This window comes from Trichomycterus rosablanca, chromosome 22 (assembly GCF_030014385.1).
Source record: "Trichomycterus rosablanca isolate fTriRos1 chromosome 22, fTriRos1.hap1, whole genome shotgun sequence".
NCBI classification, from domain to species: domain Eukaryota; kingdom Metazoa; phylum Chordata; class Actinopteri; order Siluriformes; family Trichomycteridae; genus Trichomycterus; species Trichomycterus rosablanca.
In genome coordinates this window covers 17,218,368-17,290,000 of record NC_086009.1, presented here as the reverse complement: position 1 = coordinate 17,290,000, position 71,633 = coordinate 17,218,368, and the positions used below count along the sequence as shown (strand labels likewise).

The 71,633-nt window shown below is 38.3% G+C and overlaps 2 protein-coding genes across 2 annotated transcripts; both read right to left on the bottom strand.

Moving 5' to 3' along the window:
* Positions 1–99: 99 nt before the first annotated feature.
* grb2b (growth factor receptor-bound protein 2b) lies at positions 100–22,381 on the bottom strand. The gene is made up of 6 exons (XM_063018993.1): positions 22,260–22,381; positions 18,961–19,251; positions 5,275–5,372; positions 3,957–4,079; positions 2,319–2,487; positions 100–1,972 (listed from the first exon to the last, which is right to left on the bottom strand). The coding sequence occupies exons 2-6, from the start codon at positions 19,036–19,038 to the stop codon at positions 1,787–1,789; spliced, it is 654 nt and encodes a 217-aa protein (XP_062875063.1). The 5' UTR covers positions 19,039–19,251; positions 22,260–22,381; the 3' UTR covers positions 100–1,786.
* A 3,226-nt stretch (positions 22,382–25,607) lies between these two features.
* usp43b (ubiquitin specific peptidase 43b) lies at positions 25,608–65,032 on the bottom strand. Its single transcript, XM_063019086.1, has 15 exons — positions 64,463–65,032; positions 58,500–58,649; positions 45,393–45,499; positions 39,925–40,017; positions 35,911–36,046; positions 35,157–35,301; positions 32,922–33,090; positions 32,224–32,335; positions 31,669–31,772; positions 31,200–31,277; positions 30,800–30,929; positions 30,310–30,637; positions 29,592–29,750; positions 27,581–27,751; positions 25,608–27,203 (listed from the first exon to the last, which is right to left on the bottom strand). Exons 1-15 carry the CDS (start codon positions 65,030–65,032, stop codon positions 26,074–26,076), a joined length of 3,582 nt encoding a protein of 1,193 aa, XP_062875156.1. The 3' UTR covers positions 25,608–26,073.
* Positions 65,033–71,633: the final 6,601 nt, after the last annotated feature.

The window sequence follows — 71,633 nt, the reverse complement described above, 5'->3', positions numbered from 1 at the left end:
AAATGGTAAAATGGTAAAAAATGTATAAAATGTTACTGCCCCCTGATAACCAAATCCATCTCATGAAGAGGATTAAAATGATGACAAAGCACCACAGACTATTTTTAGAATTTTATTTTTATTAATTGAAAAAAAAAAAGCAAATTAAAAAAAGAGCCTCAAAAATAAGAAACAGCCAAAACCTTAAGATTCATTAGGTAAGGCGAGACATTTAAATAGTAAGGACTAGTTCCATGTTGACACGGTTGCAATTACTGACTGGGCAGTGTGTGGGTGGGTGGGTTGGTCGGTAGGGTTGGATGCAGGAACTCAACACTCAACACTCACTGCAGGACTGATGGAAGCCAACACAAGGACCAAAGCAGTAGGCCGGAGACACTGACACACAGGGGAAAAAGGCACTAATCCAGAGAGAACAAAACAATCAAATGACAATTTACACAACAAATGATGGGAAAGAAAAAAAATCACAAATGACATAAAAAAGCTAAATGGCTGAAACAAAAGTGCTCAAAACATGAAAAAAATACAGGGGAGAAAAAAAACAAAAAACTGTTGATATATTTACTATTCACAAACAACAACTTTTTATGGTTTCTCATACTGGTATTAATGGTGCCAGTTTAAATACTGGCAAAAATACATCATGACAGATCAGATCTGAAATCTGAAGTTTGAATCTTCTGGTTAAAATGTGTACACACACAGGTGCATAATAAGAAGAGTAACCTGGGTTTGACACGGAATAAATGTGACTAAATTCTCCAGCAGTGATGTGGTTCAGAACTTCCCTCATGCTCATCTGTAAGGAAAACTCAGCTACATTTACGGCCAGAGAAAAGAAGTGGTTGCAATACAAATCCTGGCTTCGAATGGTGTCTGGCCCCGAAACACAACTTCAAATTTCACATTCGACAAACTCCTGCAGGATAAACGTCTCGTCTGCACGCTGTTAAAACAATTCCTGGCGATACATGGTCTCGTTCAAGAAAACGTAGTTCAAAAACTGAAGTTGTTTTTAATGAAATACATGGTAAATTAAATAGCATGCTGAAGTCTCTGAACAATCTGCGATTATAATTTATAAAAATGATACTGATAATTCAGCATGTCTCTAAGCTACTTCGTTCCATCCAATACAACTGAACATCATTTACAACTGAAAAAAAATGTGGAAAGATAAAACAGACAAACACATACAAATATATAATATATATATATTCTTAAAAAATGGATTCTCTCTATAGGTGATTTTTTTACACAGCCAAAAATCGATGTACAATGTTCTTGTGTCTATTTTAGACCTGAAAACTCATTAGCATCATTTGTCACTTTTTCAAGTTGCACGCATATATTTTTTGTACATTTTCATCCTCACAATGGCCTTAGAATTTACTGTTACAAAATGATTAGAACATGCAGCTGAAAATTATTGAATAGAAAATGTGGTACAATAAAAAGAGGGGTGAAAAAGAGAAAAGGAAAGAGGCAGACGGAGCAGGGAGAAATCACAGACAGGATCGTTGTGGTGGTAATTTGTGTGGTGCTGCACTAAGCTTGGACTTTTCAGACCCTGGCTGCAAGCGTTCATAGTGATACGATTAATCATTCTCAGGATCAGCGTTGATTTTGCCCTCGTCACTGGACTGATAAAAATCTCCACATATTTTTCCATTTCCACTCTGCATATCACAGGGTGTTGGAGGGGGGTGGAAACATTTAGGTTGATTTGAGTGCGAGTGTGTGTGTGTATGTGGACAGACGGGACCTTTTTTCTCCTCCTAGTTTACATGTTCCGATTAACCGGCGTGACGTAATTGCGTGGGAACATGCCCGTCTGGCCGTGGCACGCACCCTTCCACCAGTTGGGGTCGGAGTTGTCCAAGACCTGGATGAAATCACCGCGGCGGAATCCCAGTTCACCGTCTTCCTGAGGATCGAAGTCGAACAGAGCCTGCACATATGTGGGGTGCTGTGCAAACAACAATGGAATATTAGAATATAATAGATAAATACACACCAAACAATTCTTTTGTACATATATGATCGGTATTTAGAAGCACTCATTATTAACATCGGGGGAGACTAAAGGGGGAATATGGTGAAATTAAAAAAAAGGAATTTTTACAGCCATTCAGGTGTAGAATAGAATACATTAGAATAGAATATATTTTCATTTGTATTTTGGTCCAGCATTCACAGATACACCAATGTGTATCTGGACAGAGAGCCAATCCAATACAGAGCTTTGGATAATGCTGCCTGATGTGACAGCCACTACTTGGTAAATTGGATTATTTTGTGTTTCGAGAACTGACCTGTGACACCTGCTCGATGTCTCGTAGAAAAATCTGTTGGTTTCGAGAGACTGAGGTGGAGCGATGATAATCCACCAGCTCGTTGAGCGAGTTAAATTTGACCACCCACAGAAAGTACTTTCCTGCACCATCACGCAACACCTTGAAGTGCTGAACGTCATTACCAAACCTGTAGACAGACAGACAAAAAGATTTCAGGTATGTGACCCATAAAAAATCAGAAAGACAGAGCACTGAATTTGGTTGTTGATTACAAAATGTTTAGCTAAGTCAATTAGTAAAACATCAGCTCCACTGAAGGCCACCAACATGTGGTTGTTGTGCTGTTGGATCTCCATGCTATCACTATTACATGCCAAATCTATTGCAGTGGGGTTTTGGAATATGGCACTGGTATTGTCTTACTCCAGTGATGATATGCTTGGGTTACTTGTCAAGAAGGGTAACCAAATTTAGCATGGATATTTAGGTACAGTATGGATTTCTAAGCAATGGAAACAATTACTTAACATGGGTTTGCATATTTAAAAAGTACCATAGGGTACCAGGCAGTGGAAAAGTGGCAAAAAATGACTGTGCAACTGTAACAGTGAGGTCTGACTCATAGATGTAATTCACCCACTATGGCACATTTACTTCTTGAAATTTTATTTTTTCAGTAAATATAATATATGCTCTAAATTGCTACACTGATCTATTTTTCTGTAGTGAATGGTAACATGGATCGTGATCAGGGATGTATTTGGGTAATGCCTATGAGACATTTTATGATCTAAAATTGTATGGCAGTAAAACAAATTCAAACGTTTAAGTGGAGCATAGTATACATGTATATATAAGATATCCTAGAACACATCATTTAAATAATTGAAGGAAGAGATAGTAGCTGTGTTTACCAGAGGGAACATAGAATAATTGTGCGATTGACATTCATGAGCTACTTTCCATGTGGAATCTCACATCAAACACCAATCAAAAAATACAGAAAAACCAGGAGGGTTGAACTGCAGGTCTGAACAGGTTTAGTGAAACGGCCACTAGATGTCAGCTGAGTTTTATTTACACTGATTTATGTAACAACGCCTGTATTGTGTTTCTATTAAAAACACACTAAAATAAGGCATACAACTCCAGAACATGGCCTGTCTAGAATAGAATAGAACAGAATGCATTTAATAGTCATATATACATATACACGTGTACAGTACAATAGTTAATGCATATCCCAGCTTGTTTGTATGGCACCCCCTGAAGCTGTAAGGTTTGAAGGTCTCGTTCAAGGGCTTAACAGTGGCTGCATGGCACAGCTGGGATTCACAGCTTTGAGGCGACAGTGCTACCCACAGAGCTACCGTGCCGAAAACTTGGTTATTAGTACCTAACCAATAGTGTCATTACTACATTCACAGCCATTCAGCTCACAGGAAGCATCTTTTCTTCAGCCTGAGGGGCTATTCCCAAACAGATCATGTTCAATTCTTACGTGCAACACAGTAAATCCCAAATGTGACATTTTAACTTTTTACTTGTGATTACGTTCTAGTGCTTGCTACCACCCTGGGATCACACAATGACAACCACAAGTGACCAGGTCATGTAATGTAAACTAGGATTTAGAGCTTCAGCACAGTGACTTACTTGACAGACAGTGAGAAGTCTCCAGGTGCGCTCTCACTCTCTCTAATAAGAAAAGCTCCGTCGTGCCGCTGTTTGTTTAACAACTCCTCTGCTCTCGCCCGAGGAATCCTTCCAAAGAACCACCTGAATGTTGGCACACAACATGGCACATACCATAGCATTAGCATTTTATTAAGAACTCCTGTTAATGATCAAATTGTCCGTAACTATGACCTTTAAAACTCAGCCTGATGGTTCGGACAAGGCTTTGCATGTCTGGATTTTTTTTAAGATTGGCAAATTATAATTTAGGCTTTCTTTTAGCTGCTTTCTGTATTTTAGGGGTCACAGAGCAGATCATTCTGGTCTGCATTCGTGATTGCATTTTTCCAAGCCAGATGACCTATGTACTGTGATAAGATGACATGTATTGTACCTGTGTTGCTAAACCTTCCACCAGCCTTTAAAGTTAAAATTCTTGGAAGACTGCTTGAGTAACTCTTAACTATGTAAATAAATAAGGCTATTCAGATGCATGTTTTGATCCTCTATGAACAATGACTGGTTTTTGTCCTTTATAAACAATGAGATTCCAAATAATTCCAGCAGGCTACTGCTGAAGTTGTTAAGTTTGCTTTGCAGTTAGTTTCATGTCAGAATGGTCTGAAAAGACGGTGCTCCTTAAAGCAGCACTCGGCTATTCACGTCCGAACCCGGAAGTTTGGTTCCTGCTCTTTTTCATTTACCGCAAACAAACTCAAAGCGTGCAATGAGGAAGTGAACTTCAGGTTAGCCTGGGCAACAGTCAGCATGTCTCTCTACATACACATTTAAATCAGCAGGCCAGATAAGCAATGCTTCCCTACCTGTGAGCACGCAAACCCAGTACAGAGGTCCAACAGTTCCTTACTGTTCAGAAGTGCCTGATTTCTTTCTTTTGCCAAAACTACTGTTGGCCTTTATGCAAAAACACACAACTAGGAAAGTAAGTTCCACTCTCGCTCATTTTCCTGTCGAGAACAGGCTGCTAATATTTAAATAATGTCATAGCGGGAAAAGATGAGGCTAATGGTTAGGAGATTCCCATACTTTTGGCCATATAGTGTACATGCCTCAAGCCTTTAGTAGCAACTGTGATTTTAGTAAAGGTTACAACTAATACCATGAACATCCCTTCAAAACACTAGATTTTCCCCAGCTAAGGAGATTACAAAAGGATGATGCGTTTGGTCACAACTTTATCCTAGTGATTTATTTAATGCGGATGTTTGGAATATCTGGCTGAGCTTGATATGATGTGACATTTACATTCAAAGATGACGTGTGCGCAAGGACTTACGGATGTGCTTTCATTTCTATGTAATTCTTTGGGATAAAACCGTCTTTGCCATTCAGCTCTGCTTTATACCAGTTCTGGTCACATTCTTCATTTAATACCTGCAAAAAAATCATACTGGTTAGTTAAATACTGAAACAGAAAGTAAAACACATGAGCATTTATGAGTTAGGGCTTCCTAAATGTGGTTATTTCTGTATATGATGACAGCAGACTGAAATCAATTTTTAAGTATCAGCATTAGATAATTTACACCAAACACAGCATATATCACAAGGCATCACACAGGTAGGGTGTAGTAAGTGTGGTCTGGACCTAGGCAGTCATGCTTGAACGTTTTTTTTGTTTGGTTTTTTTTAACTTTGTGGTTGTGAGGTTAAGATGTCGTTACTTTCAGATTTTTTTTTTTATAATAACCACAAGTCTGTTCCTTATTGATGTCTGTTTTTCTGATGTGGAAGTTAGTTTTCATATTTTTTCATTAGCTTGGTTATTCGTGAGTGTTGGATCGTTTGTTTTCTGATTTGTTAATCCCAGAGATGGATTGGTGCCCTGTCCAGGGTACTCCTGCCTATTCCTGCCCAGTGTTTCCAGATGAAGCTGGGTTTACCACGACCCTGTCCAGGATGAAGCAGTTGATAAAATAAAGTAAAAGTAATTTGTTATATTCTATTAGTATTTTTGTTTATCTATAGACTTTTTTCTTTTTTGTGTGTGCGCGAGTGCTAATAGAAGGTTCAATATCTGTGACTGAGGGATAATCTCATCTCAAGCCGTTTGGGGCTTCTGCTGCAGTCCACAGCACCAATGAATAGTCACACATTAGGATTTTTATATGGCACTGCAATTATTATATAACCATAATAAAATCTGCCCTTAGCGGCTGCACCACTGTATTATGTGTGTCCCTACATGACAGCTATTTCTCGAGCACTGAAAACTATTCGGGTGTGGTACAATTCCAGGACAAAATGTTTTGATCAGGTTCTTGATTGAAACCCAGTAATGGATAGACACGTTGTCCGGGGTGTTCTGCTTTGCACTCAGTGTTTTTTGGTGGAACCAGGCCCACAGCAATTCTGCCCAGGATAAAGCAGTTAAAGAAATAAATTTTACAAAATTACTAGTGAATGTATTTTGATGATCTACATTTACTCTGTGTGGCTGTGTGTGTTTTTGACAAAGACAGGAAGAGAGAGAGAGTTATTCATTACAGTTGTGTAAATCAAGTGCACTGAAAGAGAAGCTTAAAAAGATTGTTGGGAGACGAAAAAATGTGTTTTAAACATGTTTGGAACTGTAGCAATATCCATTAAAAAATTTCAGCCATAGTCACTTAAAACTAAACACTTTAAGCAGAAGTATCCTTTTTTCCTTAGGCTTTGGTTAAAATAAATAAAAGATTATCAGCCTATGACTACTGTACCATACAACATATCCAATAATGCACAGAAAACACTTTATTAGCAACCAGAGAATACCATGTAATATCTACGCTGCAATATCAACATCTTAAACCACGACTCAACAAAATGCTGCCTCGGCACAGCTGTCCACATAATAAACAGTAATGCTCTCAGAACAAGGCTGACTTTCATTGCTACGACTCGGTTCACAGTGCGGTGAGTGTTAGTACCAGCCCCAGTGCCCAGCCTGGTTTATGATCAAATGAAAGAACTGGCTATAGAGAAAATATAAAACGAGCATTAAACAGTCAAGCCCATTTAACGGCTGGAGGGTTTTCAGGGTTAGCTGCACAAATTTGGATTACAGAGTCAATATAGCTTCACAAACTCTGACAAGAGTATTTATAACATTTGATTACGATGTTTTAATCAGCATTTTGTGTGTTTTTGAACTCCAGTGCTTGATCTTTATTTTGTAGTAAGTGACTCCCCATTCACACTTTTCTTTTTTTTTCTTAGACGGTTATAAGACAAAGTGAAATGAAACTAAACCGGTACTAAACTTGGTTCATATTAAACCGAGCAAGTGGATTTTCAGAAAATAAATAGCAAATCAATCTCTTTAAATATGAACGTTTAAATCTGGGTCTAAATAATTCACTTAGTTTTGCTCAATAGTGACGCATGTAGTTATGCTGTAACTTAATAATGTTGAACATATATTGGTGGTGCAGTCACTGTTTTTAAGTAAATGTATTTTTTAACCAAGTATTTTTGTAACAGTCACACCAATAAAAAACACATACTTATTTATTTTATTCATCTCTTTTACTGAAAACACCATTTGAGGTTAATAGCTTTAAAAGGATGATTTTCCATTTCTAACGTACAAAAGATTTCTCAGGGTTTTGTTATAGAAATATTATAGAACTCTGCAGCCTTAAAACTGATTTCTTAAGATCTAAAAACATAAAAAATGATGATTCATGTCCTAGTCAATCTATCATCAATGAAAGAAAATAAAAAGGAATTACACTAGAAAATGTAGGTGTAGGTAGATTACTATTTTTTGTTCTTTTAAAAATAACAGCCACTTCAGAAAGGTTAGAAAAACAGATGTCAAGATGGGCTTTGCCTATCTTGCATTTCCTGTGAAGTTCCCTTTTTGAGGAGACTAATGCTGTGTTTGACTAAACCCAGTAACTCGGAATTTCCAAACTCTGCCAGGCCCCCCTTAGAGTTCCTACTCTGATGAAAATTAATACATTTACAAAAACGAATAAAATTAATACAAATTTCGAAGTGTCAATACGTTTATTTTCAGTACCACATCCTGCTTAAGCAACAACAAAAAATTACATGAATGAACTATTGAACGTGCTAGAGGATTGGAACACGTAAAAAAAGAAGTACAATGTACAGCACTGAAACTAAAAATATTCATGATACTAATAGCAAATATACATTGTAAAACTGTAGGTGGGGTGCGATTGAGGTTTTATCTTTAAAAAATAGTCCACAATAGTGGAGAGAATCAAACCTCAAACATTTCCAGGTGACAAGTGTTTGAGTCACTATTCCCATCAGGACTGAGTCACTAACCAGACATGATACCTGATGTTCTGATACTGAGACTAAGTGTTTCTCTGCAAAAGAGAATCTAACTGTAAAGCTGTGGTAATGAACACCAGCACCCACGCATATCTTTAATTTAACAGGTGTTAAAAATAAGGGTCGAGCAATGCTACCTGAAATTTCTCTACAGTTATTTTGATCGACTTGGAAGGCGTGGGGGATGTAGAAGCATAAGAAAAGCATACACTGTAAAATTAATATTGTGGAAAGGATCATAGGTTTTACTTTTGTTGATATAAAATGTATAGACTTGTGCAGCATGGAGGAAACTTCATTAGCAAATCTCTCTCTCTCTCTATAAACTTCTCCACTTTTACTGCAATTAATAAATAAACAAAACAAATAATTTAGTAAAACAGTGTGTTAATTTACTTTTGATAATGCACAAATCAATATTGCACTAAACTGTGACGGTAGTGTAGGTGTTCAGGTTTTCCTCTTATTGTTTTGCTGTGATGTTTCTACGCTAAGCAAGTTACACGTGGTTAGATGTGTTCATTTGTCAATGAAAATCTCTCTCAGTTGGTCTGCTGGCTCTTCTTTATAGAAATTCAGCACCACAGAACCAAATACTTGATGTTTATGGTTCAATACAAATAGTAGCTCCTGTGCAGAATGACTTGTATAACAAAAAAACACCACATTTTAATAGTTCTATAAAGCACACAGTCCAATGTAAAACTGAATAAATATTTAGCATTATTAGTTTTATTTATTAGGCTATTTATTCAATTCCTCTACAGTTACATCTGAAGGTATAAATCAGTAAATCGTTTGACTATTGTATGAAACAAAATCTACACTACACTTAAATCACATGGTGTTAGTGTTAATCACAACATTTTAAGCCCTAAAAAGGGGCACTGGTTGCTGTTCAGTGTAAATGCAAATATGCTAATGTTCTACTACAAAAGCTTTTTTCCACAAAAACTTATATCATGCCCTCCATAGTAACTATTTAATAATTAATGCCAAACTACAATTTATCGGTTAAACAATAATCAGTAAAGACGTCAATGTTTAATAATGCTGTCGGTTAAAATCACTGTTTACATTTTTTCCCATCAGCTCCATCAGATGGTTGATTCCAATTGAGAGTGCAGCTACAGTCTACAGTCAGACAGCTGATCTGAAACCCGCCGTCAGCACGAAAGCGCCAGCTTTTACACTTTTACACATTAAAATCACAAACTGTGAAGCTGTTTTGTCTTGCAGGAGTCTGTTACTCTGTTCATTGAAACAAAAGTTGTTACAAAAGTTTGTTCCAAATCATGAGACAGTATTAAAGCAGCAGTCTGATCATCATCTTATAATAACTACATCAGTGTTTTTAGTAAAAGCTTTTACATACTGAGTACAGTTTTATTACTTAATTAGCATGTTTGGTTAGTCCTTGTAATAAACTGTCAAGCTTTTTGGCAAATTTACATACTGAAGGCTGAACTGGTTCGGCTCGTGACATTCGTTGTCACTGCGGTCTTTTACACTATTTATTATTCAGTAAATGGCTCGTTATGCATGAAACTTGTGATTTCTTTTTTAATAGGTCACCATGAACATGCAAGTTATTGATTATCTTGTCTAAGATTAAGTCATTCTTTAACCCATAAAACATGTAACAAAAACCAGTATGCTACAAAAGACACATACAGCAACATATAAAGAATCCCAGCTAGTGACCTGTTTTTGCTGACGTGCTGCTACTGTGACAGTCACACTAAGCTGGTGCAGCCTGGAGCTTTCATTCTGCTTTTTTTGGGTCATATGAGAAAGGGTAGAGAAAAAAAAGCTAGAGGAGAAAAACTAACCGTTTACATGAGGAAGACTTTAATTAAGAAATAATGAGTCCCACTGCATGGTCCCAAAACACACACAGTCCCACATGGGAATGCACACTTCCCTGCAGGAGGCTTAATGACTTTTTTGGACTCAGGCTGGGAAGAATGGCAGGTATACACTCACTGAGCACTTTTGAAGGTACAAGTATGTGGTATGCACATGGAGGTCAGTGTCTGAACTGGCATCAGGTCTCTCCACAAATGTTTGATGGATTTTAAGTCTGGTCTTTGCCTGGGCCACTTTGTGCCAGTGTTGTTTTGACTATATGTGTCATATTAAAAAGATAAACTGATGCAGCAGTCTTGAGTTTGCATGCTTTAAAGAGGTTTGTCATTACACAGAATGTTCCTTTATTTGACTGCACTGATCCATTACCAACTTTCTACCAGTTTCCCGGTCAATGATAATCACCATCACAGCACGAACCTACACCATGATGTTTCACCAGAGGGATGACAGTGTGTGTTTTTTTGGCAGTCAGTGTTTGCTGTTCTGCCAAGAGTTCAATTTTCATATCAAACCAAATGATCTTTTTCCTCATGCTGCCAAAGTTGAGCTTGCTGTTGAGCATGTCATCTGCTCTTACAGACCCAGGCATGTGCCTGTCGATACAAAACGCAACAGGTTGATTCTAATTGAGAAACATCTCAAGGACAAATAAAGCAAACAGGAAGCGCCTGACCACAATTTAAAGTGCCACAGCAAAGGGTCTTAATACTCAAGTGAATAAAAGATTATGTCTAATTTTAGATTGATTTTTAAAAAGTCACTTTTTTCATAATTATGGGTGATTAAGTGCAGACTGATGGGTAAAAATGGCAAATACATTTATCCACAACACAAAGTGTGCAAAACGTCAAGGGTCCGAATAGCTTCTGAATCTACGATGTAAGACTAAATTTCTGCATTCTGGCACAAAGGCCACTTATACATATAAATAGCATTTCTCATTTTAGGAACATGAAAATTACCTAGCATTTATGGCCACGGAATCTTGCCTCTCTTTCACAGACACTCACACACTCTTTCAGAGATTAAGAATTGACACACATGAATGGCTTTTAATAAAGCAGGAAAGGACTTAACCATGTGTTAACCATTACTAAATCTACCAAAGCAAATTCTATCACTGTCAAAGAAAGTAGGAAACCAAAAACAGAACACAAGGTTCAACTGTGTTAGTTATCTGACTGAAACGACGTCAGAGAACTGAAAAGATAACGGTTAAGTGATCACTGACAAGCTCATGTCACATCAAAATATTATTATTAATTAGGATTTTAACGTCATGCTTTACACACTTTGGTTACATTTAGACAGGACAGGTAATTACTGGTTACACAAGATTCATCAGTTTAAATTTTCTATGTCAAACAGTCATGGACAATTTAGTATCTCCAATTCACTTCACTTTCCCTGGGGAAACCCACACAGACACGGGGAGAACATGCAAACTCCACACAGAAAGGACCCGGACCGCCCCACCTGGGAATCAAACCCAGGACCCTCTTGCTGTGAGGCGACAGTGCTACCCACCGAGCCCCCGTGCCACCCTCACATCAAAATATAAAACACATAAGGTTCACATGCTTTGTTATATAAATGCATGAAAAAGCTCCAATTAGAAACTCCACATGCATCTGTACAGAGCTGCGCTTTCATTTGAAGAGACGCGTACGGTGCTGTAAATTATTTTAAAGACATTTTTAGCTGACAGCATTAATTAAAACAATGGCTTCTTTGTCAGTTATTGGTTAACAGGTTAATCTTTGCCATCCCTAGTACATGAAGCCAGGTCAGAATAACAGGAAGGTGAAAAGAAAGAGGCCCAAAAGTTAAAAGACTACCTAAGAACACGGTTTTAAAAGAAATGGTGATTTAGACAGAGCATGAAGACAGAGCACGCTGCTCCATGAAGACAGGAAGGAGTTGGGGGTGGAAGAGGCACCAAACAGGAAGTGAGAACAAAGTATAGAGGGCGGCTGCAAACTTGCATGCATTCATCAATGGGTTTAGCGCTGCATGCACTCAATCTCATCATCGGCTCAGCTTACAAATCACACGTTGCCAACGGAATTGTAAGAGTAGGAACATTCCCAATTAGCATGATAATTTCTACACTGCACACACCACCGCAGCAGGGGGCTGTCAAACCTCAAACCGATGACAGACCGAAGGTGTGGGTCACATTCATCATGAGGCTTAAATTTATATTCCACATCTGTCGAGTTAGATCTGATGCCACATCTGATCCAAATGTATGTACATAAGCCCTAGTTCCCAGCATCTATGATGCACATAGGAGTTCTGGGTGGCAAGCTAGCTAGCTTTCCATATACTAAGGAAGGATTTAATTTTAATGACGATGCAGGACACAGATCCATTTCAACTGCATTTCCCTAATTTACTTCTAGCCAATATGAAATGCAATAAGGGTAATAAACACAAGTAATAAAAAGATTCATAAACAAACAGACCAAAATTGTGGAAAACTAAGCTTTATTTGCTTTTATCATTCACACTATTGAGTACTTGCAATGATGAATCTCTGACTCAGAAAATCAATCCTACAGTGATGTCAGAGAAACCTGATGCTTAAAGAAGCAAAAAGACAAAGCGATCAGGTTCAAAACCAGAAAATCTGATTTATTTTCAGAAAATTAGGCTAACCCAGCAGTGACCAATGAAAGAAAACACTGAAGAAAGCTTGAACTCTGACCCTGTGCTGTGCACCAGCTTTAAACATTGACAATTACAGGTTACACAAAAACTATTGTGCAGTAAGAGATAAATAGATGGTATTTAAGAACAGAACCATAATGCAGCTCAGTAGTTCTAAACGCTCTTAAAATGTTCCAGCCTCTCATTTGGTTTCTCTTACGAACCAAAAATGAAGAAATGAAACAAGAAGAGAAACTTACTCAAGCAGAAATGAGGAGGAAATAAATAAGAAAAGAAAGATAAAATAACAGCAGTAAATCGAGTTCTGCTTCCTCACCGTCTACACGTACAGTAACCAGGGTGTACAACAAGGCAATTCAATCTGATACAAGTATTTTACCAACCAGGACAACATCCTAAGTGCTTGGGTGGCGCAGTGGTCTAACTCTCGAGTTCGAATCTCAGCAGAGCCACTGACCAGGCAGGGCATCAACACATCACACAAACAACTGTTCCAGGCACTTGTGCAAGTCTGGGAAGCTTAGCGTGGCTGTCGGTACACATTGAAACAACATTGGCAGGTAATAAGAAGCGGATGCTTTGGCCAATGCAATCTGGACAGTTAACAAGATCATCAACATACACAAGCTACAAGAATGGTGTAACAATGCACGTTCATATTGATTTTTCCAATGAAGAGGGAAATCATCTAGCATTTGTTAGGTTTTTTGGTGTGGGTGGGAAGTATGATATCCTTTACCTTATTTCCAAATAAATATTATGAATATCTGGCATCACTCTGTAAATGATAATCAAATCATTTTGACCCTAAAGAAAACATAAGGATTCACTGCCCCAACTCCATAAACAAGTTCAGGTGGTCATAGTTTGGACAATGATAGATAAAAGATAAATAAAGATAAAAATGTTAATGATATTTTGAGCTTCTGGCCATGGAGAACTATTATCTGGAATCAGACTTTTGCTCTTTTAAAAATAAAAGCAGTTACATGTAAAAACAAAAATAGGAATTTAGGAACTAAATACAAATAACTAAGCCACGGGTGCTGTCATAACCTGTCATATTTCCGCAACTTCTGGAACAAATCGAATCCACACAACCAAGGACCTTTTCTTAACAACCTCAGACTTAAACAGACTCATCTTGAATGCAACTTCCCTTCCTTAAAATGTTTTTCAAGTCGGCAAATTTATTTCATGCTTCCCTTTTTAACAGCCTATTAAATGGGGACAAAACCCGAGAAGCCTACAGCACAAAGGGAGCATCACGGGCTTTTTTTTTTAATCTTTGCTTAAGGTGAGACTGACTAAGAAGCGAGTCCTGGGGAGTCTATATAAAAATAATAACACAACATTCTTTACCAACATGCTAATAATTTGGAATGTTATATTTACAGACAATATAAGCAACAATGTGCTTTCTTCACAAATCGTTGTAAAAGTGTCAAGGTGAAGTTAATAGAAGAGTAATAATGTAGATAAACAAATTAAGATATAAAACAAATGTATTGTATAATTTGTCGTATGACTGTGTGCAATGAGCTTTTCTTGTGTAAATGAATAAACCCATCAATTCACTGTGTAAAGCCTGAATGTGCAAAAACACAAGGCTGGGACGTCACCAGTAAAGATTACCAAGTATTTACACAGGGTTTTAATGTAAACACGACTACTGATGTCAGTAATGCACAAGTGCTCCGCTGTACCTTTAAACAATAAGTACTATAGGGCACCAGACATAGCTTGCACTTAGCATTACTGTAATGGTCTCCCAAGAAACACACACTGGTTAGTCTTGTTTCCATACCAATGTAAGGCAAATTTAAAATAGCTTTGTGGAGTTTCAGCTAAATGCATTGTGAGTCAGTGCACATTTTAATCAGCTTCTGTTTTGGAAGTTTTTTTAAAGAGATACAAGTGTATGTAATCAAAAGATGTTTGGTTAAAACCTCCACTTGCAGACATTTTTACACACACACACACACACACACACACACACACACACACACACACACACACACACACACACACACACACACACACACACACACACGCATCTATTATTAATCATCTGTCATAAATCAACTAGGGATTCAAATTTTGCCAATTTATTTTAACTTTATTTACTACTGTAAATAGAAACAGCAACCTGAGTATAAAGTATATCTAAAGAGTAATTATCCCAAAAGATATTTGAACTCTAGAAACAGGGACACAGTTATGTCCATGGCAACAGTGTGTCTTCATGGCCGGCACAATTTAATACACCACTCATGTCCACATGACGATGGTCCTTAGGGCAGAAAGTTACTGACTACAAGTCTCTCATTTTCAAAGCAGAATAAGTAGAGCAAACTTGGTTATACAGACTCTTAATCTCAGAGTTAAAAATAATGACATGCAAATCAGTTTAAAGCCACGGGCAGCTGTTATCTATGTAAAAAGCACTGCACAACCTTGATGTTAAAAACACAGCTACATGTCACAGACTATTAGTTCAATACAGAAATTCTATTCATACAAACACAGCTAGTCAATCATGTCTACATACTTTTAATTTTCAAACACGATTAAGACATAACACATTCACAATGTTGTCAGTTTACAGAAGAATTTGGCCAAATCAGAATGACTTGCACAGACTTATTTTATGGACTGGTTTTAACCTCCTAGTTCTAATAAGTTACATTTTTTTATTAGATAAAGCTTACTTGTCCTACAATACATAGTTTTAAGGTTGAGACTCGTACACGGGAAGCAGGCACGTTTGGCAACTTCGACACCATTAAGAGAAGTATAAACAGAGAAGTATAAAGAGTCTGAGAAATGGAGGCCTTAATAAATCATTACGCCTGTAGTAGAACTACCTTCATGTTTGTTACTGAACACTTAATTAGTGAGTATACAGTCCGTCTCTCAAACATGTGTGTGACATACAGTGGACTTTCTTTGCCCTTGAACTTATGAATTTATTCCCTTTTTGACATTTTTGGGCATTTAATGGAAAAACTAATCTGTGATGGACTGATGCAGGAAAAACAAATTACACAATTACACAAATTGCTCTTCAAATGATCCAAGACCATCTATTCTTCTTCTTGGGTAATTCTAACAGCTTTTTCTTTTTTACAGAACCACTTCCTGATTAAAAACAATGGCCAACCATAATAACACACAACAAGATGTCAAGAAACATCGCATTAACTGATGCTACAGAAGTAAAGTGAAGATTATCCCTTTCTTTACAATCTACATACCCCACAAACCACAATAACAGAAAAATCAGACCCGATAACAGCTGCCAGAGTTTAGTTCTTTATAATGTTCCAATGAGTCTTGCTTTGAATGCTATTATTAGCTAATGGTTCTATCCAACAAAACAACCGAGCTTTCTATATCAGTCAAATCTGCCCAGGTGTAGGAAATACAGTAAAACATGATTCATTAAACCACATACATTGTTGCATTGTTTTAGGTTGCTGTGGCACCTGCAAACACTACTTTTTTACTGAAGCTTTTTGTCTGGGTCTGTCTGACCTGCACTGCCGTAACTTTTTGGTGGCACGGCTGGTAAAGGATGGTGCCAAAAAGCAACATGAAGACTGATGACCTGGGTTTGATCATGGCCTTTAGTCACTGTCTGTAATGAGTTTTGGCACATTATCTAAGTACCTTCCACAAACAGGCTGTATGTGCATTGTCCAGAGTGGAGCCTGGCCACCACAGCCATAATCTGGATGAAGCAGTTAGTGGAAAAAAAACAAATGCCAACAAACTGTTCTCCCAGAAACATTAAGATTTTGAGACTGATGCACCTACAATTTGGCACACCAAGGGTGTGTTCAAAAACCTAGGGAGCTGCCTTGCTGTCTTACTGTCTACATAGGCAGCTGACTTAGTAGAGAGGATTCTAATAAGTTAGTGACTTAAAAGGCAGGTTATTCGAACGCACTACTTAGACAGCGATTCCATCGGGTTTAGCATTTCGCGTTTAGCATTTAGCATCTCGCCATTAAAACCAATAAACTGAGGTAGCATAGCACGCTAACGTCAATAACATCTCCCTTCATGTACCGATAACGGTTAAAGTTCGGTACAAGTTTATACAAGTTAAAAATCAGTAATATTTTATTTACGTTTGAAAATAACTCCATTCGTTTCTCCGCCATGAATGCTGGGATTGTCTTGATCACTAAGGCAGCGTCCGATGCTCACTCGTTCTTGAGCCAAAATAACATTGAAATAATAAGATGCCTCAGAAGTGTGGATTTTAAGGCATCTAGGATTTCGAACAGCCTCCTTCTCGGGAGCGCGCACAGGATGACATAAAAAGCTGCCTATGTAGACAGCACACTAGCTTTTCGAACACACCCCAAGTGTTGTCAGCTTTTCAGCTAATACCAATAGTATAAGTTAGTTGTGTAAAGGTTTGTGTTTCTCATTGCCACATCATAATCAAGTTCTCCTGTGCTGTTACTGGCATTTTATTTGCCCTATGCCCTACATGTCACCATGCTACACATAATATGGCTAATATGAAACTGTATTATTGAGAAGACATGGATAGACCATCACGTTAGAATTGAACTGATGCAATAACACGGCGTCATCGTTACAATCATCTATGCAACAGTGACGATAAATGCCAGTTCCTCTTTTCACTCATTCAGCCTTAATAGTGCGGCATCACAAGATTAGCAATGGATTTCACACCTGTTAAAATTACTAGTCCTAGATAAGCTTTTACACCTACAACTTTTAACACAGGGCTTCCTAACATAACTAATTTTCAACAAAGAGTGATACATAGGGAGTCTGTAGCAAAATGTCAATAATGCTTTAGTTTATTTCTCTATAATAAACCGCTGCCCCTTTCATTATTAAATAAATAATGTAATCTGACCATCTATACATTGCCCAAGGTATGAATATGCAAATGTTTACAGCTATGGATGTTTTCATGTGAGTAAGTGTATGAATGGTACGGATGTCTGTGTCACTATTGTATAATACTTTGTAGTCAGTGTGTAACCAGACACAAATTTCTAGTATTTCCAAACACACTTGACCAAGAATGATTCTATTCCATGGGCATAAAGACTGCTTGTCCACTAACATCTGATGTTAGAAGCTAAACAAGCAGGGTAAAAACATGCAGCTTCAGGAAGAAACCAGCTTATCAGACACTACTGTAATAGAAAAGATATTACACTATTGCAAACGTGCACTATAAGGCATCATTGTTTTGTGCAAAACTGTTTTTAAATCCCACTTATTACAGAGGTGTTGTGTCTGTATATTACTTTATATGCACTGAATTGCATAAGAGAAAGAAGACATTCTTTGGATACAAGGCAGAACTACATCTCTGACAAGGCGCAATCCAAATCTATACACATCGTCATCATGGGTGATCCAGTGTAGATTAATGGGTAAAACTGGCAATTATATCTATTCAAAAATCAAATCCACAGCACAGTAGAGAGACCAAAAAGTAAAAGGGTCTAAATGCTTAGCTGAATCTACTGTGTCTGTGTGTGTGTAAAGAAATATACACTCTATCATATCTAAAATAGACAGCATAAAGATTTACAGATTTTAACTGAGGTGCAAGAATAAAATAAATTAACTACACAGACAAAAGGTAAACACCATATTTGGATGTGACTTTAAAGCTAAAACCAATTCATCAGAAAGGGCAATTATGCTTGGAAGAATTAAAGGTAAAAAGAAGAAAGAAGACGGTCAGCTACAAGATGGACCGATACAATTAGAGGAACAATTAATGAGCCATTAAGAAGCCTAAAGACCCAAACAGGAGACAGAATATTCTGTAGAAACACTATTCACATGGTTGCCAGGAGTTGGAATCAATCTGATTGCACTTATTAATAATAATATTTCACAATTGTGACAAGCCCACTACAACTAACACTGACTGTCAACGTCAACAGTTAAAAGATGACACTAACTACCACAGCATTAATGCAATCAGTTAGTTTCCGTACATTGTTTTGGGCATGATGACAGAAGGTAAAGAACACAGAGAACATTATTTTAAAAGCAACATTACAGATAGACAATAAAGTAGGACAGTGGAAATACAAACAAAATCATTTACACATACCTTCAGAATCTCTCCGCGTTTAAAACTCAGCTCATCATCAGCAGTCGCTTTAAAATCATACTTGGCAATGGCCTCCATGATTCAGCGTGTGACCGAGTACACCAACGCAAGTGAGGAGAAAAAGTCCCAATCGATGTTTAAAGTTTATTCCCCGTGACTGAGTTTATAAACAAAGGAACAGGTCCGGGATCCGAGCTCGGCTCCGCAGCTCCCGATCTGTCCGTCCTCCGTCCGTCTGTGACCCGCGTCTCTCCGGCTCGATGCTCTCACATAAAGCTCACGGGCAGGTCTCTGCAAACACATGAACACGGCGCGGGTGAATAAAAACACCACCGACAATCTGGCTGTGGAGCTGCGCCGGGAGCTAAACCTCGCTCGCTTTTAAATTCATCTGGATGTTTTAATGGACCGCGCCCACGATGCGAGCGCTATTAAAAAATGCAGCACTTCCCATAAGAGAGGAAGGAAATCTGCTTGACGTTACTAGCGACCAACTGCGCCTTACAAGTACAGCGCTGCGACCAATCAGAGCGCCGGAGAGAGAGAGGGCCACTGCCCAATAACCGGCCAGAATACGGCTGAAATTATTTGATTGGTTGGATCTATTAAGCTTGGGACCAATAACTGACTAGAATTCTGCAGGCCAAAAAAGAAAGTCCATGTGAAATGACGACATGGTGTTATTAGCTGTGATGTATTTTACACACCAAGATTTTGCACCTCATCCAACTTCACATCAAATACTGAAAATAAAATGACATTATTTTACTGTTATTGACAATAACGATCATCTCCAACGCAAACTGTTCTAGGTTTTTTTTCTCTAGAAGTCTAAAAATGTATTTTTTTACTAACAACTTCTTCCATGGTCCCACAAACTGGGTACCAAACATCACACAGAGCAGCACAAGCTCAAACAGCTGCTCACACCCAAGTCTGTGAGTCCATCAGGTTTTTTGGATGTGGGTGAAAGACTAAGAATCTAAAGGAAACCCTTGTTAACTGAGGAAACACACACAGATCTTCTCAGACATGGACAGGGTTTGAACCCAGCCGATTAGAATTGATATTGCCGCACAGCACCCACCATGCCGGCTGTACCACTTCTATTCAGGTAAATAGAAAAACTACTGCCAACTCTTAGACTACATGGTCTGTACAGTTTTAGGTACCACTGTTTTCACCTTCCTTTTCCCAAAGATAAAACAAAAAGCCAGTTAGTGTTTTGACTTCTCTAAATTACCCAGAGTGTAATAATGCCCTGCAATAGATTGGTGATTTGTCCTGGGTGTATTTCTGTGCTCCATGTTCCAGGTAGGCTCCACACATAGTATTTATTTTATGTAAGGCATAAACATCAGTGTAATCTTTCAGTGTTCTGAAATTAAATTAAACCAAAGTGGATTTCAGCTGGAAGTGTGGTTCTTGCTATAGTAGTATATTTAATTAAGTCGGAGCCATTCTAACATCATGTGCAAACAGTTAAATGCACTACAGTTCACTCTAGATTTGATTGAATTCTCTGACTTGAATTTTATGATGGGGAAAACTAAACACATTTTAATACTTGTCGGTGCATTAACTGGGAGTGATCCTGGGCATATGGCGGTCAGTGGAAGCTCAGTGGTTAAGGTACTGGACTAGTAATTGGAAGTTAGCTGGTTCAAGCTCAACATCTGCCAGGTTACTGTTGGGCCCTTGAACAAATGCTTAGACTGTATATGGTCACAGTTGTTAATCGCTTTAGATACACATGTCTATCAATTGCAGTAAATGTAAATGGTCAGCCAGGGAATGACGTCACATTTCCAAGCCCTATGGATTCCTAGTAACACTAAATAATTAAAATGGTAAATAAAGTGGTGTGAAATTAAACAAGTATTGCATTATAGTACATTAGGCCTAAGACATTCAATACTGTCAGTATATTTGTACAAAATGCTTTTAAAACGTGTAAAATAAATATATTCCTTTTCTGCACTTCACAGTTCCTTGGACTTGATTTTGTTCTGATAATGCAATGCAAATTGTGGACCCTCAGGAAACAAGGTGTGTGCCGTTCCAAACTATGTTTAATCAAATCATTGTTTGTCAGTGTTTTAGTAGGAGCTTTAAATGTAACTACGACGACAGCCCAGCAACTGAGACTATTTAAACCGTGGCAGTACGTGAATAAAACTGATAGGAATCAGTAAATGTACGAACTCTTGCCACTTTGCCATCAAAGCCTGATTTCTGGAGAGCCATTATCTTTCAGATAGACACAGCTGAAGAATAATTAAACAAACTGAATAAAAAGTCAGGTATCAATCAAACTGAATTCAGGGGAGAACAGAAAACCAAATGTGCCATTTCTTATAGTCATTGTTAGTCTGGTGTAAGATAACCCAGAGTTGGACAAACTGGTTTTTGCTATATTTGACTTTAAATCAACATGTGTTAAATTTGATTCTGGAGATCCACTGATAGTTTTTTTTGTCCTGGTAATGCAATGTAAATTGTGGATCTTTAGAGACCAAGCCTTTCTAAACTATTTTCAATCAGTTCTGGTATAGTAGTATACCACTGACTGGCAGTGGTAAGTTAGTGGTTAAGGTACTGGACTAGTAATCAAAAAGGTTGCCAGTTCAAGCCCCGCCACTGCCAGGCTGCCACTGTTGGGCCCTTAAGCAAAACCCTTAACCCTCAATTGCTTAGATTGTATACTGTCAGAGTAATGTAAGTCGCTTTGGATAGAAGTGTCTGCTAAATACCGAAAATGTAAACGTGTACTTGAATAAAACTAATAGGAATCAGTATATAATTGAACTCAGAGACTACAGAGACTGTACACGAGAAGTAACAGTTCTTCTGGAATTTTCTCTGAACAGCTCGACCAACTGACCGACGGTATCAGTGTGTTCAATATAACAGCAGAAAAATGTAAACAAAGTGCAGAACAAGTCAAACTTGGCTGCTTTAACAAAGACCACAGATGGTTGTCAGCGCAACAGCTAACGTTAGTTTAGCTAACGTGGCATATACATGTAAGAAAATGTAAACGGTTATTCAACGGGATAAAACGCACACAAACGCAGTTTGAATATGTTCACATATATAAAACTAGTGTTCTGTTAATGCTAACCGTTTTAATGTTTTGCTTTCCATAAAGAAAAGCCACCGTAACGTTTTCGCTAGCTTGTTTTGCTAACTAATTGGTTACCCGAGCTAATATGATCTAACGTTACCCGAGCAGAACCGAGCTGAGGCGTGGAGAGAACATTTTCTCAGAGAAACAAAAAAGAACAGTTCATACCCACCCTGTAAAAGACCTTTGCTTCTGGTCCGAGTCGCTTTAATCCAACTTCAAGTTATATTTGTCTAAATTCGCCTCTGAAGTCTGTTTCACCGTGAGGAAGCGTTTGGTCGGACGCTTGTTTAGCTCGCTGGTGGATTGCAATACGTTTCCGTTTCCTCTGAAAAAAAATGGCCGCTTGTTTACACAGATTGAGTCTGCCATCAACCGACCAGTGCTGTTACTTACACTCGGATACTAAAGAAAAGTCCAGAAATAAAGAACAGAACACGTTACTCACTGCAAACATACTTTATCATTCACAGTAAACGTTTACATTCACCTGAAATAAACATTCTTTGGAAATTGTAATAATTTCTAAGATTGTTTTTCTGGAATCGAATTAACGGAGCTGTGTGTGAAAGACCGTTCAGCCAGCCAGAGGACAAAAAGTCAAACTTGTATCGTTTTATTTTATAAATTAAGTTGTTAAAGGTTTATTTTAAAATGTGAACTTCCAAATGTCCGAATTTTATCAGAATTTTATTAATCTTATCAATTAGTGCCAGATCACCACTAACACACAACCCAACATGTGTCCAATCTGCGGTTGCTAATTATAAAACGCTTACAAAGCTCCTAAAAGTTAAATTGAATTTTCTGATGATAGTCATTTGAAATTTGTCTGCAAACTGCTATCTTGATGGGGTTTATGTATTGGCTTTGGCTGGGACATTTAAGTACATTAAGAAATCCGCTCCAAAGCCATTCCAGTGTTGTTTTTGCTGTATGCTTTGGGTCATTGTTGTGTTGAAATGTCACCCCATACTAAGTTTACTCTGTATGTGCTCTGTATGAGCTTTTTTTTAAGGATGTTTCTATATGTAGATGCATTTGTCCTTTTTTCCACCACCATGTTTTCAGTGCCTGATTATTCCTTTTACTCTAAGCAAGCTGTCATATGCCTTTTACTCAGCAGTGGCTTCTGTCTTGCCACTCTGCCATAAAAAGCCTGATTTATGAAATGCCATTATTCTTCAGATAGAAAGCTCTAAATAATAGTTAAACAAACTAAATAAAATATCAAATTGAACTTAGGGAAGAACAGAAAACCAAATGTGGCATTTCCAAAAGCCTTTTTTGTCTTTGGTTGTCTGGTGTAAGATAACCCAGAGTTGGACAATCTGGTTTCTGCTACATTTCACTTTAAATCAACATTCTTTTCCAAGAAGTGATAATATCAAGCAGTGAAAAGGAGTTCATTGTAACATAAATAAATAAATCCTTTAACTGGAGTGTGTTGAACATAAATGAAATACATTTACATTACCAGAGAGAAAAATACACTGTTTGCACAATATAGTGACAAAGATAGTGTTTAATTTGCCTTTATTAACAATTTGAAAGTACAATGTGCTATGCTATATAAAGTGGCAGTTCAAACAAGCTTCCATTTCCAGTGTACTGATTGTATTTGTGCTCTATTTACCTCCTTCAAGCTTCAGGCTTCGGATCAACATCTGAACCATAAGATTGTTTAAACAATTTTACAACTTTATTTACATAAATTACAGTTTGGTTAAAAAGTAAAGTACAAAATGCTGCATTAAATAAATTTCCTTAACTGTTATCTATTAACCGCAACAACAGTCCTTCAGTGTTTTTCAAAAACAAGCAAATAAGAGTGCTTTATTTTGATATCTTCTAAAGCAAAATCAGCCGTTTAAGTCAAGTTAGTAAAATAAGCATTAATGTTTACTATTTTGCCAGACTTTTGTTTTAATTTAAAGCGAATTACAAGCAAGGCTAAATACAGTGCCAGTGGTTAAACCTTCAACTACCAGTTATGCTTTGTTGGTTCATTTGATCTTAACTCGGGTTATTCAGTAACTACAGTAAAACTATTAGGAAAGGTACATAGTTATTAGGATATGGAATGTAACTGCTAATGAGTCCTTGCTGTTTCAAAGTCCTGGGATTTGTTTTTACAGGCTGCTGTGCTAACATTGCCCGATAAAACTTTAGATAAACTAGTATTACATACTACAATGTAGACACAATAGTTTATCCAGTATGTACAGTACAGTAAGATTAGAAACTTTAAAAAAAAACCTGTCATACTGCTCACTTTTCTTAATTTTTGGCAAAGCCTAAACATTGTCTTTGCCGAGCTAGAATGATGCAAGTTTCTATGTAAATAAATGTAAATAAATAATTTTGTTAAAAAGTGATACAATTAACGAACATCTTCTCACATGATATAATGGCTTATTAACTTTATGGTGATCTGTGCTAAACTACCAGCATTAAAGAAATTCATTGTAGTTTTTTTTTTAAATGTTTACATTTGTAATCATGAAAACACAGCAGTATTCTTTTTTTCCCAGTGTTTTACACATTTTTATTTAAAAAATAAAACAATGAGCTTTCAAACACCCTCAAGTTTCAATGAAACTTACTTATTACTTATCATTAAGGTGCCCCTAACTTATTTCTACAGCACCACTGTGTACTTGTATGTATATTCATCCTGTCATGATTGACAATGGAATATTGTATTTAGATGCTTAGATATGCAGGATTAACATGATTCTTTTACAATGCAGGGTGTCATAAATGCTTAATATCATATAGTAGAAAAATATAATTATTAAAAACTATTACCACTGGTTGCAACTTAGCTAACATTTGATGAACCAGATTAATGCCTAAATGCTCACACATGCATCGACTAAAGCGGAGAATGGAAAGAAAGTTGATTATTCCGTTGTCTGCAGCAGCTTCTCTCAACAAATGTGATCATGCACAATTATGAGAATGTGTTCATTTAAAGACTGTGTGTATGTTTGCTTACATTTACACTTATGAAATTTAGCAGTGCTTTTATCCAGTCGCTTTTATATTCGTGACATGTGCATAGTGACTACGCTGACTGAGCAGGCACTTATGTGTGAACCAGTACTTCAACAATTGTCTTTGATAGCTGGAACACATTTGTGAGTCTGTTCACTTAAAACAGTGATGCCACTTGACTTAAGGTAAATTAATGTTCCTCCAAAGATCATTAAAAAGGCACTTTAGTCAAATAAAAATATAAATAAATAAAGTAAAATGTACCCTGTTTATGTTTACCTGCCAGCTTCTCCATAGTGAATTCCATGCAGCATAACATCTGACATTCTGCAAGCCATCATATTAAATCTATTGTTATTAATACGTTTATTAGTAAGTTTAAGAGTTGTCTGGAATTGTTTTATATTTGTTGTTGTGGTTGGTTATATTGGGGTCGGTTGGGCGTTTGGTGGATTGCCACTTTGTCCAGGGTATTACTGCCTTGCACCAAGCTTACTGGTAAAACTCGACAAGTGCAACAATATTATTAATAACAGAAACAAAGTTGTTTAATTATTATTATTATAATTATGAATAGTAGCAGTAGAATTAGTGAACAGCAAAACATTTTGTGGCAGCTTAATGTAATTAGATGTAATTAGTGAATACATGACCTCAGTAATGGATAAAGCTTTAATTACCTTTGCTTGTAGTGTAATTATCTAGATTTTTATGATAGCTTCCCTTTGCCAGGCTACATTTTAGTAGCGTAATTTGAATAATAAAGGTAGCTTGCTTAAGACTGAGCAAGTAATAAAAATATACATGGACTTGTACCTTTACAGTAAAATATTCTTCATTTCTAGTTTTTATTTCTCAAACCAAAGCCACCGTGAAAGTGCCCTAAGGTAGTTTACTATATTTAAAGGTAAGGCACAGGTAAGATGTGCTAGCTACATGTAGTCCAGACAATCCGGCTCACAACTGTAACTTCATGTACACAAATATCAAAAGCAAGATTCGGGCACTGGCCTCTGTCTGCCCAGTGAAGTGGTGCTATATCTGTTCCTCTGCAGCATACTGTTAGAGTGTTTATCAGTACTAAGTCCTTTGTGGGATGCTAGCCCATTCCTTTGAAGAGACACCGTCCTCCTCAGATTCAAATCCGTCTTAGTCTGTAGACTGGAAGAACTGTGTGCTCGCTTTATATTGGCCATGCCACCATTGTGGCTCTCCTTTCCATTGACTAGTGGCTTGTTGCTGTGTCGCCCACTGCTTCTATGGGTGCCATTAGCTTTTTTGTCCTCTACTACCATGCCACTTGGTGTGCCGTTGGACACTGGAAGCTTGGTTGAACTCCTACTCATTACTGATCTTCCTTGGCATGGTTCTTGACCACGCACATCCTTTGACTGGTAATCCTTCTTAATTGTGCCTGTCTTAACGTGGGACAGGATGATTTGAGTCTCATCACTCTTGCTCCCTGATAACTCCATACGGGCAGTCCTGGTAGCTCCAGCTGGCTGGTTCCAGTTTCTCTTCAACATGGAATCTTTGCTATCAGATGCACTATTAGTGCCCGTGGCTATGCCAGCACCTGAATGTAGACCAGAAGTAGATCCTCGGGGAAACTGACCATCTTGAGATTTCCCCTGCTGCTCCTGCCTCTTCTTCGAGGTCCTCCTGGCTACTGAGTTTTCATCTCGGCTTTTGGTTGTAACATGAGCATTTGCAGAACCTCTATCTGAGGCTGGTCTTCTCTGGCCTTCAGGCACCCTAGGTGAGTCTGGCTCATGCCAGCGTCCGTGCTCCACCCTACTAACAGAACTGCTGCCAGTGGGAGAACTGACTGTGCTTCCTGCAGGTTGTGCTTTGACTTGAACAGGGCTAGCCACAAGGCTAACAATGGGGTCTTTGGTACATCGTGGCCTCCGTCCAGATTCCAGATATTCCACCAGCTCGCCAGGTTGAGTTGGAGTGATTTGAGGAACTGAATTCATTTTTTTGCGATCCTTGGAACCAAAAGACCAGCGTAGAGGAAAGATTTTGCCAAGACTTTCCTTGTTCTTGGGGGGTGAGCGCATGCTTACGCTACGGCCCTTGGTACCACGGGTAAATGGTTTAGACTCAAATCCATCTACAGTGAAGAACAAAATATAATATGTTTAGGTATATATATATATATATATAGAGAAAGTATATACTGATATTTACAGTGTTGATATATCTTGCACCAGGGTTATATAATAAATATATATTTATTAATTAGTAATAATATTCTAAAAACATTACACCCAAATAAAAATAAATATATTTATAAATAATATATTATTTTCCCCATAACTGGTTGCACAACCTTCAGCAGCAATGACTGTAACAAGTATGCAAAAGAGGGGAATCAGAAATAGACAATAATAATAATAATAATAATAATAATAATAAGATGACAAATATACTGTACAGTGTACTGTCTCATGATGGTGCTTGAATAAAGGTGAGCCATATAAAACTTACCAGTAATTCCTTTAGTGGGCTGCTCATAGAAGACAGGAGAAGTTGGGGTTTGGGGTTCAGGAGCAGGAGAATAGCTACAGTACTTGTGAGGAGAGCTCAGGGTTGGACTTTCTCCTGACAGAGATGTTAGACGGACGAGCCAATGATTCGAGGCAGAAGAGCTGATAGAGCCTGAGGGAGGAGAGATTATGTCAATGTAGAACTTTAACCAGCAACTGCATCAGTAATGATGAATCCCTTCAACCATCTCTACCGACAGACATAGACAATCCGGACTGTGTAGGCCCAGTGGGATATTTTGCATTCAGGTGGAGTATTGAATTCTAATATTTGCCCAAGATACAGTGCCTTGCAAAAGTATTCAGCCCCCTTGAACTTTTCAACCTTTTGCCACATTTCAGGCTTTAAACATAAAGATATGAAATTGTAATTTTTTGTGAAGAATCAATAACAAGTGCGACACAATCGTGAAGTGAAACGAAATTTATTGGATATTTTAAACTTTTTTTAGAAATAAAAACCTGAAAAGTGGGGCGTGCAATATTATTCAGCCCCTTTACTTTCAGTGCAGCAAACTCACTCCAGAAGTTCAGTGAGGATCTCTGAATGATCCAATGTTGACCTAAATGACTGATGGTGATAAATAGAATCCACCTGTGTGTAATCAAGTCTCCGTATAAATGCACCTGCTCTGTGACAGTCTCAGAGTTCTGTTTAAAGCGCAGAGAGCATCATGAAGACCAAGGAACACACCAGGCAGGTCCGAGATACTGTTGTGGAGAAGTTTAAAACCGAATTTGGATACAAAAAGATTTCCCAAGCTTTAAACATCTCAAGGAGCACTGTGCAAGCGATCATATTGAAATGAAGGGAGTATCAGACCACTGCAAATCTACCAAGACCCGGCCGTCCCTCTAAACTTTCAGCTCAAACAAGGAGAAGACTGATCAGAGATGCAGCCAAGAGGCCCATGATCACTCTGAATGAATTGCAGAGATCTACAGCTGAGGTGGGAGAATCTGTCCATAGGACAACAATCAGTCGTACACTGCACAAATCTGGCCTTTATGGAAGAGTGGCAAGAAGAAAGCCATTTCTCAAAGATATCTATAAAAAGTCACCTGGGAGACACACCAAACATGTGGAAGAAGGTGCTCTGGTCAGATGAAACCAAAATCGAACTTTTTGGCCACAACGCAAAACGTTATGTTTGGCATAAAAGCAACACAGCTCATCACCCTGAACACACCATCCCCACTGTCAAACATGGTGGTGGCAGCATCATGGTTTGGGCCTGCTTTTCTTCAGCAGGGACAGGGAAGATGGTTAAAATTGATGGGAAGATGGATGGAGCCAAATACAGGACCATTCTGGAAGAAAACCTGTTGCAGTCTGCAAAAGACCTGAGACTGGGACGGAGATTTATCTTCCAACAAGACAATGATCCAAAACATAAAGCAAAATCTACAATGGAATGGTTCACAAATAAACGTATCCAGGTGTTAGAATGGCCAAGTCAAAGTCCAGACCTGAATCCCATCGAGAATCTGTGGAAAGAGCTGAAAACTGCTGTTCACAAACGCTCTCCATCCAACCTCACTGAGCTCGAGCTGTTTTGCAAGGAAGAATGGGCAAAAATTTCTGTCTCTCGATGTGCAAAACTGATAGAGACATACCCCAAGCGACTTGCAGCTGTAATCGCAGCAAAAGGTGGCGCTACAAAGTATTAACGCAAGGGGGCTGAATAATATTGCACGCCCCACTTTTCAGTTTTTTATTTCTAAAAAAAGTTTAAAATATCCAATAAATTTCGTTCCACTTCACGATTGTGTCCCACTTGTTGTTGATTCTTCACAAAAAATTACAATTTCATATCTTTATGTTTAAAGCCTGAAATGTGGCAAAAGGTTGAAAAGTTCAAGGGGGCTGAATACTTTTGCAAGGCACTGTATAATGAATGAATGATAATATCTGTTGTTGTTATGTAGTTTTACAAAGCTGAATTTCAGACCTCGAAGAGAGCAGCTAGCTGACCATGCAGGGATACTGTTACGTCTCTGGTAGAAGAGAATATAGGCACCACGTGTGCACACTTCCTCCTCAGGCACCGGCTCTACACTGCTGTCATCATAGCTGTACCACTGGCCGTCCACTGAGTTCCTGCAGTATGCTGAATAAACCGACACATAGTGAGTGATTACTATTAACAATTATGCACATACATGTACAAATTTATGAACCGACACCGAAACTTTATATAATATAGTGTATATACACTACATGGTCAAAAGTATGTGAAGATTCCTTGCTAATTACTGAGCACAAAGCTGGGTGACCACATGGCTGAACGAGTCTAATTTGGAGAGTGTTCAGCACAATGCCCTGACCTCAACCCTACTGAAAACCTTCGGGATAAATTGGAATGTCTACAGCGAGTCAGGTCTTTTTGTCCAAATTCAATGCCTGACTTAAAACACACAAATGCTCTGAATAAACACACATTCCCACTGTTCACAACAGTAAAAGCTTTGATAGCCACAAAAAGCAACAACTGCACTTTCACTGCCTTTGGTTTTGAATTGGGATCATCCAACAGGCTCATAGTAAGGTGTCCACAGACTTTTGGCCTTGTAGTGTATCTTATGTGTCCTTTATAGTAGCTTTTCAAAACACAAAACATTTGGATTCGTGCTGGGTTCCTTTACAAAATCAATTGTCGGTGCACAAACCTGTGTAGTGACCCCCATGCATGCCTCCGTGATGGTTACACACTGCATACAGGTCGTACAGGAAGTCCTCAGCATCAGTTCTTTGATAAGGCTGCTGTTTCCAGGAGGAAGATAAACGGTTACTTCTCTTGACCATGTGGGGCGCCATGTCCAGCGCCGTCAGAGGGAAGCTCACTAGCGTGGAGAGCTTGTTGCGGCGCTCGCCGACCTGCCTGAAGCGCTTGAGGTGGAGGATGAGGATGTCGGGGAGAGTCCACAGACTCATTTGAACCATGCCCTGCTGCAGCTGTTTGCAGTGAGGACATTTCCATGCATCGTCCGGAGCAAGCTACAAGAAAATGATGAAAATGACAATATTAGAGAAATAGCCACTCGCTGACTGAATTATCTGCACACAAACATTGCATATTACACACGAAGAGGCTCGTTTCACAGTGCGTGATGTAATTTTCACGGCCGTGAATTAGGTTGGGCCATAGCTATGACTTACCTGCTCCTCTTTAGTATACAGCTGGAAGCACTCGTCCAGTGTGCAACTGTGCTGCTGAACATGCTGCTGCTGCTGTACACGAACACTTTCACAATCCTTTACCACCTCCTCCTGTATGTTACCAAACAGACTACACACACACACACACACACAGAATGATGCACTTTAATATCCCTGTTGTACGTGTAATATACTAGCGTACTATGTTATTTAAGTAATAATTGTCTACGTATATTTATTCATATTACATCGAGGGCGATTCCAGCATACTGGATACTCATAACATTTCTACAGAAAAACAGCTTAACAAACACGGTTCTGTCAAATCAAATGAAAACTAAATTATCATCCTTCAGCCCTTATGCCTGCATTTTATTTTGGTGTGAATTGATTGACCTACCAGTCTTTTATTTTGTGTTCCCACTCAACAATCAGCTTGACATGAGGAGGTCCACCTGAGCCACACAGCTTCAGAGCTCTAAGAAAACACACCACCAAAATACTCAATATTAATATACTGTAAAAAATAAAAACACATAAAGATGAATTATCTATTTTAGATACATTACAGTGCTTCAATAAAGTATTTCATTTGTTTAACTGAAATACTAACAATGTACTACTACTATTATTACTACTATCACTACTAATGTGTCCCTCACTAAATATTCAATTTCTTTCTCTGCTGTTGCAGTGTTATAATATATTTATTGGTCTGTGTTCCTATTATTTTGGGTAAGTCAAAATGCCAAAAACAACTCTCTCTGTTTTGTCAAGCTTTATTTAACTAAAGAAATACCCTGAACGTAAAAGTCCAGATCACACATTAATCAGTAAACATTGCCCCCCACAAGCTTGTACACACTTACCTATCTACTGCAGGATGGTAAAGTGGATGTCCATCCTGCGGACTTAGGTAGCTACAGGATGCGGATCCCCCGACCACACGAATCTTAAACAGTACTCTGGTATTCTGCAGTAATAATAACAATAAAAATACTATAAAATCATGCTTTTATTCTTTATACCTACTCCCGTAACAGCAACAGCATTTGAATAGAAATAACAGTAAGATTACCAAGTGCTTCTTTAAAATTATTAACCAAATGAGAATGGGAACTATCCAATATTACAAAACATCATTTTTGGTCTCAGCTTGAATCCAAAATAGTATGTGTGGTGTAAATTTAACACCTCAGCCAGACAACACCACAAAATGGATTTTAAACTGAAGCATTTCATATTCATAGCTTGAACGCACACAAAAATATAATGTCAATAGAGGTCAGTAGTTAAATGATAAACACAAGCATTCTATTAGTTTAAAAATATTAAGCGCTCTGTGTTTAACATTAGTATGGGTTTATTAAAGAATTTTTATGTTTAAAATATTTTGGCAATTGAAATAGAATTCAGTTGATTACCTGTGGCTGTGCACCGTTGATCATCAGGTAGTAGAGTTTGCTAAGGATGCTCTGTTGCAGCTGATCCCATGACACTGACCTGTCCTCTCTCATCAGGAATGGAGGACCAAACCTGTGCAGAAACAAATGATAAATTGGCTCAAGAAAATGAAAACGTGATCTTCCTGAACCTCATGAAAACACCATGAACACTGTATAAAGCATAATGGCTATAAAGTGAAGTATGGGGCACTTGGATGGTGAAGTGGTCTAATGCACTAGCACACCACTGCAGAGTTGTGTGCTTACTCAGCATGGTTCTCCGTACCACGGTGGTACAGCTCTGTGCGGGAACCCAACACTGGCAGGTGAATGTTGGTGTGTCAGGATGAGTCTCAAATCAGCAGACTGAAGGGGAATTAAAATGACTTATTTAAATGACAGCTGGTTTTACATGCTCCTAATCAGACGTTAAAAATAGTAGTAATCTTCTGGATGTATCAGAACATATGACAAATTAGAGGTACAGAGAAAATAACAGCTCTGTGTATTTTTATGAAACCTAATGCCTCTACACGTTCAGATCTCCGTTGATTTTTGCACTGTTCTGCCCCCTAGTGGCGATCAAGTTCATGCCTCTGCTGCCTGATTAAAGGCTACACATAAATAAGCTCATTGTGAAAAAAACCCACAACATACTACACAGGGTCAGTTCTCACCTCACAGCCTGCTGACCAGTTCCAGCAGCATTGCACAACAGCAGCAGTATTTTAGCAGTTCCTCCTCCCTGGTTCAGGAACTCGGAGGAGAGCGCTCCAGTCGCAGCCAGTCTCTGAGCCTCAGGCCCAGATAAAAGGTACGAGGACGAGGGGAGGCTGTGGTGGTAACCTGAGACAGGAGAGAGAAAACACATACGTTACGGCTCGGCATGTCTGCACACTGTTTCAGATCTGAGGAAACTAAGTCGTTTTTACTCAAATATAAATAAAAACCTTAGAAATATTTAACTTTAATTTTTAAATAAAAAAGAACAGAAAAACAAAGTTGATTATGTACCGTTTAAATTTCTGCATTAAATACTCATATAAATACGTTTGAGCAAGTAATGGAGATTGAGAGGGTGCACAAACATTTAAAATTGTACCAAAAAATGGCAAACTAAATGAATTTGACTGAAATTTGACAGATTTTTTATCAAAAACATTTCTGTACTACTACAAGATACTAAAAATAGTATTTATTTATTCAAATAAATCAAAATAAACTGATAAATGTGAATTAATACTAGAGAAAACCAGTAAAAATACAACACCATCACAAAGGCATGAAAAAATTAAAACTTAAAATTAAACTAAATTCACACTCCCTAGGTCCCATTTATTGTGCATAATATATTGCACATATTCTGTAGCAGGTATGTGTGTATGTGTGTGGTGATTGATAGGAGTAATTTAGGCCTCTTGTGTTTAATTGGGGTAGGTGATAGTGGAACACGTTTCTAAAGGAAACTTTCTAAACCTTAATTTTATTTATGTTACTAGCTGATCCATTTCCAGATTAAATACAGTCATGTACAGGCAAAATCTACACACACACTTCACCAATCACCTCACCCTGTCCATCTCACACAGAGTACAGGTAATTCTAAATCCCCAAACAGGAGCCTAGGTGCTCCCCTCTACAGGTTATCATGAGCCCAAACTGTCAGATTTTTAATTAAACACCTCCGCTCCTTGGAGAGTCGTCCTGTGTCTCAGTCCACAGTGAGCTGTCTAAAGAACATTCTGTATACCTAGCTAGAGCTGTATGGTGAAAAGGCTATTAATAACACTCATAATATGTTTTTTTCTCTCCCTCTCTTCGTCCATCTTACTGTCCAGATGCCATTCTTTTCTTAATAAACACAGTACCCCAGGTTCTGACATGCACAGATAAACATAGTAGTGTTTACTGTAATTATAGTGGTTAAGAACCTTCACCGTCACCACCAGTGTTGGGTTTCTGAGAGTACAGAACTAGAATTTAAAACACATCTGTTAAATATTGTGAGATAGTATGTGTTTTAATAAAATGCTTTAGCCACAATCACCGAAATTATGTTTGGGGGTAAAAACGAGCAGTTTTTGCATTTATTAAAATTAACACAATGCTTAGTATTAGATCTATTATGCTTTGCGGTTATGTGGCAGTCAGTGGCACAGGAAACATTGCACAACTGATCTGCCAAAGTACTGAAATACTAGGGGTCCAAACTTTTACTCATGCCACAATTCTTTTTTTTCTCATTTTCTTCGAATATTTCCCGCAATTTTCTCCCATAATCTAGTCGTATCCAATTACCCTGACTGCGTTACGCTTCACCTCTACCGATACAACCCTCCACTAATGACAGAGGAGCTTCGCAGCTGACACATGCCCCCTCCGACACGCACTCAGTACCAACTGCATCTTTTCACCTGCATGAGGCGAGTTCATATGTGAATCAGCCACACCCTGAGCAGCATTATTCCTCAACTCCATCAATCAGCCAGCAGAGGTCATAATTTCACCAGTTATGAGGAATCGTTGTTCATGTGGCCGCCCAGCCCAGCCCAGCCCAGCCCAGCCGGATGGCAGAGCTGAGATCTGATACGATGTATTTGAAATCCCAGCTCTGGTGTGCTGGCGTGTTTTACCACTGCGCCACCTGAGCGGCACCACAATTAATTTTTAATATTTATTATTAATATTTTTCTTACAAATACAGCATAACACATGCATTGTTTTGGAACAGGATGTCCAACAAGCTTGCAAGCAACATTCAAGCAAGGTGTCCACAAATGTTTGGTTATACAGTATAAATAATAAGGATTTATCACTACATCAGTTGATATGTGAAACAAACTCAATTAAACATCTGTGCTGTTAGAAGAGTGCTATTCCATCCAACATCTGGTGGCTTGAGTTAGATTTACCTGATACTCGAGTGGAACCTCCTCTGATATAAAGAGGTTGGGCTTGGAAGGCGTAAATGACGTCACTTTCTGCAATGCTGGTCAGATCGTCCTCATCGAAAAAAGATCGCTGGAAACCAGTACTGTAAATCTCTGTTAAAATTACCTGGACAAAGAGAGAAGGAAAATAAACAGAGAAAAAATAATATTAATAATTACACTACAGGAATGTCATTATTTAATTTACCACAAAGCATTACAGGATTCCTCTGATAATGACATTTGGTATCCCAAGATGCTTGAGTTACTACACAAATCTGGAATGTAATACTAGCAACCACGATAAAATGATGCCATAAGTCTATCTTTGGGTTGAGCAGTCCTTCCCAAATTTCCTAGTAAGAATTCTCAGTTAAATGGACTTACATCCTGTTTTTTTTGTCTGGGCTCTTGGCTCTTCACAGAAAAGTGTATAGATTAAAATCATAGATTAAAATGGGTTCAGATACACTTTGACATGTTGTTACTGTGTCCATCTGGTTTTTCTGTAGGTATTTTGGTTTCCTTCCAACGTGCAGGTGGTTAAAGCTGCTCTAAAATCGCCTCTAGTCACGAGTGACAGAGTGACCGGGTGAGTTTGTGGTGCCAACTGATGAACTTGTGTTAAAGTCAATAAATAAATAATAATACATTTTAAATCCTTTTCAGCATAATAAAAAGCCCATAAGGCTTCTAGGAACGTAGGACTATAATTTGTGTGTGCATGAGTGGTCACCTGGTCTGGAGAAATCTTGCCCTCATCTGCCACCATCCTACGCAGGCAAGCCACCGTTCCAAACAAAGGCACTGCCAGTCCCACTCTGAGATACCTCTGTCCTTTAGTGCTGAATACCAGAGTCACACACAGAGGCCTAAACCACACACACACATACACACAGAGAAAAACACAAAACAATATGAGGTTATACTAAATTATTAGTATAAATCATTTAAAGCCACTCAATTTTTTAAATGGTGGATGAGGTCAGCATGGGCACCCTGCACTCTGACCCCAGCTTCCAAACAAGCTGGGATACATGGAAAAAGGATTTCATTGTACTGTACATCTGTACATGTATATATGACAAATAAAAGCATTCATTCATTTATTTATATATTCGTTCATATAGAGCTGATCACTCCAGAATAGACCATAGAGCAACTGATTCATCATGTGCAGCTTTCACACCTACAGACAAAAAAGGCTTTTATAAAGACTTTAACCTTCAAGAATTCAAAAAACATAATATACTCTTAGTATAAATAAAGCATTATGTGTAAGGATTTTTATCTGTAGAAAATAGTGAAATCTATATTCGTATACACTATAGTAAAACCTCTATCCCCAGCCTTGACCGTTTCACCCTCGGACATTTGAGCCCAGCACTAAAAAAAGCCATAAAGAGACTTTACCTTCACCCAATAAACTGTATCTGCTTCTGCTACATCTGCCAGCTGAACTGCCTCAGTGGACAATGAATAAACAATGAAGTGCTGAGAATAACTTACTTAATGTAGTGTGCTGAAGACGGCACTCTGTGGCTGTTCTCATTTATCGCTTGTAAAAGGGGGCAAAAGGGGGACCAACACAATATTAGGAAGGTGGTCATAATGTTAGGCCTGATCGGTGTAAAATGCTTTGGATAAAAGTGTGTGCTAAGTAAATGTAAGTTAAATGTATCATGGCGAGAGGAATATTTAGAATTCCTTCTTTTGTATGTAATAGGTAGAACAGAAATGTTCTCAGAGTTATCAGGGTGTGGTAAACGGGATATTAATGCTACCATTCCTTTTTAAGTCGAAAGGCTAAGTGCTTTCACTACAAATGCACGAACCTGTGAAATGAAATGTAACAACAACCCAAGCCAGTAAATGAAAACCTTTAGAAGTTCAATCAACCTGACAGAACCCTATTACACACAACCAGGCGAATGTGTTCACGGACCCCCGCTAAGATAAACAGAGAACAGCAGCATTTAATCAGCTCCCAGCGGAGTCGCTAAAAGTTCCTAACGTTCACGCAGGCTGTGGGAAACGTTCCTAATGCTGAGTAATGACTCGGGTTTTATGTCATTTCATTAAGGGAAGCACGGTTCTTGTTACTGAAGAGAAAATTCAACCGGAAAATCTGGTCTACATAGTTGTGTGTATTTCCGTGTATCAGGTTCACTCATGGTGAGTCAGTTCTGCTGTGACGATAAAGAAAGAAAATCTTTAACAACAAACCATTTAGCATATTAGGTTTCACTGATGCCTATCACTAAAACATGTTTACTAAATGCCTACAGTTTAAAGTTTCCACTTCTTTCTTTTCTGTACGTGAACTGATGTGTATGCACGCTTTTCCAGCTTTCCTTCGAGCTTTTTTGCTTTTTTATTCTCTGATTAGCTCTTGTATTAGTGCATTCCTCTTCATTTTTACTATTTTACTATTATATATATAAAACTTACATTATGTATAAGTACATTATGTGGTACCTTGTAACTTAACGTCTCCTAAACTCGCAATTTTTGAAACTTGAATTTTGTACCCTTAACCTCAACGTTTCTCTTAAACTTGACGTGTGTGTGTGACTGTCGCTTTGTTTAGCGCTTGGCTTGAGCGGTGCGGTAAAATGTCATTTAAGTGCGATGAATTTGAATCTGCATTTGTGTGGAATAATCGTCAAATCCACTCTGAAAGTGTCCACATGTACTTGTGTTTAGCTGTATTTTCCTCCTGTTTCACTTTTAACTTGTGTTATAGCTCGGGGTTCTGAGAAATTATGAGAATCAGCTTTTCTGAGAAAGTCTAAAACGCTTATCATTTAAAAAGCTTAATGTGACTTAATGTATTGAATTTTTTTTTATTTTTAACTGGTTTTTAATTGTATTTCAGTGTTTTTATATTATATTTGTGTTATTTTCAGTGTATAAGTGTCAAAAACAACCCCATTATTTTACATTAGCCTAAATTATATGCAGTTCCACGGGACCATTGAACGCATTAACAGGTTTCCCATACATCCTTATGGAAAAAAATACCTTGAAACTCAACGCCTTTTAAACTTGACGCCACTCCCAGAACCAATTGACGTCGAGTTTCAGGATACCACTGTACAATTTGCTGTGATGCGATTTAACGCTTTTCATTTGCATAGCGTTCAGCTGCCTCATGTTTACTGGTTAACTTGCACTATGAAGCGGCCTAGCAATCCTACGGCAATTCAGTTAGTAATCGGTTAATCAAAATGTCCAAGAGGTCGAAGTAAAGCAGCTAAAAACACGACTCCCAACAACAAAAACAAAAACTCTCAACCAAGTCTGTGGAAGCAGAGCGGGGGTGTCAAAACATGGATGAGAATTTTCATTAAAATAAAGCCTCGCACTGTTGCTGGAGGTTCTAGGTTTACATTCAACTATTCAGGTAGGCTGTGCTGTATATTGTAGCTTCCATTTATTTTGGAAATCTGTGATCAACTCCGCCAAGGAGTAAAAGTAAAAAACAGCTTCTGGACTGATTTATTGGTGATTCTATTGTCCCATAAGCACTGACATTTATAACCTTCACATAACATGCATACATAAGAATACATGTGTATGTAAAACAGGAAACTCTTGTTGCCGTTTGTGTTTACACACAGTAATCTAAGTCTGAGAAAAGTGACTGACTCCTATTGTCTGGTGAGGGTTAAGGTTAAGGTACAAAGTCTTGGGACACCTTGTCTTTTTAAATACATGTGTTTCAGCCACAACAACTGCTAACTGTTCGGTGTAATAAATCAATTATATGAAGTAAATTATATTCTTCCAAATTTGCAGCAACAGTTTAGGAAAATCCTGTGTCCTGCACAGAGCCCTGACCTCAGCCCCACTGCACTGAACAGCTTTGAAATAAACTGGAACATTAATTAGTCTTTCTTGACCAACATCAGTGCCCAGCCATACAAGTGTTCTTTTGACTAAATGGGCACAAATTCCAACAACACAATTTAAAATCTTGTGAAAATCTTGTGTGCCTCAGAATAGCAGCTGTTGTTAAGATCACATAGAGGTCACTGAAATGGAATGGCCAACAAGCTCAAGGACAGGTGTCTGAATACTTTTGGTCCTATGGGTGCAGTAAGCATGTGTTTGTCCATGTGTGTGTTTACCCACGTGAATAACTTGTCTTGTGAAACATCAGGCCCATGTGCAGCACTCAGAGGGTGCGGTGTGCCTCAGAGCTGTAGTCTGAATACACTATTGTTTTTGATTTAGGAAGGGCTGTTTCAGCCTATTGTCTCAATGTAACCGGACAGCTCGACCCTGTTCTCCGTTTCTCTCGCCCTCCATAAGTGCTTCAACAAACAGATACTTTATTTTCTTACGCATATTGTGAGAGTTTCAGCTCCAGACTTTGCTTGTTTCTTTAATTCATTATAAGTATCATAAATAAATATTTAGGTAGAACAATGAACACAGACAGTGACCAGTTCCTCAGGATCTCAGAGCTACATTATAAGGCCAAACATATTTGGACACCTGACCATGAGCTTGTTGGAGACCCCATTTCAAAAATAAATGGTATTAATATAGAGTGGCCTATATGTGATCTTCGCACAAGAAGTATTTCTGTGGGAATTTGTGCCCATTCAGTCAAAACAGCATTTGTATGGCTGGACACTTATGTTCCGGTTCATTCCAGCTCTGTGCTGGAGTCTTTATAGACTTTGCTTTGTACACATAGGAAACATTCATGCTGGAACAGCTGAAGTTTAGCTGTACTTACCTTGTCTGACGTAGCGGAATAGGAAGCGAGATACAGAGGAAAGGATCAAAAGTGTGACTTTGTTTAAGGCAATGTGGGCATGTCAGAGACGACCTGAAAAAAGAGAACGGATCAGATAAATCAGACATAAAAAACATTGTGTCATTAATAACAAACTGATTTATACCAATATTAGTATTCCCGGAGGTCTATTATGCTTATTACTAGCTTGTTTAGGGCAGTTGTAGCCTAGCGGTTAAGGTACTGGACTAGTAATTTAAAGGTTGCTGGTTCAAGCCCCACCACTGCCAGGTTGCCACTGCTGGGTCCTTAAACAAGGCCCTTAACCCTAAATTGCTGTATACTGTCATAGAACTGTAAGTTGCTTTGGATAAAAGTGTCCGCTAAATGCCAAAAATTTTGTTTACTGTTAAACTATATGGCCAAATGTATGTGGACACCTGAATATGAGCTTGTTCAACTTCACATCCTGAAGTCGTCTGCATTATTACAAAGTTGACCCTCCTTTGCAGCTCTAACTCTTCCAGTCAAAAGATCATTTGTGCAGTCAGGAACTAATATCGACATAAAAGGCCAGGCTTGAAATTGTTGTCAGGGCTCAGTGCAGGTCTCTGGAGTCCATCTATATCAAATATGTTCAACTGTAATAGACCTCACTTTGTGTACAGTCATGCTGGAACAGCAGAGGGTCCCAAAAGGTATATATACAGTATATATATATGGCAAATAAAGGCATTATCTCTCTCGATGTTGTATATGATTATTATCAATATGTATATATTACTATGTACAGTATATAGATCTAATACCATACAAGTAAATAGCTATAGTTATAATAATTATACTAACGATATACAGTATGTGTAGGTTTACTACTGTTCTTTTTGCACAGTGCTACTATTTGCACTTCTGGTAGATGTGAACTGCATTTCGTTGGCTTGTAACTTTACTGAGCAATGACAATAGTCTTGAATCTATCTATAAATCTATTAAGGTCACGCTGATAAAGCAATATTAAATAAAACTGTGAGAGGCGAAAAAAAGAGAAAGTGGGCGGGTGGGGGTGTCGTGGTGCACTTGAGAAAGCCTTATTCATCTGAAGCCAGCTGCCTTGGTTTTCTCCTTCCTTTCTCTCTCTAATAGATCTGCAGCTCACCCACAGATGTCTGGGCCTGTGAAGACACTATTCGGTTACGTCTCCCTCTGTGTAGGTCTGCACGTGTGTATTCGCAAAACCTCCAAAATTGTGTTTCATTCTGTTTTCAGTCTAATACAGCACAAAGAGAATTTACAAATACCTGCTGTTTTTACCATTATACATAATGTCCCAACTTAAAATGAGGTTTACATTTAAATAAAGAAAGTAATATTGGAGAATTATTCAAGAATAAAATCTTCTATACGAGGCATTTTGTGTTACAGACATTTCATAAATGCTCAATAATCTGAGCATTATAATCTAATACCCCAAATCTGATGCTTGATGAGGACATCATAGGTGCTTATCGTCATCCTGGTGTCCATTAATGCAGTATATGGTGGCATCATTATCCAAAATGATTGGGTTTGCTCCATGTGTTGGCTTCCCATACCATGTTTAGTGGTTTAAAGGCATCCTTTGGCTTTTTCCACACATTAATACATTTAGATCTATGGTGCAGTGGATAATCAATTAAGAAGCATAAGGAAACAATAAAGAAGGAAAAGTAAAGTGCAGGTTTTATAGATTTTTAACTGTTTCCAATTGTATTTCAGTGTTTTTAGATTATATTTGTGTAAATTTCAGTGTATAAGTAGCAAAAACAGCCCCATTATTTCACATTCGCCTGAAATATATGCAGTTCCACAGGACCATGCAACGCATTAACAGGTTTCCCAAACATCCTTTTGGGAAAAATACCTTGAAACTCAATGCCTTTAAAACTCAACGCCACTCCCCGAACCAAATGACGTCGAGTTTCAGGGTACCACTGTACTTCAGATTCTAAGCAATTCTAATTCTCTAATCTGTATTAGAAACATTGAGCTTTTTACATCCCAAATTATGTACCTATGTTATTTTTTGAACCTTGCATTCATGAATGGACCCCTGCTCAGAACCTTAGTCAAGATCAAGCACTGACTGTCTTCTTTGTGAATGATGTACCACGTCCTACTCCATCTCAGACCCAGGAACAAGTTTTACAGGTTTTTGTCATGGTTTCTAAGTTCACTCATTAAAAAGATCTTCAGTGGGCAAACTGGTTTCCTCAGTGGTTTAAGCACAAAAACAACGACCTTGTTGTTCAGCGTTATTTACAAGAATTCAACGTTTGGTAGATGTGGGTACGTAGTCACGCTTGGAACAGGCCGCTCCTTGTGGCAAAGCAACTTTACAAAATCCCATTTAAAAGAACCGGAACATCTACAAAAGCACGCAGACAGAATGACGGGACACTGTGAATGTTCTGACATGAGACTCTCTTATTTACTATTTTATGCAACAGGACAAGTTGTGCAGTGTCTTTGTTATGAGTCTCTACACGTCATCATTACGGGATTGGCTCTTTTTGTGAGGGCATTTTCAGGAAAGCGGACATGCATAATACCTTGGGAAAAATGCTCATTACCATACACCTGTTCTCATGCCACTGTTCTCACCTGTACCCAGTTGTGATGGGACTTTCTAGAAATGTGGGCGAGTAAAATTCATGTGTGCATTAATGATGCATGTAAAAAATAATTTGCTCCACATAGCAGCTAAAATTGAAGCTTTAAGGACCCAAGATCATCTGTACAGTTGTGGCCTAACGGTTAAGGTACTGGACTAGTAATCCAAAGGTTGCTGGTTCAAGCCCACTGTTGGGCCCTTGAGCAAGGCCCTTAACCCTTAATTGCTTAGACAATATACTGTCACTGTACTGTAAGTTGCTTTGGATAAAAGCGTCTGCTAAATGCTGAAAATGTAAATGTAAATGTAAATGTACAAACAGTTCTCTGTAAGTACACAGTACTAAGAACAGTGGAAAGGTCTGAGTAATCCAAGAACCACTGAAAACCAGGCCATTTATAAAGTAAGAAGCCACTGTTTGGAAATCTGCATTTTAAAGCTTGACTTAAAAGTTAGTGGTGTATAAAGTATAAAAGTACAAGTATCTTACCTGAAATTTACTTTGATAGAAGTAAAAGTCACCTCTTAGAATATTATTTGAGTACATTTATATTTTACATTTTTCAGCATTTAGCAGATGCTTTTATCCAAAGCGACTTATAGTACTGTGACAGTATATTATCTAAGGAATTGAGGGTTAAGGGCCTTGCTCAAGGGCTTAACATTGCCAACCTGGCAGTAGTGAGGCTTGAACCAGTGACCTTTCGATTACAAGTCCAGTACCTTAACCACTAGGGTACAACTGTGTAGAACTGTGTAAAAGTAAAATTATTTGATGTTTAATGTACTTTTTGTCATATTAAATGTGTTGGGCTACCTGGACTGCTGTACCACCCAAGCACCAAGTGTGTAGTCATTGTGATCAATTGAATGGCCATTTAATAAGAACTGACTACAGACACTGACTTCTAACTTTAGTGGGGAAGTCCCAGGAAAGAGAATTTCACTTTGACAAAATAACAAAAGTTAATAAATTACAAGCTGACCAGTTTTGACTGTGTTTCCGTGTTCGGTAACCACAGAAATCACTCAAGTGAAGAGTAAACACACATAGTAAAACATAAAAGTACTTTGTTAACACTGACATGTATCCACCAGGACCATGAGTGCATGTTAGCATGCATATAACATCCCTGCATTTCTGTGTAGGACACACAAAGAATGATAACAAAAATGCTGTACATAAATCATGAACTTTTTATAAAAATTCTGATCCATGCAGCATTGATATAAACAGTGCATGGGCTGGACAAGTCCTATTTAAATTCCAAACAGGAGCAGGATTTGCCAGCAGGGACATGAATAAGTGGCTTTCACACTGTCCCCGTTCTAAAGAGGACTGCACCATTGTTGCTTATTTCTGCTCAACCTTTAATCATCTCGCTGCAAGGCTTCTTTCTAACATTTTCTATCTTTTTTAATAATTAAGAATGAAAAATCACACAGATGTTTTAAAGCAAAGTTTTTGCAAAGAGGTACTTATGATACCTAATTGTAAATCTTAATAGACCATTTCAATAATTCTCTGGTCTCTGTCCATCCATCCATCCATCTACCTATTTATCTATTTATTATTTAATACCAACAATAAATATTGTTTGTATATTTAGACAAAGCAAATGTTTTTCTAATCATTTAAATGTCATCATCAAGCTCAACCAACACCAACACTCCTGAAATTGAGCTTTTTGGGCCACTGACCCACCCGGTCACTCAACAGACACAATTATCTGTGTCTGAGAAAGGGAACCACCTTGGTCCTGTGTACGAGAGCTCAGGACAGTTAAGGTGAAAAAAAAACACTTACACATCACCAAAACAAAATTAAATGCCAACAACAAACATTATCTGTATATTTTGACAAAGCGAATGTATTTTTTGATCGTTCACTCAACAGACACAGTTAGAGAAAGGGAAGGGTGTGGTATAACCACCTTGCTGCTAAAACGTACAGGCTAAGGTTCTCTGTAAGACTCCTTCACGTGCCAGATTTAAGGTCCAGCTCGCGGCTTCATGTGTATCAAAGGAGGCATTTGCTACTCCTCAACGTGGTTCCTCCTTAGCCAGGTGTACTAAAAAAAACAAAAAAAACTTAAATATCTATGTAAGCTTTCGGCCGTAACTGTTCCAATGAAAGACGTAGAACCAAAACAATATGTTTAAAAAACATAAGTGCAGAAAAGATGCTGTCTTGTACAGACATACTCAGACAGATGATGCACGTCTCAGCATCTCAGCGCAGAGGTAACGTGCATAAGGAACAGATTTGACAGATGCTGTCAACCACTTACTCAGTCACTTTCTAACAGATGGAGGAAAATGGAAAAAAAATAGGAAAAAAAGAAGCAAACTCCCTGATGTCTTGAAGCTTGCAGGTATAAAAATATGAGCAACCTTGGTAACCAAACAGAAAATTTGAGCAAGCTGATTTACTAACAAGGCCATACAGAAAATTGTATCCTTTAAAATCTTTTAAGGTAGTACAGCATTGCGTAAATATTTTGTACAGAGCGGGTCGATTTAAATACATTTATTAAGATATACAATGTGTTCTATTAGCATTTATTAGCAAATACATCAGGACGGCAAGACATGGGTCATCACAATGTGGACATCACCCAACGACGATACAAAGAACATGTTATGCCGTTGCCATGGGAACTACAAGACAAAGATGAGGGAGCAAGAAAGTAATATTTTTATATTTTTATATTTTTCGGCCATAATGTGTTAAATCAAAGTCTCGTTCTGTTGAGAAGAGCCCCTGACCTGCGTGTAGTATTTTTAAAAAAGTGTTTAAATGATCACGGGCACCTACTTGTACTGAGCCTGGAAGTGCTCCTGTACGAAGCTGTGACGTACACCAGGCTGTTCATCTGCATTCTGAGTCTCAAAGGCTGCCAGCCCATCTCCTCCTGGTAGTCCCTAAAAGAGCAAACGACCACAATTTAAAAACAGGTTCAGTACCTAATAAAGTAAATATCCATAGCTGTAATCTTTAATGCTACATCCACTTAAAAAAAAAAAATTGATAAACATACAAATCCAGTTTCCAAAAAGTTTAGACAGCATAAAATGCTAATAATTTCTGCCCTTTATTTAATATTATAAAGTTCATACTCCTACATACAACACAAGGTCACACACACACACACACACACACACATTACATACATTAACAGAGAGTGAAGAAAACTGGTATGGCTTATCACTAAGCTTTTTACTACATGCATCTGAACTAATGAGAAATGTGAGGAAAAAGGTTCAGGTTCAATAAAAGGAAGCACAGTGAGCTGCTGATGAGACTTGCAGGAACCTTCACCTGCAACCATGTGTAGCTCTGAAAATAAAGACACAGGGCCATGTACTGAAAACAGAAAAGAAAATAAATAAATAAAGGGTTTTAACCTATGACAGTTATGCTGTTTACGGATCAGGTTTGTTACAAGTGCAATAGATGATAATATATTATTTATAATAATACAGTTCAAGATGCTACACTTTTATGAATTAAAAGTGTATCAGGTTTAATATCAGGTTTTATGATGTGCATAGGTGGCCTGCTAAATGTGTTTAGACAAACTAAAGGCTGTGTCCCAAACAACATACATAAAATGTACTACACAGTCAAATTTGGCATTAAGCTATTTACTGTTTGGGACACAGCCAAAATGGTAAAACATTCTAATTGTAAATCATCTAATGCAGTTGATTAATACTTTGTTATTTAAGCTTGCAATTATGAGATAACAGCATTTCCGAAATGAACATTAACATAAAGGGTTAATAAAGATTGAACATGTTCATGGGTACAGTCCAACACACAGGTAACAAGACTAAAATGTGAAAAAAATATGAGCTCCACCATCAGGTTTCAGCTACAGCAGTTACAGTCCAGGTTAAATCCCAACCAAACATTAAGAGTTCAGTTATATAATCTTCTACAGAGGAAAGTAGGTTCAGGGAGCGGAGTGGAGGGGTGCAGATGACAAACGATGCATTTCAGTGATTTTTCTTAACCATTAGATTATTCAGAGCCAAAGAGCGGAATGTGATTTACCTTTAGACAGATTGTACAGGTTCTTGCAATAGCATATATCTATTTAAAGACAGAATCAAGATTCATCTAGGCATCTGTTTTTATACCAAGGAAAACTCTTCTGATGCATTCTTCTTTCACTATTACAGTCTGACACTTCTAGCACCACTCCACCAATCTGCGTCCATTTCTTTCTTTTTCTACATCAGCCGTTTCTTGTTCCAGATTTTTATTGCATCCTCCTTAATCTCCCCATTTCTAACTGGTAATTAAGGTCTTAAAATGCACGCAAAGTGGCACTAATGTCATTGTACACTCAATGTGGGACAAAACAGGCCTGTTCTCCACTCGCTTTATCAGTTTATGAGGCTAAAAGGCTCAGAAGCACCTCAGTTTAAATTAAATGGTTTGTGGGTCAAGAAACTTTACGCTGCAGTTTGGTGTAACACAAAATTGTGTATGACTTATTGTTTATCAGTGGACTATTAAAGTACTTTCACCTACACTGCTGAATGAAAGATTATTGGCTGGGCTTTTATTATTGCTCAGTATCTTTACAATCAAAAGCTGAACTTTGTATCCTAGAGGAAGCACAATGAGGTTATTACACAACAGCAGTGTAAAAGTCCTAACTACATCTAGGTTAAACTATTAGGCCAAATATCATTTTCACCTTCGCCAATTCCTATTTTTGTTAAAAACTGGATTTTTTCCTCATAAATGCAGATCCAAGCCATATTTGTTTCTGGTTGTACATCTAATGACAACTGGATTTTTAAACATATGACTTAGACACTATTCTGTCCAAAAAAATCTTTTTTTTAATCAAACTATTTAGGCCGATAATGTTATTATTATCAACTACACTAATAATAATGGTGATAATAAGAATCATTATTATTAATAACAATCTTTAATATTATATTATTAATATTGGCACTTTGTATGTGCACACAGTATACTTTATATAGGTATACAATTACTGAGTCAATGTGAACCATAAAACTGTGTCTGCTAACTGTCTATCCAGTTCAATACAATGTGCTTAATTTAAACAAAATATTGACAAAGAAATGCATCAGACCAATAAGGTCACGAGATGTAATGCTGTGTCTCATTCCACATACTGATGTACTACAGAGTGCACATTAGTACATTATCAGTGGTGTTGTGACTGTTTTAACAGTCTTTTGAGTTTAATAGGATTCATTTAAATAACAGCAGCTGTTGAAGAAGATCTACACTAGCAGCTGCACAGCAAATGATGACTAAACTGATGAATTGTGCTTATTACTATTTATTTATAGCTGCACCTCCTGTGCAAAGATGGTCAGACTAACGAATACTCAGCATGCAGGACTTTCTAAAAACATGCAGAATAGTCACAATGCTGGACCAGAATTTGATGTCCACTGAACACCTCTGGAATGAAATGAAACATCGATTGAGGGCCTTTTATTGAATAGGAACACATTCCCCCAGACACACTCTTTAGCTTGTGTAGTCTATACCTGCAGATGGGAAACTCCAGAATGATGCCCATGGATTTGGAATGCAATACCCAGCAAGTTCATAATTAGGTGTCAACATAAGAAAGGTTGTGATGTTGAGCAAGTTTCATCCTAAATCCACTGGTTAAAGTGGTTCACACATATTTTTGACCATGTGTAAAACAGGCCAGTCCCGCTGACTTGGTTTAATTCCACTGAACAGTCTTTCACTCCATATAATCTCCATATAACAAGCTGTGATTTTATCAGTCCTTGAGGTAAAACAGGAGGGTAAAAAACATCAAAGACCAAGACAAGAAAATAATCTGGAGCTAGTCCATTCATGAAGAGCACAATCATCTGACACCCTGCCAAGCCTGCAGACTGCCAAAGGTGCCACCTCCAAATGGCAGACTTGGCTAGAGCTTTGATTTCATCTCTCTGAAGCCTGTGTTGTGTTCAGGTATCAATTAACGGTCTTAGTTTCTACTTCTACCATCCACTAAGGTTTATGCACATTACAAGAACTGACAGTGGCTTGAACTATCATGTGGGCACAGAAAGGCAAAACTGTCATCATCTAACCTGAGATGGCATGTGAAACGAACCAATGAGCATCCTGGTACATGAGCTTGGAAACTGATTTAGGTCACTTTCCACACGCAACTGAGAGCTAACGGAGCAGCCGAACTCAGCTGCAATGACCTGAACTCAGCTGCTCTTGACTTTATGGTCTTTATGATCTTTCTGTGTGCCTGATTGAGGTTGGGATACAAATGAGTTAAGTATCTATTTATTTATTTATTAGGACTTTAATGTCATGTTTTACACACTTTGGTTACATTCATGACAGAACAAGTAATTACTGGTTACACCAGATTCATCAGTTCAAGTTTAATGTCAAACACACTCCCGGACAATTTTGTATCTTCAGTTCACCTCACTTGCACGTCTTTGGACTGTGCAAGTGGGGAAACCCACACAGACACTGGGACAACATGCAAACTCCACACAGAAAGGACCCAGACCGCTCCACCTGGGAATCGAACCCAGGACCTTCTTGCTGTGAGGCGACAGTGCTACCCTCTGAGCCACCGTGCCACCCCTAAAATGAATAATTAAATTACTCAGAATCACATATCCAGGATCACAGCTACAGTCACAGCACTTAAGCCCAGGGATGAAACGAGACTTCCATTTAAATGAACCCTGGTGTCATTAATTCACCAAACACGTTCAAGTACAGCCTGGTACACACACATGACAGACATGGGCATTCAACCAATCCTGAAAGGATTCGAAAAGGGTTTTACAGCTTGATGTCAGCAAAGTGCTTAATAATTTACATTCCTGAAAACAGAAGGGTGACCCCGCACCCCTGCACGGTGCAATAAAAGTGCACACAACTAGCACAGAAAGACAGAAATACACACAGTGTTAATGGATAACGGACGTCTTACTCCGGTGATGGCGAGCCCACCTTCTGGGCTCCTTTCTAAAAATAGCTGGATGTTCTAGAGGACAGAGGAGGAGAGTGAAGAGCATCCCTACCTAAGCAATATTTCAGCAGATGTTTTCAAAACAAATAATAAAACAAATTTTGCAGTAACCAGCAAAATCAGTGCATTTATGAGTGCCAAATGTACACAATATCGTCAAAAGTAACCGCCAGCTAATCCTAATTGGCTATGTGTTAAAATGTGTAAAATTTGAATGTCCACTAATAATTGCTGTTCAAGTTCAAAAACGAGTAAGAGAATCATGGTTTATTATGATGAAGACGACGCTGGTTGGGCAGATGTATGAAGCAGGAATCATTTTGCATCCCGTCCGATCTAAACACAGACAAAGAGCTGTCACATGTTGCATACTGAAGCTGACTCACTTGTTAGTGATTCACCTCCCTGACTCTATCGACACACAGGAATGAAGCCATCCCATTTTAGTTGCTTTATGGAATGTAGAAATACGAGCCTCCCCACCACTGGCTGACTTAATGTGTTATGAGAAATCAGTTCTAGATCAGCTGTTCACATCCCAGCAACGTCATTTTTTTGACATTAAGTGATGATTCACAATTTACCTGAACCCCTTTTGTCCACCCTGTTGGTCTGTCTCTTTTTCGATTTATTGTCATCCTACATTCATCCTTGCTGAGAGAAGTGTAGGGCCTGGTTCCTCCCAATGCAAAAATCAAAAGTTAGACAGATGAAACCCTTGGTACTTAATGAAAAAAAAGTTCTTGGCAGAGCAGTTCTAGATCTATTTGGCAACCGTTTACCAGATCTCAGCAGTGATGCTAGCATGATTTACCTCAAGGACCACTTTTTAACCTGCTTGCACCCTGTTCTTGTGCAGGTATTATTTAGGTGGTGGATGATTCTTAGCACTGCAGTGACACTGACATGGTGGTGGTGTGTTAGTGTGTGTTGTGGAGTTTTTAAATACCGTGTCCACTCACTGTCCACTCAATTAGACACTCCTACCTAGTTGGTCCACCTTGTAGATGTAAAGTCAGAGACGATCGCTCATCTATTGCTGCTGTTTGAGTTGGTCATCTTCTAGACTTTCATCAGTGGTCACAGGACGCTGCCCACGGGGCACTGTTGGTTGGATACTTTTGGTTGGTGGACTATTCTCAGTCCAGCTGTGACAGTGAGGTGTTTAAAAACTCCATCAGCGCTGATATTTATCCAAGGTGACTTACAGTACTGTGACAGTATATCGTCTAAGCAATTGAGGACTAAGGGCCTTGCCCAAGGGCCTAACAGTGGCAACCTGGCAGTGGTGGGGCTTGAACCAGCGACCTTTCGATTACTAGGCCAGCACTTTAACCGCTAGGCTTCAACTGCCCTAATTTGACCAATTTAGTATGCTATGTAAAAATACTGGCTAATTAAATATTATAATGAAATAAAAAACAGACGTAGGGGAGAAACACAATGACATGAAGTCTAGTTTCCACCAACAAGTCTTTTATTTTATTACATTAGGTTTGTTTTAAAGATTTTATCCTACTTATACCATCAATACTTGCAGGTACAAAGTTTTAACAATAGTGGTCAATGACATTCATATCATTTCTTATTATAGTTCAGTGTAATAGGGGAACACAAGGTTTGTTAGAAAACAGGGTCATAACCCACTCCGTCAAGTACAGTCTACCTGTCCCGAGCTGATGTCCCGAGCTGATGCAAGATCAAATTAGTAGCCTTGGGTGGGTTCTAGATACTCCGGCAGAGATCTACACAGTCCCTGCAGACTGCTTAAAAATGAAAAAAATTATATTCAAGAGCAAAGCATGAGAGGAAAAGGCGGTTTGATGTTAAATGTCTCTGACTGTATTAGTGCTCCAGAACTAGAACAGTTTCACCGACACTCAAAGTCTCAAATACAGACTATACGCACTGCACCAACCAGCAAGTCGTATTACTGGTCAGTGTTCACAAACAGGAAGGAAATTTTGGATCTGACCTTTTTTAGCTTAAATCTTTGTCTTTGTTGGTTGGCTGAATCTCACAGGAAGCCATTAGCATTGAACAAGACAGTGTTAATCAAAGAAAAGGAAAAGGAAAAGAGCAGGAACAATACTCCAGCACTCTGACCTCAGTGTGCAATACAATACACACAGGGTATGAAGGGTTTATTTAGTTTTGTGTAATAAAACCCCCAGTGAGTATAACAGTCCAGTCAGTGCTCCAATGTTTACTGAATTTAATAAGAAAAATGCATCAGCCAACATATTTGGACCACAAAACCTATTTCGTAACAGTTGTGAATGTCATGGTCAGGGATATCTAAATGGTGGGCTGAGTACCAACTGACAGTGGTCTGAAAGGGGACAAGCCACAAACAGAAAATTTTCATCGATATTAACAGACATTTCGGGTCTGTCCGAAAACCCAGTGATCTCTCTACATAGATGCATTTTACGTCATCCTACGCGCTCTCAAGAGGGAGGCTGTCTGAATTCTTAGATACCTTAAGATGCTGCCTACTAAGGTGCCTTAATTATGAGTGATAATCTGACTGAATAACGAGGGAGCATCCAATGCTTCCTTAGCGGTGAAGACAATCCCAGCATTCAGTGAGACACAACTTGTCTCACAAAAAATTATAAATATTGCGGACGAATGCGGAACAACAAACAGAGTTCTTTTCAAATGGGAATTAATTCTCATTTATTTTTAATTTGTATAAAGGAGTTTAAGTGTCATTTATTTGCAAATTCGGGCTCGCTGTTTTCGGTACACGTAGAGAGACGTTAGCTGGCATGCTAGCGGGTTGCGCCGCCTTAGTTCATTGGTTTGAATGACTTAAGGCTAACAGTGTTAGCTTAGTAAGCAAAACTGTGGTGACATAATCACGGTAATCACTGTCTAAGTAGTGTGTCTGAATAATCTGTCTTATAAGTCGAGGTCCTGTTAGAATTCTCTCTACTTAGGCAGCTCCCAGGTAGACAGTAGGCAACAAGGCAGCTCACTAGGTTTTCGGACAGATCCATTATGTCTTGTACATACCAACAGAAGGGCTATTGTAGCTCAAACTCCAGATAATTTTAACTTCGACAATGCCTCGAACCCTTCTGTATGTCAGAGTGCCCTTGCTAACTCCTGTCACCATTAAAATCACTGAAAATGGGCATCTAGACAGCAAAACTGGACAGTAGATCCCACCCTCACCCATCCTCAATGTGCATGAGCCAGTCTTGTTTACAGACGTAGAAAGAGTGCTGTGGTTCAACAACAAATGAGAAAAGCTGACAAATCTGGTAAAGTGGGTGCTACATAGCAGCTTGTGTTTTGAGGACCTAGGTTCAATCCTTGGCTCCAGTTACAGCTTGTGATGAGTATGGCATGATTTTAACTTTATGTCTCATTTACACTGGTATATTCATATTTAAAAAATAAGTAAGAAGTGAATTTAATGTTCAGAAACCACTGACCACAGTGCAGACTGCAGTGTTGAATTGTCAATGATTCTTCATGCCTACAAGGGCTTCAGGGACACCAATACACACAGCAATTCATTGTTCTTTGTAACTGATATCATTTATTGTTACTTCTGCTAGCTGTGGTAAGATAATGTCTAAAATGTCTCCGGAGCTTTGTACCAGATGGTCCTCTTTATTGTGCCCACACTGAACTCCTGCCACAAGTGTGCACACTGTGCTCCAGTTTCCTGCCTTAGTAACCAATGAGGAAAGGGTTTACATTCCCTCCATGGACTTCCTGTCTTTCTTCCAGTGTACAGCTGGGCTCAGGTCTTATACGCAGCTCCCAATTCTATTCTCAGCTACATCTTTGTTGCTAATAGTTGATATAACCAAAATGTTCTTGTGCTTGTTGCTCAGGTGAAGCCCTGGTCTTTAGGTGGCCTTTGTTTTACATTTACATTTTCAGCATTTAGCAGACGCCTTTATCCAAAGCGACTTACAGTAGTGTGACCGTATACAGTATAAGCAATTAAGGGCCTTGCTCAAGGGCCTAACAGCAGCAACCTGGCAGTGGTGGGGCTTGAACCAACAACCTTCTAATTACTAGCCCACTACCTTTACCACTAGGCTACAACATGCAACGTGTTTTCTTACTGTATGATGTTTACATAAGAAAGTCCATGTAATGTACTTTAAACTAATTAAAGGTAAATATTACACTGCTGTTCCTTGTATATTGTTATATTTTAGGGTAAAACATACTACAGGTACAAAACATATTCTTAGGAGAACAATTCAAGCAAAAGGTTAAATACATTTTTCCATTTAGTCACTGTGATCTTTTATTAGGAATAAAATTGTCTCAAAACCTATTACTGGTTGTCATGATTTTCTGTACCAGTGCGACACCACGAAGCTAAAATAATATTAAACGCAGTCCTTTCTTTATAAAACAAAACAATTAATCTATATAAGCCTTCTAAACATTATCCAGTAAAACAAACTATAAATAAAAATGTTGTCAAATTCTTTTTAGTTAACTGTCAAGCTATAGTGACCCATTTAAATAATAAATGATACATTTAATATTTCATCTAATTCAATTTTGCTTCTACATGCTTAACTGGAGCAGCTTTCTAAATTGCATACTAGTGCACTACACTGATCCAGTACAGACACCATTAATATACACACTCTCTAGTGCACTAAAAAGTGTCTAAAAACTTTGTTAGAATGGAGCCAGATGCGAGGGCTATTTCCGCTAGTGATGAGCGTTCCAGTTCTTTTCAGTGACTCATCTATGTTTTGGCTTAGCACACAAGTAACAGCCAACACTCTCAGTTCCAACATGGGTCCTTGTTTTACATCATTGCCAAAATAAATGAATAAATAAATGGCTCTTCAACTCTAAGCAGCCCTCAACATTCACTTAAAACAGCTCTTACCTGAAAACGACACATACCCAGGTATAAAAAAATGTACCAGAAACCCAAGGTTGTTAGCAGAGGCATTAAAAATCTACTGAATAACTATTGACTAAGTCTAGCTCAATAATCATATTAAACACCAATGAGTCAGTCACATCAGAAACTGATTACATTGATACTTGAATAATAGCCAGCCAAGGCATGCTGACAAACCACTGTCCTTCTGGAAGAATGTGCTTTAGACAGATGGAACAATATTAGAGATTTTTTTGGTCAGCCACATCAACTCATTCTTCATAGGATAGAAAAGAACCTATTGGGAAAAAAACATCATGCATACTGTGTAACACAGAGTTTCATCAGGAAGGGCATCCGGTGTAAGAAACAGTGCCAAGCCTGCTATGCAGACCAGATCCGCTGTGGCGACCCCTGAATATGTAAGTAGCCAAAAGGAAAAAATACTTTAGATAAGGTGATCACTCGTAAATCAAAAGTAACGTTTCTGTTCCAAACAAGTGGAATAAAGAATAACTGACGCAACACACACTAGATAAAACTGAAGGCTTTTTAAATGAAGTTGGAATGGTACCAATATTTTGACCACATCTGTAAGCAAATAACAGAACATTTATGAAGCTAAAACTCTTTTGAGGCCCCGACTATTTCGTTATCCATCTCTCAGAGCTTCCCTGTGCGGGAGTGAAGTTCTCACCTATCGTTTTCTCTCCTCCAGCCCAAATGTGTGAAACAAACTCCTCTTTCTTCTGCCTCCTCACAAAAGCTGGCTTTCATTCCTTATGGACGGCTTCATACAAGCTCTGTTTCCAAAGTGATGCCTCGTAAACAAACCAAAGCAAATGCCAAGTTGGGTGGCACTGAGACTCTGTGCTGGTATGTGCAGGGTCTATCTTTTTGTGCTAACAAGTGTGCACTTGTTACCCTCCATTTAATTTTGGGTACTTAGTATAAAATGTCTAATGCTGTGAGCCTCGTGTAGTGCTTTCTATCTGGGGCTAGAGACGGGAAATTCCCCTGTTTTCTGGATTTCCAGATGTCCCCACACACACGAAACAATTACAGAAACAAGATCAGGGTCGGCCTGGGCTTCCCACCTGCTCGCCGGGACTCTTAATTGAGGCGTCTTTTTTTTTGGTGGCCTGCCTCACACTGAACTTAATCAAGAGGTCAAGACCTACAGAAGGGACAGCAAATCAGAGGAACACATCAGCATTATCAGGCCATAGTAGGTCCTTCCTTAACTCTTAAAGCTCTAGATGTGTTTTTACAATTTCAACCCTTTAATGGTCTGCTCAACCAATGAATTTAAAGTGTAGCTCTAGCCATATCCATGTTAATGTTCTACATTACTGCCATGTTTGGTATGTTAAGCAGTTTTAATTTTATTTTAGCAATTTAATTTCACATTTGCAATGGTAGCTCAGCAGTTAAGGTAACTGACTAGTAATCGGGATTTCAGTGGTTTAAGTACCAACACTGCTAGATTGTCACTGTTGGGCTCTCGAGCAAGGCCATTCACTTTAAATGCTTAAATTGTATTTGGTCACAACTGCCCAAAATGGGTTGCTATAAGGGTGTCGGTTAATGGTTAGCTGTAGACTCATGGCAGTTGGTTTTTGGCTACAAGAATTTGGCAAAATGTGCATTCCTAGGTAAGTATTATTGGCTCAGGCATACACATAGTCGAAAACATTGACATATTTTAAAATAAACTATTTAGTCACACCAGTTGAAAAGAAAAAAGGCTTCGGCCCACGTATAGATTAGGGAGGGCCAGATCAAAGCAGATTCTTCTCTTTGTACTTGGTGATCCTTACATACAGTAGCTGCTACCCAACTGTGTGAATCACTGAGGGAGGGCCTCAAGGTCTCGCTCAGCCGAAACACTTTCTCCTTTTTTCCTCACAGAACATTCGTTCCAGTCCAGGGTTCTGAGATAAAAAATGCTGAGAGGTCTACATCTAAATGCCCGGCATCCTCCCTGTGTGAGCAAATCTCTGTTAAAGGCACAGCACTGTAGGAATGCTGGAGTCTTCCAGTACCACGCAGTGCCTTCCTCCAACACGTGTTTCTATACTGATAAACATGAGATGCACTGAAACAAGGGTGACCTTACACTCCTCTGCATTACTCACGTTACACTGGGGTCACTATATATTTCAGATTTTTTGTTTATTATTATTTTTTCCCAAATGATGTGTAGTCAGTACTTCTATTTTGCTTCCATAAAAGACTCTAATTTTTACTATATAGGCTTTGCACTATGTTTAAAACATGTGAAGTTTCATTCAGCCATAGTAAAGACTGGCACTGATTTATGGCAATAAGACCAGCGTTCTCAGTGATCAGCGTTCCGATTCATCCCTATTTCTCTATGGACCTCATGTCAGTGTATTGTGATGTTGAAAAGGGAAAAGCTTGAGTCAGACTGCTGACATAAAGTTGAAGACACACAATTCTTTAGAACATGATAAGCCACATCACTACATTTGCAGTTAGTTGGGGGCCAATGAATCACATAATATCCAAAAAGAATACAACCCTAAATATAAAGTATTTAAATTTGCTTTTAAAATTAAATGTGTCCAGCCAATTTTTACATTGCACACATTTGACAGATGCTTTTTTTTAATCCAAAGCAACTTACAGTACTGTGACAGTATACAGTCTAAGCAATCAAGGGTTAAAAGCCTTGCTCAAGGGCCCAACGGTGGCAACCGAGCAGTGGTGGGGCTTAAAACCAGCGACCTTCTAATTACTAGTCCAGTACCTTAACCACTAGGCTACAACTTTCCTATACTACACTAACTTTTACTATTAAATAACCTTTGTAAATTAACTAGTGTATTAATGACACCTTTACCAGATGTATAGAACTCTCAGCATCTCCTCAGCATGTAAAGTGCTAATAAAAATCTGTTTTTACTACTTGTGGAGAACTCAATTATCGTCAGATGGTGGACCGAGTAGCTGGCCCAGTAACAACTGATCACAGCTCAACTAAGACATGAGAGGTGAGATTAAAACTCAAGCGCTCCAGATCTCAGTAGTGGTGGGCTGGCTTGTTAGATCACTGCGCCACCCAAGTGCTCTTGGTTGGATCTTTGACCAATCTGTGTGTCAGGATTTGCTGCTTTTGAGTTCCGTCCACATATTGAGGTCAGAACTATGGTCATCCTCAAATGTATGTAAATATTTGACATCAAAGAATGCTCTGTGTTTTACATTTTCATTTGTTTACCCATGATCCTCCTCCAAAAAAACCAACTCAGTAGTGGATTTTTAAAAGCAAAGGCTCACTACTTAGGACACAATATAAAAGTTCTACAGCCAATGTAGTGCAATAAACACCTCATATAACCACATTCAGACTTCAGTCTCAAAAATAAACCACAGCCAGGATAAAGTTGGCAGCCTGAATCACAAAGTAAAGATGCATTTTGTTCTTACTTTCTAAGTTTAACAAGAGTGGAAAATAGCAGCGATAAAAACTGTGCTTATAAGCACTTTGTATTCAAAACTTCATGATTCTGTTACAGTAAAGTTGCTGCTTATTCACTTAGTACAAGGTATTTTGTGTGTTTGTAAAATAAGGTGTATATGTATATACAAAAAGCTTTCAAACTTTTGTATTTTGGTTGGAAGCGGTGAGGGTGGGAGGAGTAGTAATCGGTCATGTCTGAAAGACCTTATAGTCCGAATTTAGCACCACCTGATTTCCACCTTTTTGGATGCTCAAATAAGCTTTCAGTGGAAGAAGATTTTCATGTGATGATGATGTGAAAGCAGCGGATGCATCAGTGGCTACTTAAAAAGTTGGTTTGACGCTGGGAAAAATGCATCGGAAGGTAACTATGAAGAAAAGTGATGTGTGTGTGTGTGTGTGTGTGTGTATGCATACATTAATTGTTTATTGTTCTTTTCACATTTTCCACTCACGCTGACAGGTCATGTTTAAAATGACCCAATGACTTACTCAAACCGTTAGAAAACTTAGTAAACCTAGTAAACTGACCTTTCCACTGGTTTTGCTCCGGTTGTTTCCACAGGGTGACGAAGATGAGTTTACATCTTCATGGATCTGATCAAGCAGCCACAGCAGGAACTCCAGAGCATCGTGCTGGGAATTCCCTCGGAACTGCGCACCATACTTGGACACAATCATCTGCAATTGAGAAGCAACACAAAGGTGACCCAGAATATCTATAAAGCTTTTATTTTCCCTCTTCAGTGGATATTAAAATCACTTATTAAAAATTCACATCCAAAACATAAATAAAAAGCACAACTGGACACAATTGAACACAAACAAACGCTACAGCATCATGGATTAAACATGTTCCTTTTGCATCCAATTTGTGTGCTGTCTACTTATTCTGCCAAATGGGCGGCATGGTGGCTAAGTGGATAGCATTGTCGTCTTACAGCAAGAAGGTCCTGGGTTCGATTCCCAGGTGGAGTGGTCCGGGTGAGTGTTCTCCCCGTGTCTACCTGGGTTTCCTCCAGGTGCTCTGGTTTCCTCCCCCAGTCCAGAAACATGCAAGTGAGGTGAATGAGAGCTACATGACCGTGTTTGATATTAAAGACACAAACTGATGAATCTTCTGTAACCAGTAGCTACCTGTCCTGTCATGAATGTAACCGAAGTGCAAAACATGACGTTAAAATCCTAATAAATAAATAAATCCTGTTAAATAGTCATGATGTACAAAAACACCAGTCAGCAATCTAATACAGAAATCACCAGCTTGTTAGAAACCGGGATGCAAAAAAAGGGACCAGCTGGAGGATGTAAACAGCATTCTGCTGCATAGCTGAGTGATGTTTACTCACTTCTGATGATGGCTTTGTTAGCATAAGAAGTGAGTAATCAACACCAAGCAATCTTATTTGAGTCTTTACAGTTCTCTAGCTAACAAAAAATGGCACTGTCACATCAAGCGACTGAGTGCATGCTAATCGAGGCAATTAGCATGTGCCAAGCCCATTTTTTTCGGTTCCATACGCTAGACTATTTTAAACTCAGTCCCACCAGGATCTCGTGGCCTTTTTTGGCAGACTGAAATATAAGTGGCACCATCTGTACCTTTTCTTTATGGAAAAGTAAAAAAATGAAAAATTAGTGATCATGAGTTAGTCTATCTTTAAATTCATTTGAATGTAGCCCAGATCGCTTCTAATAAAGTGGTAAGAAGATATAATGATAAAAATAATGTCATTAAATGAACTGTACACAATAGGATGCAATGTAGAGTAAAATCTAAATGTGGATACATCACCAAGGTGCTCTCGGATTGACCATTCAAACATTCACCTACTCTACCAACCAAACATGGTCACACATAACCTAACGATTATCCACAAAAGCTAAGAAATAGTAAAATAATGTGAAATATTTCAGTCATTCTTTGATAAACATACAGGGTAAAAACAAGTAGTAATTCCTGCTTTGTTTTCTATTATTTAATATACAATATATAAACAAAAGTATTGGAACACCCTTCTAGTCCACATGTGTCAAACTCAAGGCCTGCAGGCCAAATCCGGCCCGCCACGTCATTTTATGTGGCCCGCGAGAGCTTAAAAGACGTATGATTGTCTTAAAATACACTGTAAAATCGCACATAAACTGCATCTCCCACAATGCATGCCGATTTTGTGACCCGCAAAGTGACCGCATCCCGCCACTAGATGGCAGAGTTTCCACATCAGTGTTTAACTGAGGCGGTTTTCCAACAAGTGATGTTGAGAAATATTTACAAATAATCCCAAAATGTACAAGAAGATAAAACTGAAGCAAAAGGAGGAAATTTAATGAAAGATGGGAAAGTGAAAACAAGTTTGTGCTTTAAGAAGATAAACTGGTACGTCTCTTGTGTTATGAGGCCATGTCTGTGGTAAAGGAGTACAATATAAATGTAGATATACATTATAAATGTACAGTATAAATTTCGCATTTTGACACCAAACACAGAATTCTGCCTCCAAGAAAAACATCAAATTGTCCAAGACTTAAAAGGCGACTGCAATCACATCAGGACACGTTACAATCGGCCCTTTCAGGACCAGCATAATGCAGATGTGGCCCTCTGTGACAATGAGTTTGACACCCCTGATCTAATAATTGAATTTCAGTTTAGGTTGGGCACGTTAAATAATGCCAACGTCTGCCCAGACAATGCAACATCCTTTCTCTTTTATCAGAAAACCATTCACACAGCCTGCGGGCTGACACTGTGCTCAAAGTAATTCAGTATCAGCACCAAAATATACTAATGGAGCTCCAATCAGATCCATTTTCAAGGTCAACAGTCAGTAAAGAAATCATAACAGATACAGAGACAGGTACTTTTATAACCTCCCATATGGAACTGCTTTAAATAGTTGTATTAAGTAAAAAATGAATCTGTGAAAGAGTCGACTCCTTAGGAAAGGCTATTATAACAATAAAAACAATTCTCTGTAATGGGTGAGGTCAGTCAGTCCTGCAGTAAATAGAGGGAATTTAATAACTGAAAGCATTTAGTGGTTAAGGTGTGTACTGCTTTCTTAAACACACAACACACAGCTGAAGTGAACTTTCAACTTCCTACAATAACATTTTTATTACTTGGACATTACTTGGCTCATCACAACAGAGAATCTTTTTCGTCACGTCATTTAGCAAACTCAAAGCGGGCTGCCAAGTGGCTTCTGTTTTACCACTCTGCCATAAGTGCCTGATTTATAAAGTGCAGAATACATGTTCATCCATTTACAGGTTCTGCACAGGACATTTGAAACTTTTTTTTCATAAGCTTGTTTTTCTAGACTTTATACACAGTCATGCTGGAATAGGAAAGAACCCCAAACTGCTGCAACAAACTTGAAAGCATCTAATCTAATCGTAGGGTAGTTGTAGCCTAATGGTTAAGGTACTGGACTAGTAATCCAAAGGTCGCTGGTTTAAGCCTCACCAATGCCAGGTTTCCACTGTTGGGCCCTTGAGCAAGGCCCTTAACCCTCAATTGCTTGGACAGTATACTGTCACAGTACTGTAAGTCGCTTTGGATAAAGGCGTCTGCTAAATGCCGAAAATGTAAATGTAATCTATTTCATATAAGTGATTTTGTGTGACCATATACTTTTGGCACTTAAAAAGAAATTCACATCATGGTTGTGTTATCTGTGTTATCTGTCCTTGGTTGGTAGTTTCTGTTTTTTCTCTCTACCTGCCCGTGTTTTGAAGCCTAAATGTGGATTTCTGTATTTCTCTTGTCTGGCTGTGTTCTCACCTCTCAAAATCATACTTCCTTCTGTCCTGCTGTGACTCAGCAGTGATGCGGTAACGTACGCTATGCTGGTAAAATGGTCTTTAGATAATAAAGACAGTCAGATTCATTTGACCATTTAACGACCGCTTTGTTTGAGTTTCTGCTGTGGGAAACATCCAAACACTCTTATCTCCAAAGCTATGCTAAGAATTTAGCTGTGACAGGTCAGGTTCCAGGCTATTAAAAACAGAGGCAACAGCACACAAAGAGTCAGCAGGTATTTATTTCTTTTAACCGAACACACCCAGTTATACTGGTGGGGTGAAATCATCCCCGAGTTTGTTACAATGAGAAAATTAGAGCTAGGTGCCCTCTAGATCTGACCATAAAGTCATTGTTTTTTATCTAGTGACTGAAGTCTGAAGAACACTGTAACTTTGAGAAACACAAAACAGTTCACATCAAGTGACTTAAGTTCTAGCGATCATTTATTTCTGATGATTCTGTAATTTAAATGAAAGATTATTTGCTGGTGACGGGCCTCACTGTACACAAATTATTAGACATTGCTTACAAACTCAGGCTGTCCCTCATAGGTCATAATAAATGTAAAAACTTTATATTTTACTGCAAAATATTATATAATATAATAATAATAATATAATATATCTAATTTCTGCACAAAATAGACAGACAAGCAGTGATTAGCACAAACCTGCTGTTTGATACAGTGCATGATATATGACATAATTCAGAATCAAATATTACATGCTATACCATACGGACAGATGCTGCTTCAGCCAGTGAGGTGAAGGGCTGCGTCCCAAACCTCACACTACTCACAACAATATGCTTAAAATTTTAACCTTAAATATTAAAGAAGAAACACATTTTGCAAGCTGTTTACAGGTACTTAAGACAGCTACTTTTTAGATTAGTATATTGTACTTCAACGTTTTCTTAATGGCTTGTTCTAACTCTTGTTAAAGATTGACCACTACAGTTTAACCATGCTGAAAATTGGAGAAGCCAATATTATTATCATTAAATGGGGAAGTCAAGATGCTAAGTGGTATGCAGTGCACAGTAGAGACTTCAGTCACCAGGACAAACCAGCAAAGTCAAAGCTTACTGACAAAGATAGAATGACCTTACAGGACAAGTGCTAAGTGATATAACCCTGTCTCAACAAAAACAGTATGTTGTAAACTTCTACTGGTCTGGTCAAGGTACCCAGAAGTGGTGGAAAAGTAAGCAGAAATAAGTGTGATCCTCCAAATGTGCTGAGGTTTGTGTAAAGATGCAGCCGAGTGTTTTATACATGTTGGTGAAAGAATGATAGCCTGTGGCCGTTTTCTAATAAGCCGGCAGAGTTTGCAAGACCGCATGTGGATATTAGGTGCATCCAAACTGGGACAATGCACAAAATACAACAATACAAAAAGGAAGAAAAAAAACTTTTGAAAGGCTTTTGCATCAAAACTCTGAACATTCACAGTGTTTTAAACATTGGTCTGATGTTCTGAAGCACTCAAAGAATCTTTTGAGTCAAAAAAGGCTAACTTGCAGTAGAAATGTAACAGTCCATAATAAAAACAAAGTATCCTACCGAGCTACTGTTAGAAACACATAACTGTTATAAAATGACTATAAACCCACACTTAGATGTAGAGTTCTAAAGGTGTTTCGATTAAAAAGTCATACAGACACTCGTTACTTTAAGCTGCTTGTTCAGCGTTTTAGTTACCTTGTGCTTTCTGCAGTTTAAGCTGTTCACACACAATACCAAGGTTCCAGTGCTCTCATTATGTCATTACGTTCCTGTTTACCCTGATTTAAAATAGGCTGCACTTAATCAAGGCTTATATTAATCACAGAAACGAAAACACAGTCAGCTGTTCAGCAGTTTACTTTAGTTTTTGAAACATTTCTCAAAGTCTTGTTAGCTTATCTCATCAGTGATGATGGTTTGTGTCCGATGATTGAGGGTTTTACTAAGTAAATACTTCAAATTGCAGGGTAATTTTATTGCCTACAGTAAACCGTCCTGCTGTAAAGCAAGGCCTTCATTAAGCCCATCTGACCTACAATAGCTTGTGTTATTTCATGGCATCTGTAAGCAGATGTGTCGTAAGTCACAGGGCAATTTCAGGTAGTGTAGACGTGACATCAAGTGACAAGATCTGCAGAATGCTGTGGTTTTCATGTACACCCTATGATTAAATCCTTTTTGATGAGCAGGGATTGACTGTAAATACATATTAACCATTCTATTGTTTAACTTTGAAATGTACTTGAGTTATAAATATAATGTATGACTTTAGCAGCACTACCCTTGCAGCCACAGAATTTAACTCTTCTATAACATAACACTCTTTAGCAAACTTGTAGGACTGAATATGGCATCACCAATGATTGAATTCAAGCTCCTGGTGCCAGTCATTTTCAAGTTCAAGCAAGTTCAAGTGTTGGCTGGAATTGGAAAGCACACCAACCAACCAGTGGACTTTAAAGGTGTGGAAAAGCAAACTCTGGAGTAAATAATGACACTTCACTATTTCTCAGTCTGACAGAACTGTGTGATTAAAAAAGGTCCTTACATTAGTTCTATTCAAACCTTTGAAATGAATTGGAATGCTGACTGCCCCAACTAACTAACTAACTTGATAAGCACTTCAAAAGGTCCCTGAATGTTGTAAAAATGAAAGAGGAGATCTTCTATCACCTTAAACTCCACAGAGAGTTGTGGGGTGTACTCCAGAGTCCAAAGCGCCCTGACCAGAGATGCCAGCTGCTCGGTCACCTCTCCCGGTACATCTTCATTCCTCACCAGCTTCTCACCTAGATCCGACTTGTAGTGTTCCAACCCCAAGTACTCCGCCAGCAGGTCGGTGTTGCTCAGACACTGCACCACCGCGTTCAGGAAGCAGGTGTTCCCGTGGTTCTTCAGACCCAAAACTCCCGGAGTTTTATCCCCGTAGGATAACGAGAGCCGCTCTTTTAAAGACGAGCGCGACTGTAAAGTGGAGGTTTTCATTAAACTCGTCCTGTCCTCTTCTTTCCCATTTAGGGAATTAATGCACTGCGTTCCTGCCCGGAACCCTCCATCGTCGTCCTCAGCTTCCAGCGTCTCTTTTGGGATCCCTCCCCAGCGTAACACGCCTAAACTTTGGAAAATCTTGGTCACCACGGATTTGAACGACTTCTTTCGGAACGGTCTGTTAGACCCTCGCTTCTTGTCCTTGTGTTTAATGGTTTCGGATTTCCGAGACGTCCCTCTCACTTGCTTCTCCATGGCTTTTCCTTCTGTCTTCCAAAAACCGACAAGAGCTGCTGTCAGCCGAAAACCGAGCTGCCGACCAGTCCAGACCAAACGCACGACGTGCTTTCCATTTCTCCGGCGCTGTCACGTTCCGGTGCATTCAACAGCACGAGCTGTCTGTGCGCATACCGCCGAGCAGCACAGAGCGCAGTCTTCCGTACATACGCTTTATCCTTCCGCAAACATGCAGGACAGGGCGCAGGACAGGGCGCAGTCCTCCGCACAGATCTCGGTACTCACACAGCGCAATCATCCGTACAACACAACTCGGTCGTGTGTACAAACACAGCCAAGTCCTGCGCACATACAGATCACAGTCTTCCGTCCACACAGCGCAGTTTAGCGGCTCCGCGCTGAAAGTGGCGGCCAGTGGTGAACACGCGTCTCATTGGTGATCTTTGCGCACCTGCTCGACCCGCCTCCTAATCTGACATCCACTTTCTACTGTCCATGATCAGAAGTATGCGGACACATGAACGTCGTGAGCTTGTTGGACATCCCGTTCCAAAACCATGAGTAGTGAAGAAAGAAACGGGTTTGCGACTTTAACAGGCTCCACTTTTCTGGAAATGTTTGACACAAAGCCTAAAAGTGTACGTGGGAATATGTCGCCATTTAGATACATTTATTTATTTATTTTATTAGTTTATTGTCTCCAGTTCACCTCACTTGCATGTCCTTGGACTGTGGGAGGAAACCGGAGCTCCTGGAGGAAACCCACGCAGACATGGGGAGAACATGCAAACTCCACAGACCACCCCGCCTGTGCATCAAACCCAGAACCTTCTTGCTGTGAGGCGACAGTGCCATATATATATATAAATATATATAAATATATATATAAAACATATATTGAAATATATCCAACATTAGTGACTAACCAAACCTTAGGTATGCTAATTTATCTTAATGGGAGCGGCACGATGGCTTGGTGGGTAGTAGTGTCACTCTCACAGCAAGAAGGTCCTGGGTATCTATCTATCTATCTATCTATCTATCTATCTATCTATCTATCTATCTATCTATCTATCTAATAGTATATTATGATGAAGGACACATAAATAGGAGACATTTTCCAAAAGTTATGAGATTACTTGCAGAGTAAGTATTTTTATCTACCTCTTCTATTGCTGATACTCACTTGTGCTGAATAAGCAGATTTTTGGCTGATTAAGTGTTTTTTTTTCTTTCTTTTTTTTTGTAATTCACAGAGGTGACATGTATAGTTTTAGCCAGAACTTAGAACACAGTGCTTCCTTAAATGCTTGATAAAGTTTAGGCCAGGTGGCTTTAAAGGAAAGGAATTTAGGTCTTTAAGTCGTTGTTGCAAAGTTTCTAGAACAAACTGATATTTCTACAGTATTACATTTAAAATAAATGAACAATAGCATTAAATAACAGCATTTTCACTGGTGGTGTGAGACATTTGGCCACCACTGTACATCAAAATATGCTTACTCTTCAGCAGTTCAGTAAATCAGCCTATTTTGATGATGTTTTCATGTTTGCACAATTTAGGTTACATTTTTTGATGCATAAATCACGGCGGATATGATGTGTACTGTATACAAATACCAGCAGCTCTGTTTTGAAAGTTTTTTTCTTCACTCACTGTTCCACTTTACAGTAGCAGATAATAAGCATGTGGATAATTATTGCTCTCCACAGTTTAATTATACTAACAAACCTTCATTGTTGGACTGAAGAAACCTTTATTTACGTTCTCCACTCCAACCTCTCCTGTCTCATGTTACATACAGTTAAAGTCAACAGTTTACACTTGGAAGGAACTTACTGCTGTGTTGATATTGTAATGGATTCAAACTGTTCTTTTTCTGTGACTGAATCACTAAAATACACATTGTTTGAGAACAATTTGGACTATTTTACATGTTTATTATGGTTTTCTAAAAATAATAGAGATTAGAGATGATTAGAGGCATGTCCTCCTAACTCTTATAATCAGTGTATAAATACAGATGCTGACAAAATGTACAAACTACTTTTTGTAAATGTATTTTTAATGTACCCATCTTATGTAATTTCCAAACAGATTGCATGCTGGGAGGTGGACAGCTGCTGTCCTGCATGACAGTTAGACAGATATTTCTTTGGCTCCATCAGATGAAACAGGTAAACAGGTACAGATGGCTGTTTGGACAGATTGCTGCACAACTAGGAGGATGTTAGGATACAGATTTGTCTCATTAAAACGTTGTGAAGATACTTCAGACAGAATTTATTGGACTCTGGTCTCTGAGGAGAGGATTTGACATGTTCACCCCTGAGCAAACTCCCCAAAGTAGTCTGGGCACTAGTGACTAATTTTCAATGAAATTAAATGTCATTTTTAAAAGATAGCATCAAAATACATGATACACAGTCACCCATACTGCATGCCTTTGCTATAAAACAATGAATTCTAATTATCTCCTAATTCCTCATTATTGACTACAGCTGGTTATTTCTCTGTGCCCATATCAATAGAGGTAGTTAGTTTATGCTAAAATGAAATATGTCTGAATGATCAGCTTTACATTACTATGAGCTTAAAAGCTGCCATACAAGAAAAGTCACATTTGTTAAAGGTTTGTTTCTCCTGGGCAGAGATGTGTGTTCTCTTATTGTTTATTCACAGAAAAAGGACATTTGCAGAAATGATTAAAATCTCAGGGTGAAATATTTATTTGTTTGCAGACTTTAGACTCATCAGTTTATTCTTAATTCAACAGCAATCAATTCTCACCTGCAGCAGCTGTAGTGTTAGCTCATTTTTGCCTATTATTTTACACAACCAAAGCAATACTGATGCTAATTTGGTCCTAATAAGCAGTGGAGTGAATCAGCAAATGACAGCCTCAGATTTTGTGTTCTCCTAATGAGTCTTTGCTTTGAAAATACAACAGATGATAACGTCTGTCAACCAAAGTGACGCAGTCGTAACTGTCTCTGGATTTGGCAGCACTTTTCATTACTATTGCAGTAGTTTAAATAAGCTGTTGATGAACTTTAAAGATACATTTTATAATCTGTATTTCAGTATAAGAACCCAGACATTATATTTGACAATACAGTTCAGGGTTTGCTATATGACTCTCAGTCTTAGATAAACTGCTATATTATGCAAAAAGCTCACAACCTCAGCAAATAACAGCAATAAATGATGCCATATAGGCCGATGTGGACATTATACCAGAACATTTATTTACCCTGTCATAAATGTATGAAATCATACACGCACAGAATATAAAAAAATTTATAAACTATCAAATAACTTTACCAAATATTTTTCTTTTCCCACTTTCCCAGCTTTAATAAGGTTCACATATAATAATAAAATGTTTATGATTTATGTTTTTTGCATTGTATTACTAACATTAGTCTCGATTAAACCCTTACAGCTCATTCAAAATGCAGCTGCACGTCTGGTTTTTAACCAACCCAAACACTGCCACATCACCCCACTGCTACGTTCTCTTCACTGGCTTCCTGTAGCTGCACGCATTCAGTTTAAAACAATGACGCTCGCCTACAAAGCCAAAAATGGACCAGCCCCAAGCTACCTTCGTGGCCTAATCAAACCCCGCTCTGTACCACGCAACCTCCGAGCCTCTAGTCTCGCTCGACTTGAGCCCCCATCCAGGACTAAAGGAAGACAAGCATCAAGGCTGTTCTCTGTTCTAGCGCCGAAGTGGTGGAATGAACTTCCTCTGTCTGTCCGAACATCTGAGTCTCTTGCTGTCTTTAAAAAACGATTAAAAAAAATCACCTTTTTACTAAACACTTAGGCTGACTTGTACTTATTTACTAACATTTTGTTCCATTCTTCTCCATTTCAAAAAAAAAAAAAAAAAAAAAGGCACTTTGGTTCTAACAGGTTTTAGCAGATTTGTGTTCTTTGACTGTTGTTTTCCTAAACTTGAGAAATGAAATGTTCACTATAGAAGCACTTCTGTAAGTCGCTCTGGATAAGAGCGTATGCTAAATGCTGAAAATGTAAATGAAAATGTAAATTTAAAGGCAATATTAGAATATTACATTTTTACAGTAATCTATATGAGCAAATGGTTATGATTTTATGCTAAAACATAACAAGAGACCACTGTTCCATGTACTTTGTAATGGGTGCAATTATAATATCCCTCTTTGATATGGGCACAAAGAGCTATCAAGTGTAGTCAATTACAATCACAGACAAGTATTTAAAAGGCTCTCTAAAAGAGAAAGTTAAATGATATTATAAAATTATGTAATTATAGTTTTAATATTAATAAAGGTTTTTCATTTTGAATTGGTCATACTACAGTATTTTAATGATGAAGTGAACTTGATTATGTATAGTTAAGATTGTGGCTCCCTCTAGTGGTTTTACGGACTACACCATGATATTGTTGAACACCCCCAAACCCCCCAAACTCTTCCCCCTCTGTCTGAGAAAACTTTTGCCCATTTTGTTTAATGAGCATTTATAAGGACAACAACTGAAAGCTGGCAATCGACGTTCCAATTTACCCCAAGTGTTGAGGTTAGAACTAATTTAGCATATTTGGATGGTTTCAAGCACCGTTAATAATTTAATGTTTTCAATTTAAATTATTTAAAATGTGCATTTTTAATTATTGAAAATTCACTTAAATAATTTGTGTAATTCTGAAACTAATTTTCACTGCCTGTTATTATTTATAATTATTAGATGAGGTTCAGGATCGCCTTCTTCTGCCTTTATGCTCCACCATGTGGTGGCGCTGTGACACAAAAAATAATTGAAAATAGCCTGCGGTGACTAAAAGTTTAAAACTAGGCACACACTAAGAATACATTATTTACCTCCTTTCTCATTTCATTACTGCTTCATCGTGGTCAAGGTAGGAACACCCTGGACATGGTGCCAGTCCATTACAGGGCTTTGGCCGTCCTGAAGCTCTTTTATTGTGGACACATTATGAGAAGAACCAGTTCACTGACAATTGAATAGACAGTTATGCTAAAAAGAATTGAAGGTAAAAAAAAAGGAAGAGGATGGCCAGCAAAAAGATTGGTGGATACAATCAGGGGAAGACAGAATGTTCTGGAAAATTACTATTCTGAAGAGACACTGTCCTGTCCAGGCTGTATTACTGCAATGTGCCCAGTGATTCTGAGGAAACCAGATCCTGACCTAAAGCCCTGGAAACAAAACCTGAAAAATAAAACAACAACAGAAACAAGGTAGTTACAGTGTAAAGCATCACTTACATAAAACAGCACAGGTCTAATGCTAATGCTGTATGTGTGTGCTATGCTATAAAATAGTATTTTACTGAACAAGCCAAAATTGTAGAACTATATATTCAACTGGAACTATAATTTAGTGATGTCTTTTAAAACACACACACACACACACACACACACACACACACACACACATTTTAGCAGGTCACTGGTTGCATTTCATTCTTTCTTGAAGAGACAGTATAGTGTGAACATTTCGATGTAATGGTCAGTAAAATGTACCATCCCCCTGTTCCAGCAGTGTTAAAAGTTCATTATGCACATCCCGTTGCTCAAAGAGGGACAAAGTAAGAGTCGCATTAGGGTCACATCGAACATGGACCACCCAACCACATGGATGGCATCCATTCAATGCAAGATATATTGCAAAAAGGCCAGAGTAATATGTCAGTGATAAAGGAGGGTAAAACAGTCGTACGGTCGGAGGAAACACAGCAGCTCATTGACAATCAGATGAAAGAAAGATTTCAGGGAGGTTTTGTGGCTGACCTCTAAATTGGCACTCATAACTGGAAGCGGGCCCATACGGATCACTTTCAACAAAGCATCACTTTTAATAAAGATGTATAGGTTTAGATTTGGCCTGTGTAGGAGGTATGTGCAGAGTCTGAAGGGCAAACTTCACAATCATTAATACACAATTCAGCTACGCAGAAGCATCAGAGTGAAATGTTTTAACCCCAATAAATCATGTGGAAATATTTTCTCTGGCGTTTACAGTAGCAATAGGTTTATTAGTCATGTTACATGTTACATACACACAGAAAATACACATATACAAATAAAATGCATGGACACACTGTTACACTGTGGTAGTTTCATGATTATGATTTTACTAATTTCTGCAACGTTTCTTTTTGGTAACTGAATCATTGGAAAAAAATAAAGAATTTGTATGAATTTGTTATGAGTTTAAATTTTTTTTTCCAAATTTGATTAGTCAAATATATTATTGATTAATAAATATTAATTACAATTTAAATTATTATTATAAATTGTTTAATATTTATTATCAAAATAAATTATTAAATAATTAATTATAAATAATTTAATTATTATTATAAATACATATAATTATTAAATTATTATTATAAATACATTTTTACAATTTTAAATTTGATGCCAGCAACACATTTATAAAAGGGGTGGCACAGTGGCACGGTGGGTAGCACTGTCGCCTTACAGCAAGAAGGTCCTGGGTGTGATCCCTAGGTGGGGTGGTCTATGTTCTTTCTGTGTGGAGTTTGAATGTTCGCCCCGTGTCTGCGTGGGTTTCCTCCGGGAGCTCCGGTTTCCTCCCACA

Bases quoted from the DNA above. Each gene is read 5' to 3' on its own strand.
- grb2b (XM_063018993.1), bottom strand. From the start codon at position 19,038: ATGGAGGCCATTGCCAAGTATGATTTTAAAGCGACTGCTGATGATGAG. The intron at 5,373-18,960 runs GTATGTGTAAAT...ATTTTTTTGCAG, and splicing joins AACGCGGAGAGATTCTGAAG to GTATTAAATGAAGAATGTGA. The intron at 2,488-3,956 runs GTAAGTCACTGT...GTCTGTCTACAG, and splicing joins GACTTCTCACTGTCTGTCAA to GTTTGGTAATGACGTTCAGC.
- usp43b (XM_063019086.1), bottom strand. From the start codon at position 65,032: ATGGAGAAGCAAGTGAGAGGGACGTCTCGGAAATCCGAAACCATTAAA. The intron at 45,500-58,499 runs GTCAGTTTACTA...TTGCTCTTTTAG, and splicing joins GGAGCAAAACCAGTGGAAAG to GGACTACCAGGAGGAGATGG. The intron at 36,047-39,924 runs GTAAGTACAGCT...TGTGTGGTTTAG, and splicing joins ATTCCGCTACGTCAGACAAG to GCCTCTGTGTGTGACTCTGG.